General features: G+C 38.8%; 7 protein-coding genes and 1 non-coding gene across 13 annotated transcripts; 5 read left to right on the top strand and 3 right to left on the bottom strand.

The window, feature by feature from the left end:
- The first annotated feature begins 9,965 nt into the window (after window positions 1-9,965).
- LOC112165357 (disease resistance protein RUN1-like) lies at window positions 9,966-14,063 on the top strand. Of its 2 annotated transcripts, none has more exons than XM_040506211.1 (6): window positions 9,966-10,249; window positions 11,151-11,289; window positions 11,406-11,990; window positions 12,089-13,175; window positions 13,339-13,614; window positions 13,703-14,063. In XM_040506211.1, exons 3-6 carry the CDS (start codon window positions 11,485-11,487, stop codon window positions 14,033-14,035), a joined length of 2,202 nt encoding a protein of 733 aa, XP_040362145.1. In that variant the 5' UTR covers window positions 9,966-10,249; window positions 11,151-11,289; window positions 11,406-11,484; the 3' UTR covers window positions 14,036-14,063. The 2 variants fall into 2 exon arrangements, with proteins under 2 accessions (XP_040362145.1, XP_040362144.1); XM_040506210.1 differs by having other exon boundaries at window positions 9,967-10,249; window positions 11,421-11,990.
- On the top strand, window positions 13,925-16,537 carry LOC121048916. The gene is made up of 4 exons (XM_040506212.1): window positions 13,925-14,780; window positions 14,908-15,549; window positions 15,673-15,765; window positions 15,863-16,537. Exons 1-4 carry the CDS (start codon window positions 14,064-14,066, stop codon window positions 16,508-16,510), a joined length of 2,100 nt encoding a protein of 699 aa, XP_040362146.1. The 5' UTR covers window positions 13,925-14,063; the 3' UTR covers window positions 16,511-16,537.
- Window positions 16,538-17,786: 1,249 nt separating this feature from the next.
- LOC112163859 lies at window positions 17,787-18,344 on the top strand. The gene has a single exon (XM_024300123.1). It carries the CDS (start codon window positions 17,787-17,789, stop codon window positions 18,342-18,344), a length of 558 nt encoding a protein of 185 aa, XP_024155891.1.
- A 16,696-nt stretch (window positions 18,345-35,040) lies between these two features.
- On the top strand, window positions 35,041-35,742 carry LOC112167141. Its single transcript, XM_024304109.2, has 2 exons — window positions 35,041-35,279; window positions 35,366-35,742. Exons 1-2 carry the CDS (start codon window positions 35,191-35,193, stop codon window positions 35,565-35,567), a joined length of 291 nt encoding a protein of 96 aa, XP_024159877.1. The 5' UTR covers window positions 35,041-35,190; the 3' UTR covers window positions 35,568-35,742.
- A 6,528-nt stretch (window positions 35,743-42,270) lies between these two features.
- On the bottom strand, window positions 42,271-44,879 carry LOC112202179 (elongation factor 1-alpha). Its single transcript, XM_024343106.2, has 3 exons — window positions 44,746-44,879; window positions 43,545-44,027; window positions 42,271-43,464 (listed from the first exon to the last, which is right to left on the bottom strand). The coding sequence occupies exons 2-3, from the start codon at window positions 44,004-44,006 to the stop codon at window positions 42,583-42,585; spliced, it is 1,344 nt and encodes a 447-aa protein (XP_024198874.1). The 5' UTR covers window positions 44,007-44,027; window positions 44,746-44,879; the 3' UTR covers window positions 42,271-42,582.
- LOC112168606 lies at window positions 44,165-44,249 on the bottom strand. Its single transcript, XR_002924365.1, has one exon. It is a non-coding gene; the product is annotated as a small nucleolar RNA SNORD25 (small nucleolar RNA).
- Window positions 44,880-52,326: 7,447 nt separating the features above from the next.
- LOC112201560 (pentatricopeptide repeat-containing protein At2g27800, mitochondrial) lies at window positions 52,327-57,822 on the top strand. Of its 5 annotated transcripts, none has more exons than XM_024342464.2 (7): window positions 52,327-52,598; window positions 53,389-54,820; window positions 55,349-55,660; window positions 55,759-56,104; window positions 56,184-56,335; window positions 56,844-57,431; window positions 57,510-57,822. In XM_024342464.2, the coding sequence occupies exons 2-3, from the start codon at window positions 53,499-53,501 to the stop codon at window positions 55,350-55,352; spliced, it is 1,326 nt and encodes a 441-aa protein (XP_024198232.1). In that variant the 5' UTR covers window positions 52,327-52,598; window positions 53,389-53,498; the 3' UTR covers window positions 55,353-55,660; window positions 55,759-56,104; window positions 56,184-56,335; window positions 56,844-57,431; window positions 57,510-57,822. The 5 variants fall into 5 exon arrangements, with proteins under 5 accessions (XP_024198232.1, XP_040362943.1, XP_040362942.1 ...); XM_040507009.1 differs by having other exon boundaries at window positions 57,545-57,822; XM_040507008.1 differs by having other exon boundaries at window positions 56,847-57,431.
- An 805-nt stretch (window positions 57,823-58,627) lies between these two features.
- Window positions 58,628-62,440, bottom strand: LOC112166136 (histidine biosynthesis bifunctional protein hisIE, chloroplastic). Its single transcript, XM_024302908.2, has 6 exons — window positions 62,340-62,440; window positions 61,217-61,401; window positions 59,692-59,937; window positions 59,506-59,601; window positions 59,245-59,396; window positions 58,628-59,031 (listed from the first exon to the last, which is right to left on the bottom strand). The coding sequence occupies exons 3-6, from the start codon at window positions 59,848-59,850 to the stop codon at window positions 58,827-58,829; spliced, it is 612 nt and encodes a 203-aa protein (XP_024158676.1). The 5' UTR covers window positions 59,851-59,937; window positions 61,217-61,401; window positions 62,340-62,440; the 3' UTR covers window positions 58,628-58,826.
- Window positions 62,441-71,315: the final 8,875 nt, after the last annotated feature.

The raw sequence follows: 71,315 nt of genomic DNA on the forward strand, positions 1-71,315 counted from the left end.
AAATTTGAGCATGCCATGTAATTTATTTTTATATATGCTATGTTTTATTATTAAATGTGTTATAGTTATTTTTGTAATACAACATATAAAATTCTGCTTTGCCATGATAATGAAAATTCATGCGCATTATACACACAACATTACCGTGATAAAGTATTTTCACATAGCATCGAAAAAATGTGACCATTACGTATCTTGGTCTTGAAATCTAATTCATATTTTTGGAAAATAATTCACGTGGATGTCTTTATGACTGCGTAATTTATATATTCTCTCTTGTTGATGTAGATGGCTGATCCAACTCGACCTGAATTTGACATTTTGGACTCAGAAGGACTTGAGTACCACCGTTGGGTTTCCGATGTAGAAACCACCTTTGTGGCAAAAGAATACACTGTCACCATCAAAACTACCACTGACCCCAAAGACGATGGACTGTCTGATAAGGTAAAAGCAAACGCCTTAATGTTTCTGAGGCGACATATTGATCCTAGCCTACGCTGGGAATACCTTCAGTTGAAGACACCCAAAGAACTGTGGGATGCCCTTAAGGGACGTTTTGGGAACATTCATGACACCTTGCTCCCAGAATTGACCGTTCAGTGGAATGAAATCCGCTTGCTTGACTACAACAGGGTCAATGACTTCAACAAGGACATGTTGCGCCTAAAGGCACGTCTAAATTTCTGTGGAAAGGAACTCACAGAAGATGATATGATCCAGAAGACTCTTTCCACTTTTCCTACTTCAGCAATTATACTAGAGAACCAGTATAGGCTGGAGTATGATAATAAAAGAATCACAACCTTCAATAAACTGATCAACCTACTGCAAGTGGCTGAGAGGCATAATGAGGTTCTTTTGAGCAACAATGCCAAGCCCGTTGGGACAAAGAAAATTCCTGAGGCTAATTATGGCAAAGTCAAAGGTGGAAAGAACCCCAATGAAAAGAGGGTTGGACGTGCTGATCCCTACCCACGTGGCAACAATGCACCAAGTGGCAAGGGACGTGGGGGTCGTGGTATGGGCCGTGGAGGCCCTCCCAATGTATGGCGCAGAGATGGTGGTGCTGGCCCTAGTGGTCATGGAAACAAGGTGCAAAGGGCACCTAAGAACCCTTCAGTCAAACAGGGTAGAGTTGGCAATGAACCATGCTATAGGTGTGGAGTCATGGGGCATTGGTACAAGAACTGTCAAGCAAGCAACAGAGTAGCAGCCAATTACAAGAGGTATAAGGAGTCTAAAGAACAAGAGGCTCACTATATGGAAGAAGGAGGCAATGACCCAGACGTCAACCTCACAATTGCAGACTTCAATGGCAACAAGGAACTTGCTCAGTCAATGGATGCTTCAGATTTTGACTGATCTGCTTTATTTATTTTATTTTCCAAACACAGTTGTGAAGGCATAATGCCTCTTTTTTTTTTTAATTAGACTATTACGTAGTCTTAAAGTTTATTTCAATAATTGTTTGATGAATTAGATTTCTGAACAAGACCTTTATTTGATTATCGTTGGCTTATTAATATATTTCGGATTTTATTCTGAAGCACTGAATTTATTCTATTTTTCTGTACTACACATATTCACATGGTTCGAAAAAGCACTATAAAGATGTAAAGCAATACATCTAGAGAAAAATTATTAGAATGAAAAAAAAAAATTATCATTCTACTAAAATAGACATGCTCTAAAGAATATGAGTTATATTTTCAAAATTAATAATATATCCAATTTATTTGTAGGAATGAATCGAGGAGAAATTGAGTGCTTAGTTGATAGTGGGACTACCCACACCATATTAAGGAATAGGCAATTATTTATTGAATTAATAGTCTATAATTCCTCTGTGACTACGATGATTGGATCATCACAAGTAATAAAAGGGTGAGGAACTACCAAATTTTTGCTGCCTAATGGGACAACATTTAAAGTCACAGACGCTCTATATGCACCAAGAGCTAATCGAACCTTGTTAAGTTTCAAAGATATTCGTGCCAACGGTTATCATGTAGAAACACACTGTGAGAATGGAACTGAATACCTTTATATTACCTCTAATGAATGTGGAAGGAAACGCATTTTAGAGAAACTTATGAGTCAATCTAGTGGACTGTACCTCACTACGATTCGGATCATTGAATCATATGTTGTCACCAACAATGAAATGTGGGACACTGACTCATACAGGCTTTGGCATGACCGCCTAGGGTACCCTGGTCGTGACATGATGATCCGTATTTTGTAGAACTCACACGGACATCCCTTCTTTCGAGTGAAAAATAAAATGGGAGAAAAATCCGCCACACTGAAAGGTGTCGGTCCTCGTATTGCTCAAATGCAGCCATTACATTCTGAAGTACCAGAAGCACTACCTCCCTCCCATTATGCCTCATTGACTATTTCAAAGGCACATCACTCGTTTTGCAAAGCCTGCTCTTTAGCAAAAACAGGATCGAGACCTTCCTATGCTAAAGATACAAAACAAAACATTCCATTCTTACAAAGGATACAAGGAGACATCTGTGGACCTATCCATCCAGAATGCGGACCATTCCAGTACTTTATGGTTCTGGTGGATGCCTCGACACGCTGGTCACATGTCGTTTTATTGTCCACAAGAAATGTTGCATTTGCAAAACTCCTAGCACAGATTATACGCTTAAGGCTCACCACCCTGATCACCCTATCAAGTCTATAAGGCTTGATAATGCTGGAGAGTTTACATCAAAAGTATTTGATGATTATTGCATGTCTATTGGGATCGATGTAGAGCATCCTGTACCCCATGTGCATACACAAAATGGTCTCGCAGAAGCCACCATTAAAAGGCTACAGATGGTGGCTAGGGCATTGGTTATGCGCACCAACTTGCCTATATCTGCATGGGGTTATGCAATATCTGCATGGTGGCTAGGACATTTCACACTTACGTATATTTGGTTGCACAGTATATGTGCCTATTGCGCCTCCACAACGCACTAAAATGGGTCCTCAGAGACGATTAAGTATTTATGTTGGATACGAATCTCCAACGATTATCCGCTATTTGGAACCCTTGACAGGCGATCTCTTTACCGCTAGATTTGCGGATTGTCACTTTGATGAGACAGTCTTCCCGTCGTTAGGGGGAGATAAGAAAAAGGATTTTCCAAGGGAACGACAGGAATTGTCGTGGTTTGTTCCCACTCTGTCTCATTTTGATCCCCGCACTTCACAATGTGAAAGTGAAGTGAAAAGAATAATCAATCTTCAGAACGTAGCAGATTCGATGCCTGATGCGTTTACTGATATCGCAAAAGTGATGAGATCACATATACTAGCTGCAAATGTGCCTGCAAGGTTAGAAGTCCCCAACAAGGGGCATGGTAGCGCAGATAGAGGCACTCCAACCACACTTAGTGGAGGTATGGTTGAAGCCGTGGCTCCTCAAAGGAAGAGGGGGAGGCCACTTGGTTCGATTGACACTCACCCAAGGAAGAAGAGGGCAAGTAAGGCACAAACTGATCCATTAATCATCAATATAGAGAATCCCTCTCATGAGATTGTCTCTGATTATAGTTATGTCCATGAATCAATACTGGAGGACGCTCCGATGTTTGAAATGATTCCAGAGAACAAAGAAATCTCAATGGATTATGAGAGTGCGTATGAGTTGATAGAAAGATCTTCCATACACATTGATGATGTATTTGCATACACTGTTGCTCAAGAAATCATAGAGCACGATGATATCGAACCACGCTCTGCTGCAGAATGTCAACAAAGAGCAGATTGGCCTAAATGGAAAGAAGCAATCCAGGCAGAATTAGATTCTCTGACAAAGAGACAGGTATTTGGTCCGGTAGTGCTAACCCCACCAAGTGTAAAGCCTGTAGGACATAAATGGGTCTTTGTTAGAAAGCGTAATTAGAAGAATGAAGTCCTGAGGTACAAGGTTTCTCACAACGCCCTGGGATTGACTACGAGGAGACATACTCTCCCGTAATGGACGTTATAACGTTCCGCTACTTAGTTAGCCTAGTAGTTTCCGAAGGACTGGAAATGCAGCTCATGGATGTGGTGACTGCATATCTCTATGGGGATCTAGATTCAGAGATATATATGAAAGTGCCTGATGGCCTTACATTACCCAAGTCAAGTGACTCTAAACCACGGAGTGCGTTTGCAATTAGGTTGAAACGCTCACTTTACGGATTGAAACAATCCGGGCGGATGTGGTATACCCGTCTAAGTGACTACTTGATTGGGAAGGGATATAAGAACTATGAATTATGCCCCTGCGTATTCATAAAGAAAACAAGTTCTGGATTTGCAATTGTAGCAGTATATGTCGATGATATGAACATAATAGGTACTCTTGATGAAATAAGAGAAACCGCGAGATACTTGAAATCCGAATTTGAGATGAAGGATCTTGGGAAAACTCGATTCTGTCTAAGCCTTGAACTAGAACACCGAGTTTGTGGAATACTAATCCACCAGTCTGCGTATGTCCAAAAGATGCTCAGGCGATTTAACATGGACAAAGCGCATCCTGTTAGCACTCCCATGATCGGTCGAAGTTTGGATGCAAGGAAAGATCCATTTCGTCCAAAGGAAGATGACGAAGAGGTGTTGGGAGCTGAAATTCCCTATCTAAGTGCAATAGGCGCATTATTGTACTTAGCCCAATGTACTCGACCAGACATTGCATTCTCAGTGAACTTGTTATCTAGATTTAGCTCAGCGCCAACGCAGCGTCATTGGAATGGTATCAAGAACATTTTCCGATACCTAAAAGGAACCATTTACTTGGGACTGTTCTTTCCCTACAGAGAGACAAGAGGGACCGCAGATGGAACTGCAATCCCTGAAGGAAATATTGATGGCGAAAGTGCCATTCACTACACCGAAACTCCAAATGATGTTTTGGTTGGTTTTGCTGATGCTGGGTATCTCTCTGACCCACATAAAGGTCGTTCCCAAACTGGTTATGTATTTACCATTGGGAACACGACGATATCTTGGAGATCAACCAAGCAAACCCTTGTGGCTACCTCCTCGAACCACTCAGAGATCATCGCTCTACATGAGTCGGTTCGTGAGTGTGTATGGTTAAGAGCTATCATCACACATATTCGAGGGACTAGTGGTTTGAGTTCTACCACTGAAGAGCCTACTTGCATTTATGAAGATAATGCAGCTTGCATCGAACAGATGAAGCTAGGATATATCAAGGGTGATAATACAAAACACATATCGCCAAAGTTTTTCTATAATCAGCAACAACAGGCCCTCCTCAAGATTCAAGTGAATCAAGTAAGGTCTGAGGAGAATGTGGCAGATTTGTTCACCAAATCATTGCCTAAGACCATATTTGAGAAACATGTGAAAAGCATAGGAATGCGAAGACTTTCCAAGCTCCCCTGATTAATGTAAGTATCAGGGGGAGGTGTAGACGTCAGGGGGAGTCTAAAACACACATGTCATACTCAAATGTAAAAGGTGCGTTGTGCTCTTTTCCTTCGACCAAGGTGTATTTTTTGTCCCACAGGGTTTTTTTTTGTTACCTGGCAAGGTTTTTAGTGAGGCAACAACTCATGCACCATTTCGTCTTTGACTTGGCACAAGGGGGAGTGTTAAAGGAAAAACAGATTATGTGCCTTTGTCAAAGAGACTGACAGAGAGGGAATCAAGGAATCAGTGATTACCATCAATCATCACAATTATAGATCAATCAGCATTCAATATATTTAATGTAATTGATATTTCCGTTGTAATTCTATCCCTATATAAAGGGATTATGTAATGAAATGAGTAGACCATTTTTCCAATTATCGTGCTGATAACGTGTTAAAGTAAAATGACAATTGGAATTGGTCTACTCATTTCATTCATAACCCCTTTATATAGGGATAAGATTACAACGGAAATATCAATTACATTGATGATACTAAATGCTGATTGAGCTGTGATTTGTAATTGCTTGATTCCCTCTTCGTCTGTTTATTTGACGAAGGCACATAATGTGCTTTTCCTTTAACAATGAAAAGAAAAAATTTAAAATAAACCAGCATTGGCCTACAGTGTGTAGGAAGGTTTTTTTTTTTTTTTTTTGCAAGAGTGTATGGGGAGGTAGTTAAAAATAGTGGGGAGGTTCCTCGTAGAAAGTTAGAAACCCACCACATTTCCGCTACATTTGTATTATTCTCATTTTGTTTCGTAAAATGACACCATTATCCTTATAGATTAATTCTGATTTAAAGTATTGTAATATATAAAGGGTAAATTGGTAACATGCGAAAGGGTGGATGAAAACGAGATTGGAAATCGATAAATTTGTAGGTATGCAGAGATTTTGTGTGACCCAAAAAATTAAGATTAGAAATTGATAAATTTGACATTCCCTATTTATTTATAGCGTATCCATTGGTACTATAAAAATTAACCCGATCGGCCATTATTTTGGACATCAAACAAAGTGGTCAACCCTGCTCAACCATGAGGAGATAAACTTCTCAAAATTTTTACATTAGTTGATATAGCTCATACCCACGAGAGTGTGAGAGCTGATAGATCGAAAAAAGAAGTTGCAAATAAACGATTATGAGCATATTAGATTTATGTTATTTTTAGGCTTTAAGGTTGACCTAGTAGATTAAGACCCAAACGATGACGAAAATAGCTGAAATTTTGACCACAATCATTTCTTTTTATCATGACAACATCCAACGGTTGATTTTGATAGAGTCTATTTGCTCCATATTGTTGCTCATGGAAGGTATATGATACAACTAATAAATAAATTAGACAACATTAGTATACATATAAGGATTTTGTGCGATTCAAAAAATCAAAATTAGAAATCAATAAATTTGACGTTACCCATCTATTTATAGCGTATTCATAGGTACTGTATAAAAAAATTAATTTGATCCGCCATCATTTTGACATCAAATAAAGCGGTCAACCCTTTATATGCTTATATTTCCCTAAGAGGAGCGGAACCATGAGGAGATAAACTTCCCAAAAATTTTACATGAGTTGATATAACTCATACCCACGAGAGTGTGAGAGCTGACAGATAGGAAAAAAAAGTTGTGAATGAGCGGTTATGAGCATATTAGTTTCACATGGTATTTAGGGTTTACCTAATAGATCGAGACCCAAATGACGACGAAAATAGCTGAAAATTTGACCATTACCATTTCTTCTTATCATGATAACATCCAACGGTCGATTTTGATAAAGTCTATTTGTTCCACATTGTTGCTCATGGAATGTATACTCTGATATAACTAATAAACAAGTTGGACAACATTAGTAGATATATAAGGATTTTGTGCGATTCAAGAAATAGAAATTAGAAATCAATAAATTTGAAATTACCCATCTATTTAAAGCATATTCATAGGTACTGCAAAAAAAAATTAATCTGATCCGCCGTCATTTCGACATCAAACAAAGCGGTCAACCCTTTATATGCTTATATTTCCCTAAGGGGAGCAGAACCATGAGGAGATGAACTTTCTGAAATTTTTACATTAATTGATATAACTCATACCCACGAGAGTGTGAGAGTGACATATCGAAAAAAAAAGTTGCGAATTTGCGGTAATGAGCATATTAGTTTTATGTGGTATTTAGGGTTTTGGGTTGACCTAATAGATCGAGACCCAAATGACGACGAAAATAGCTAAAATTTTGACCATTACCATTTCTTCTTATCATGATAACATCCAACTGTCGATTTCGATAAAGTCTATTTTCTCCACATTGTTGCTCATGGAAGGTATACTTCATGATATAACTAATAAACAAGTTGGACGACATTAGTAGATATATAAGGATTTTGTGCGATTCAAAAAATCGAAATTAGAAATCAATAAATTTGACGTTACCCATCTATTTATAGCGTATTCATAGGTACGATGTAAAAAAATTAATCCGATCCGCCGTCATTTCGACATCAAACAAAGCGGTCAACCCTTTATATGCTTATATTTCCCTAAGGGGAGCGTAACCATGAGGAGATAAATTTCCTGAAATTTTTACAGTAGTTGATATAACTCATACCCACGAGAGTGTGAGAGCTGACATATCGAAAAAAGAAGTTGCAAATGAGCGGTTATGAGCATATTAGTTTTATGTGGTATTTATGGTTTAGAGTTGACCTAGTAGATCGAAACCCAAACGACGACGAAAATAGCTGAAATTTTGAACATAACCATTTCTTCTTATCATAATAACATCCAATGGTCAATTTTGATAAAGTCTATTTCATCCACATTGTTGCTCATGGAATGTATACTTCTCGATATAACTAATAAACAAGTTAGACCACATTAGTAGACAAATAAAGATTTTGTGTGATCCAATAAATAGAAATTGAAAATTGATAAATTTGACAATACCCATCTATTTATAGCATATTCAAATGTACTGTGTAAAAAAAATTAATCCGATTCGCTGTCATTTCAACATCAAAGAAAGCGGTAAACCCTTTATATGCTTATACTTCCCTAAGGGGAGCTGAACCATGAGGATATAAACTTCTTGAAATTTTTACATTATTGATATTGCTCATACCCACAAGAGTGTGAGAGCTGACAGATCGAAAAAAGAAATTGCGAATGAGTGTATTAGTTTTATGTGGTATTTAGGGTTTAGGGTTAACCTAGAAGATCGAGACCCAAATGATGACAAAAATAGATGAAATTTTGACCATATCCATTTATTCTTATCATGATAACATCCAACAGTCGATTTTGGTAAATTCTATTTCCTCCATATTGTTGCTCAAGATCGGTCACACTACCGCCGGTTATCCTGATAGAAGGTTACCCTCTATTTGACGTCTATTCTTGCGTGGCAGTATGATTGACCAGACTATTGGTACCGTTTTACATAGCCTGGATTATGTTTGGTGCTTCATCAAATGCTTAATTGCATCCGTTAGTGTCCTTGTTATGTTTTATTTCCAATGCCTAGTTGCATCTAATATTGTTCTTGTTATTTTATTTTTTGATGTAGTTTCTACATCGATAAGTTGTAATGTTTCTTATTTTTATTATCAATAATGTGGCTGACTATTACTCTAAAAAAAAGTCATTTTATTTGTTAGGATATGTATTCATTGAAAATATTATCAATATCCAAATATTGCAAATTTCATTCATCGTAGTTTTTTATATTTGTTTGTTCAACTTATTTTTTTGCCCCCACGTAAGTAAATTTCTGCACCCGCTACTAGCCATAATGCTAGTTATTTCTAACGCATATGACTGACGCTTATTGATGTATGCGAATATAAAATTATGTATGCTGAAAGAAACTCAAAAGTCAACATGCTTGATTCCCCGATTACCATTGTATTAGCTTCTTTGGGACAATTCGTTGAACATAAGGCCTTATAACATTTCTTGCTATTTTTTTCCTAGCTCGTCCACACAAAAAAGCAACGTATTATCCAGTATCCACACAGCCTCAAGGAAAAAAGCCAAACACATACATGACCAAAGATACTACGATACATAGAGGTCACATGAAAATGATGAGGCACTCGAACTTCGAACTCTGACTTTTAGGCGTAGAGCAACTATTTTCCCCTAGTAAAGCTCCACAAAAGCTTTGCTTATTTGCTTATACCATTTTGATATCAAGTATTCCGGCCAGTTAGTAATTGAAGTAGTAGATTGGCTAAATTAAATTGAAGATGGACAGCCATGTCCAAACAAGTCCAATTCGACAACATGACACACATGGCTAGGAATAGTGTACTGGAGGTTGAGAACATGATTCAGGAAGAAAAAGGGAACACTGTTATGGGGTAAAGCATAAAGCTATTACTCAAGAAGCAGAGAAAGAGAAAGAATTTGTCCAAGAAAAAAAAAAATAATAAACAACACCCATGATATGTGGTGCGGAAGAAAATGTATATATGGATAACTTGAACCAGAAGAAAGTAGACAGAAAGAGTGACTGTAATTTCCCTGTATGTTCGTCGCTACTTCCAAAAAGGATGCAAGTCTTTCATTTTGTTTATCTATTTCACGGAGGGTGTTTACACTGTTTTTTATTTGGTTAAGTGGACGGCTGGACGCTTGCAGTTTATCTCCATTTCAGATTAAAACAGTAACCGAAGACTCTCTGCAGATATCAGATTCTCTTGGTATTGATCCATCTCCATCAATTATTGAGGAGGGTTCTTGCCTTTCTTCAATCGTTTCTCCAGGATGATATGATATGATATGATATGATATGATAGGTATGTAATTTCTCTCATGTATGCTTCCAATTAAGTCCTGTTTGGATAGGGTGATTTGGAGTTGAGGATTTGGATTTCAGTCTCCCAAATTCAAATCATCTCGTTTGGCTGTCTTCTTTAGTGGGTACTCTCTCTCTCTCTCTCTCTGCGCGTTTCTGCTCAGCCTCCGTAGATTCTTCTGCATTGCCGACGACTCGTTGACTTCGGCGACGGTGGCTGAGCTCTCCGTCGACAACTTCATCCCCTCCGAGTCAAGTTGCAGGTTGCTCTGAAGGCCTTTGAACCAAGTCGACCATCAGTTGGATGCTGTTCTTAATATTGCAAAATCTAGAAATCTTCAAATTTAAATCTTTACATTTTTTTTTTTTCAATCCAAACAGAAAGATTTAAAATACACATATTTCAATTCTGCAGATTTTAAACACATCAGATTTGAAATTCAAATCCAAATCAAAGTTCTGATTCCAAACGGGGTTTATATGTATTTGCTTAAATATCTCCTTGTAATCATAAGTAATTTTTGTTTCACTTTGAATAAAGAACTGAACTTTGTACAAGCTCAAGATTACTGGGAAAGCTCAAGATTCAACACCATATATTCCTCTCTACTACTCATCTGCATGCATTTCTCTTTCTCTGATCAACACTACTCATCTGTATACTCAATAACTACCAATGAAACAATCAACTGTAGGACACCCAAAATGGTTTTTGTAACCTATTCAAACAGCTATGGTTAAGGATTCAACCTGATCTCATACTATATATAGTCTGGGTTTAAGAGTTGCAGTAGAGGTGGTTCCTTAATTTTACTTTATCATAACACATTATTAACTGATCACTATTATGTGACAATTGTTATATCTGTTAACTAACGCCTAACCATCACAATCGATGTCAGGCCGGGGATTGTAATTTCACTTTGTTGGAAGATGATGAGAGGTTTTGCTCTGATCAAGCTTGCTTAGTTTGTGGTTTGTTTCTGTTGAGAGGGTTCCGGTTGGCCTTTGTTCGATCATCTGTCCAGGATGATACGATAGGTATGATCAAAATTTCTGCTATATGCTTCTAAGCAGATTTATATATTTCCTTTCTTATTGATCAGTAAATTTTGTTATTCTTTGAAACTTTGAGTAGAGAATTGAACTTTATATAGCTGCTTCATTTTCAGTGTGTTCCTGTTTCGTCCTCTACTTGGGAAATTGACGGGGAGCTCAATAGACATATATTAATTGATGGGGACTGAATTACCCTCCTCCTCATTTGCCTCTTCTTCAAACACACAATGGGAATATGACGTTTTTCTCAGTTTCCGAGGTGAGGATACTCGTAAGAGCTTTACAGATCATCTATATGCTGCTCTAGACCGAGAAGGTATTTCCACCTTTAGGGATGATGAAGAGCTTGATAGAGGACAAGCCATTTCATCAAATCTCCTGAAAGCCATACAAGTTTCAAGAATCGCGCTTGTTGTTATCTCAAGAAACTATGCTTGTTCGATCTGGTGTCTGGATGAACTCACTACGATTGTTGAGTGCATGGAGGACAGGGGGCAGAGAGTGTTTCCAATTTTCTATGATGTAGATCCATCCGAGGTAAGGAAACAGACCATATGGTTTGGACAAGCTTTTGTCGTACATGAACAGCGCTTGAAGGATGACTTGGAGAAAGACAAGGTGCAAAAGTGGAGAGCTGCTTTGACTCAAGTGGCCAATCTATCTGGATTTCATTTACAGGATAGGTACGTAGCATTTACTAATTGATGATGATTAGATAAATAATAAATCCGATGATAGTTAGTGAAATGCAAGCCAATGCCTCCCCCTTTTTTGCCCGCAGGTATGAGTCAAAGTTTATCCAAGAGATTATGGGAAAGATAGTAAATGAGTTGAGCGGTACAATCCAACAGCCTCATTCAGATGATCTTGGACTTATGGGAATTGACTTTGGTGTTGAGGAAATAATGAATTTATGTTCGGCTACAGATCAAGGGAATGATGTTGTCTTTGTAGGTATATGGGGAATGGGTGGGGTTGGCAAGACAACTCTTGCACAAGCTTTTTATGATAAAATCTCTGATCAATTTCGAGATAAATGCTTTCTGAAAAATGTTAGAGAGATTTCTAGACGAGACGGTATTGTTGCATTAACAAAAGATCTCCTTTACAATGTCTTAAAAAGGATGGATGTGTATGATAGTGAGATAAGGCATAGATTTCGTCGTAAAAAGGTTCTCATCATTCTGGATGATGTAGATAAGTTGGAACAATTGCAAGCATTAGCGGGAAGCAACAATTGGTTTGGTCGAGGGAGTAGGATCATTATAACAACCAGGGACAAACAATTGTTGATTGCTCATCATGTGGACAGATGTTATAAGGTCAAGGAATTGAAAAGTGATGATGGCCTTAAGCTTTTCAGTTGGAAAGCCTTCCAGAATGATCAACCCCCAAAAGATTTTATAGAGTTATCCCATAACTTTGTAAATTATAGTAAGGGCCTTCCTTTGGCTATTGAAGTTTTGGGTTCTTTCTTGTGTGGTCAAAGCCTTCAAGAATGGGAGAGTGCCTTTAGTAGAATACAAGAAAATCTTCACAAAGATATCATGTCTGCACTCAGAATCAGTTTTGATGGATTGCATGAGAAGGAGAAGCAAATATTTTTAGATATTGCATGTTTCTTCAAAGGACAGGACAGAGATGAGGTGACAATATTGTTGGAGGCTTTTGGTTTTGACCCAATCATTGGTATAAGTGCTCTCATTCGAAAATCCCTCATCACTATAGTAGGGAGTAAATTGTGGATGCATGATTTGCTTCAGGAAATGGGTTGGGAACTTGTTCGTGGGGAATGTCACAATGAACTTGGGAATCGTAGTAGATTATGGCAACCGGCTGATGTGCTTGATTTACTGAAGAATCATAAGGTAAGTGAAGCTGGTTTTGTTAGAATAAACATGAAGCTTAGAGAGTCTTCATTTTATATCTTCAGTTATACATAAATATTATTACGTGCCAGTTCCGTATTTTTATTTTACCTATACTAATTAACAGTTTGCAATCTTTGTTATGATTACTATGTGTAAATAGGGATCAGATGCAGTTCAAGGGATAGTCCTTAGCTTGCCTCAAGAACAGAAGAAGGAATTGAAACGTGAGGCCTTGTCAAACATGAAAAAATTGAGATTTCTTAAAATATCTAATGTGGTCCTTCCTCTTGGCCTCGATTATCTATCTACCGAGTTAAGAGCTCTCGAATGGCATGGATATCCTTCAAAGTTGTTGCCAAGAGCTTTCCCATCTGAGAAGCTTGTTCACCTCAACCTGTGTGGCAGCCATATCAAACATCTATGGAAAGGATTCAAGGTAACAATTTTTTCATGCATTTATGGCTTTCAGTAAATAGACTTCATGAGAGCTTATTGTTTTTCCATTTGTTTTTCTTTTTACACAGTGTTTAGATAAGTTAAAATCAATTGATTTGAAGGACTCTGCAAGTTTGATTGAGACACCAGACTTCACGGGTGTCCCAAATCTTGAAAGGCTGACTCTTGAAGGTTGCACAAAATTATCCAAGGTTCACCCATCCATAAGCAATCTCAGACGCCTTAGATTATTGAATATGAAAAACTGTAAAAGCCTTAGGATCACTTCATGGGACATCAGTTTGGAATCTCTCGAAATTTTCAATCTTTCGGGCTGTGCACGACTCAAGAGATTTCCAGAGATTGTGGGAGAAAATTTATTTAGATGGGAGTGCTATAGAGGAATTACCAGTGTCAATTGAGCGTCTGACTGGTCTTACATTGTTGGATATGGCTCACTGCAAAAATATTTTGAGAATTCCTAGTGTCATTTCAAGTTTGACAAGGCTTACAACAATCATTCTTTCAGGCTGCTCTAATCTTATTGAAATTCCCGAGAACATTGGGAATGTGGAATGTCTTGAAGAGTTGGATATAAGCAGAACTGCTATAAGGCAAATGCCATCATCCATTGTGTATCTCAAAAACCTTAAAGAGTTATCCTGGTCAAGGTGCAGTGGTCAAGTTTCTACATCACTGCTCTTTCCCTGTCTTCCAGAAGTATGCGCTGGACCGAACTTCTTGTTGCCTGCTTCATTATCTCCTTTTAGCTCTTTAGTGTCATTGAATTTAAGTTACTGCAATCTGATTGATGGAGCTCTCCCTAATTATATGGACCGCATGTCATCATTGATGCAGTTGAATTTAGGGGGAAACAATTTTACAAGCATACCTGAAAGTATTTCCCGACTTTCCAAGCTTGTAAGTCTTTACTTGAGGGGTTGTATCCTGTTGCAGTCATTGCGAGAGCTTCCATTGAGTATAAAATTGGTTTCTGCATTTGGTTGTATGTCACTTAAAAGTGATTCTGATCAGTATGAAGTATATTGTTCAAAATATGAAAACCAAGTTCTGATTCATAAGCGCACAACATCAACCAGATTTTGCCTTCTCATAACCAATTCACAATTTGCAGCATGGCTGAACAGATATCATGAGGTTAATGAGGTATACCCTTCTCTTTAAATATTTCTCTTCTAAGTCCTTTAAACTGGCCAATCTTAAAATAAGTTGCTGTTTTTTCACACACACTCTCTCTCTCTCTCTCCTTTTTTTTCCCCCTTTTTTTAAGCAGGTGGAGATAAGTTTACCGGTGAGAACTGCATATGGTTTATCACATAGAACTCATGGAAATATTCCATATTGGTTCAACAATAGAAGCAGCAACTTTTCTATAACAATCCCGCTTTCAGAGGACTTGACTAATAAGAGTAGGCTATGGATGGGATGTGCTTTCTATGTCGATTTGGAAGTTAATGAGAATTTTGATAGCAGTCCATATTTCAAAGTCAGGCACAAGTTTGATTGTTGTTTTGATACCATGGAAGGTCCTGGTGACACACAAACTCTATACCACGAGGTAAATGCTAAAGGTGTCCATTTGACTGGGTCAATTGGATATTGGATAATAATACCGCATCTGTGGTTTTCAGCCAGGTTGAATGCCTTCAATCAGTGCAGTAGCATCGAGGCTAACACAACAGTTGATAGCCCATACGTGGAGGTTAAAATGAGTGGTGCCCGTCTACTGTACAAAAGAGCAGATTTTATAGGGTTTATCCGAGCAATAAAATCGATGAATAAACTATCAAGAATTATGCAGAATAACAGTTCCTCTATAAGTCTGTTGGCTGAGGATGGTAGCTGCAAAATTGACTCGAGCATTTTGTTGAAAGAACATCTTAGCTCACTGCCTTCAGATTTAAAATGCTATGAGGTCTTTCTCTATAATATATATTTCATTCAACTTGAAATGCTTCATTATTTACCCAACCATTATGACCTACTCACTTATCTCTTCTTGATCATTTTTGTCGCACATCATATTTTCTTTATTCAGGGGCACGCCGGCTATGCGGGAAGAAATTACTACGTTATTAAAGGCAAAGTCGTTCATCCCCAGACCTCGTCTCTGTTAGGAGAAATCCTTCAGGTCTCTCTCTCTCTCTCTCTCTCACACACACACACACGGGGTCATGGTCAATTGGTCATGGTTACAAATCTAATTCCAATTTCTTTTTATTGAATAGAAATATTCTGGTCAGCACTCGGTGTTTTATACAGAAATTTTTCCTCAATATGGAATTCCAGAATGGTTCTTCAGTGTGAATGGTTCCTCCGCAGCCTTCCCGCTAAATCCTATGAATGGGTGGAAAGGAATAGCTGCATGTGCCGTTTTCACAGTCCTTGACAATTTGGATCCTGAAAAGCCTGACATAGGCTTTGAGTTGAAAATTGGCGGTCGGAATATCAGTGGACCCATCACTGAATCCCTTACTAGTTTGAAGGTTGGTGGTTTCATGGGTATGTTTTATGGATCACGTGGGTCACTTTCACATCTTATGTCATCTGATTGCACTTCCACCATCAAAGTCAGGTTTTATAGTAAGAGCAAGAACATAACGGTGCAGAGTTGTGGGTATCAAATTGTATTCCATGAAAATATGGAAGAATTTATGGAAACAATACTGCAATGTTCAGTCGCATCGCAGACTTCTCAGTTGTCAAAAGATACAAGTAGAGAAGAACCACCGAAAGAAAAGGGGAACTCTCTCTACCCAAATAGAAAAGGAGAAAAGATACAAGTAGAGAAGAAACACCGAAAGAAAAGGAGAACTCTCTCTACCCGACTTTTGAAGTCTCCCTGTAGATCGATCTGTTGCTTCCTGTGTAAATGAACTAATCTCGAAATCATATTTTGGGTATTCTTAGTTGTTGTTTGTCGGCTTTACTTTCTAATCTATACGAAGGATATATAACTCTAACGTCAAGCGTTGACCTGCAACCATGACAATTTTAGCAAAAAAAAAGGAGTCTTGCTAAGCATTCACTGACTTCACTCATTCAAAAAGAAAATCTGAATGCAAAATAATATTTTTCTCCTCTCAATCTTTATACTATCAAAATGAATACAATAAGAAACCATGATCAGTTTCAAAATAACAACTTTGAGAAAATGTTGGTGGCCTGAGAATGTGAATAGCTATAAAGTCTCTATAGTGCACCAACAAATCTGACAACTTCGAAAAGAAAAAATAATAGTTAAACCAAAATTTGGGGTGGGGAGTGTGACAGTGTATTGTGTAATTGCTAATGAGAGGACGAATTGCTACGTGGTTAAAGCTTTATAGGCACCGGGAGTCAATCTTCTAAGGGTAACTCCAACCATAGGCACCATTTGGGGGTGCTATTCTCATTTTAGCACCCCCTTGTTGCACTATTCATATAGGACTCAATTCTCATCTCCAACCATTAGACCTATATGAGGGTTTTATTTTCACTATTCTTGACTAAAATATAATATAAGTATAATTTTGATGAATATTATATTAAAAATATGTTAATTTAATGAAATAAGGTAAAAAAAAATAATTTAACATTTTATCATAATATTTAAAAATTATTCTTATTATTTAATGAATTTAAAAAAAGATTTTAAATTTTTTTTTGTCTGCATATACGACAAAAGTGTCGGCACATACGAGTAAGAATCTAACTATTTAGATCATAATATTTAAAAATTATTCTTATTATTTAATGAATTTAAAAAAGGATTTGAATTTTTTTTTGTCCGCACATACGACAAAGAATCTAACTATTTAGAAGATATTTTGATATTTTGTGTCGGCATATATGCCAAACATACGAATTTCAATGTGATATCAGCGCCACGTGTCAATCTCTAATTGGCTGTCCAAATTACGGTCGAGTCTTTGTCCGCCACGTGTCATATCTTATCTAATGAAATAAACTCAAACCGTCCATAAATATGGGGTCATTATCATCCTCATCTCTCACAAATTCACAAACACTTCTCATATCCAAATCACACAAATCTTTCTTTCTTTTCCATTTTGATTTTGTCAAACCATTTCTGCAATGAATCGTTTGACGAAATGGTTGCAGAAAAATCAAGAAGAGGCCGTCACGAGAAGCCGTCGACAAGCCTTGATGATGTATGCCGCTATCTTGCAAATCCAAACTCTGGAAGATGAGGATTCACAATGGGGTGGTTCTTCAGAAGGTCGTACCTATAAGGCCAGGGATCGAGAGCTGATGGATCTTCGACTCAAAGCTCAATACTTCACGGATCCGTGCAGGTATGAACCAAACATATTTCGCAGGCGATATAGAATGCAACCTTGGGTCTTTGACAAGATGATGCGCGACGTGGCCAACTACGACCCATATTTTGTTCAAACAAGAGATGCTTGTGGGAGACTCAGCTTATCCACTGAACAAAAGCTGACATGCGCCATGAGAATGCTCGCGTATGGCATCACAACTGATTTCTGTGATGATTACCTAGATATTGCGAAGACCACTGTCATTGAGATTTTTGAGCACTTCACAAAAGCAATCTGGAATGTGTACCATGAGACTTACCTCCGCCGACCAACACCGGCAGATTTGCGACGGCAGCTTGACAAGGCTGCAGAACGGGGATTCCCGGGGATGATTGGTAGCCTTGATTGTATGCATTGGCAATGGAAAAATTGTCCCACCGGATGAGCAGGGCAGTATACTGGCTACAAGGGGAAACCCACAATCATCTTAGAGGCGGTGGCCTCCTACGATACTTGGAATTGGCATGCCTTCTTCGGACTTCCAGGTTCCCTGAATGATATTAACGTCCTTGGATGTTCACCGTTATTCAATGACGTATGCACCGGTGAAACCCCTGAAGTGAACTACCAGGTACATAATAGGCATTATCGTCAATGTTATTACCTAGTTGATGGCATATACCCTAAGTGGGGGTCATTTGTACAAGCAATCCGAAACCCGAGGTCGCCGCAGACACAACATTTCACAAGGATGCAGGAAGCATATAGAAAAGACGTGGAGAGAGCATTTGGTATTCTCCAAGCTCGTTGGGCAATCATAAGAAGACCAACTCGTGGGTGGAGAAGGAGAACCTTCAATACATCATGATGACGTGCATTATCTTGCGCAATATGATTGTTGAAGATGAGCATGATGAAGATGCAGCGCAGCCATTTGATCCGGATGATATCCCAACAAGACCAAGGAAAGTAGAGATATATAAGAGACCAATAATGGACACATATGTTGATCGCAATCCGCAACAACTAAATCAATTCTTGCGTCGTTATAGGGAGGTTAGATGTCCAGTGATGAATAAAAACCTCCAAAACAATCTAATCGATCACCTATAGACCATGAAGTTACAAGCTGATCAGAACCACCAGTGAGTTTTTTTTTTTTTTTTTGTGCTTTCAATAAGTGGTCATGTTGTCATGATAAGTGGTCATGGCCTACTTTGGTTGTATTGTTGTGTGGTATGTTTTTACTTTGTGTTGTGTGCTTTTAATTTGTGTGGTGTGCTTTATTATGAAAATAAAAGTTCAATGCTTTTTTACGAAGATGATCTACTCAACAAAATAATTTTTATTATCATAAATTAAAACACAAACCATTCAAAGCAACTAACAATATTAATTACATCCAAGATGTCTTGCCAAGTGGATCATAAGTGGTCAATCATGTGTTGTCTCCTTCAGGGGGTGTAGGATCTTGAAATTGTTCCGGGATGCTTGAAGTTTCGGCCTCCTTATCAATTATTTGTTGTTGCTTCCTCTCCCAATAACTCCTCTTTCTTGGGGTGAAAATTGATGGGCCACTTGCATCGTGCGAGCATCCTCAGCGCGTTGCTCAATTAGTTGATCTTCCTCAAACTGTCTTTGCCTTTGTTGGTACTCGTATTCGGTTTGTTCATAACATTTCTACATTTGAACTCGTAGGCCATCCGCATCCTGCTTATTGCCTTTTTTCTTAGCTAGCTTCTGTGCTTTCTGTCCTTGAGGACGTGCCTTTCTTGATGACAGAAGCTCATCCTTAGTAGTGGTTGTTCCATCGTCATCCAAGTTGACATGATTAGGAACACTAAAGTGGGTGTTTTCCATTGATGGCGTTTTCCCAAACTTTTCCGTATTTTTCAAGTATTGCCAACAATGCTCAAACACAAAATCGCAACCTTCCGAGTCGTAGTACGTTGATTTAACATTCATGAGCTACATATAATATTAAGTAAATAAAATATTAAAAAAAATTTTCTTAGTATAAATCGATGTATAAACTATATTAACAACATTTTACTTTTAACAACTACATGAGAAATAAATAAAAAATCATTATTCAACATATTTCAATATAATTACCTCGTCCTCCATATTTTCGCCGCTTCTTCGTTGAAAGTGTTCGACCTTGTTAAGAGCTTGGCGCCACTTCATACATGCCGGACTTATTTTCTTCCAACGAGCGTGGCAACTAGAATTTGTTCTATCCATGCAACCAGCCGGTTTGTGAGCATTGTACTCTTCCGCCACACGACTCCACAATAGGTCTGACTTTTGATCTTTTCCGACGCAACCATCACCCCCAACAGTGATCCAAGCTTGGCAAAGAATAACTTCTTCATTGTGCCTCCAAGAGTCCCCTCTTGGAGCCATTTTTTCCAAGACAAAAAAAAAAGGAAGATATATTTAAGAACAAGAAGATGGGTTAATGAATGGAAAATTGTGAAGGAGATGGAGGATATTTGGTGTGAGGAAATAGAAAAGAATGGGTAGGTATTTATAGAATTTCCTACAATTCACTGTTCCAACGGGTAGATTTTTTTCCCTCAATTTTCTGGTAATTTATTTATTTTTTTTGAACAAAAAGGATATAATAACCCTTCAATTATTAAGAGCCGTAGATGAGTTTTTTTTTCCATCAAATCTGAACCATTAGATCGAAAATAGATCCGTTCAGTAAAAAAAAAAAAAAAAAAAACGGGTAACATCAGACCGTCCAAATTGATCAGGGCAACATCCGGATCGTACATTTCATGACCGTTGGGGGTTCCAACGGTCACCAGGGGACAGCAACTGGCGTGGGGCCCATGTCTGCAGACGGAAAAGCAGGCGATCTTCTCTCTCCAGCTATTGTTCCGCGTGTGCTCTCTCTTCCCAGTAGATTTGGCGCGCGTTTCCTTCAATTATTCCCTCTGGTGCGTTGGTTCGGCATGTGGGCTGAGACAGCAAGTGGGCTGGCCCCCATGTACAGTGATCAGTTATGGTCTTGGAAAAGTCTCAAATATAAGACTACAAATGAGTCCAAGTCCTATATATATAGGACCAGACCCCCCAAAAACACAAGGTTGGAGATCCAAAGTCTCAAAATGGCCCAAAATCTGGTTTGGCACCCCAAGGTTGGGTTTGCCCTAAGTAGCTATAAAGTTAAAACATATGTGAATTCCAAAGTCAGGTTGTTTGGTACGTGAGCAAATAAAAGTAAATATCAAAATAATCAATACCAAAATGAACACAGAGAAAATCAGAAAATGCAGAAAACTAAACCAATCCACAACACAAAAAACATAAAAAGCAAAAACACGGTCTTAAAATTGTCATGAACTTTCTGCGCAATCAAAACGAAACCAGTACAATTGCGAACCAAAAACCAAACCCAGTTCCGGAAACAACACAAATGCCTAAAAGATCAAACCTTTCAAAAGAAAAAGAAACCACAAAACATAATCTTTGATTCAAGAACATAAAACATATATAACCCAAAATCTTCAAAGAAGAAAGATGAAAGCTGGACCTGTGAATGAGAGCTATGATGTAAGAATCCCAAGACGGGTTCGATATAATTACTTCGAAAGATGAGCCTTTTCTGTTTGTTTCTTCTCCAAAATCTTTGTCTTAAAAATCTTTGTTTTCTCAACTTCCTTTAATATGGGTTGAACACCTCTCTCTCTCTCTCTCTCTCTCTCTCTCTCTCTCTCTTAAAATTCAAAGAAGAGGATCTCTAGCTTTCTACGTTCGCTTCCAGGAAAACCCAACTTGGGTTGCTCTCTCTTCTCTGCTTTGACTTATCTCTATTCAAAATCCTATTATCCAAAACTCAAAGAATGGATGAGAAATCAGAAGAAATTGAAAAAAAAAACGAATGGAAAACCAAATACCCAAATTCATGGTCTGCTTCCTCATCAAAACCCAACTATAACTACTATAACAAACCAATGCATGAAATTTTTTTTTTTGGGGGGGGGAATTTTCATGCTCCTCCCATCCCCTTAAAAAAAATAGAGAAGGTTTTGTGAAGAATCTTCGAGAGAGTTTTCTGAAGAGTTTGACCGGAGAGAAGAGAGAAAAGTCGGCAAAAGACAGAACAGGAATGGCAGGACCGCAACTGAAGGGAAAAACAAAGGCAAAAGCATCATTATACTGTCATGGGGAACAGTCCGCAACAGTATAGGACGCTTAATATATATATATATATATATATATATATATATATATATATATAGAGTGTGTGTGTGTGTGTGTACATGTCTTTAAAAAGGGCAGCCGCGTCATGGATCATTAAAGAAGAGAAACAAATTGAAAACCATCCTAAGAATACTCAAAGAGCCTTCCTTTCCTTGTTGGTGACTTAACTAATCTATAGTTGAAGCTTCTTGAGCTTAGGTGTTGGTGTTGCTTCTCTATTTGAATCAAGAGAGAGTTAATAGGTTCTAGCATATTGAGGATTTGGGTAGAGAGAGTTGTTCATAAACTCTATTTGTATGGTTCTTCAAATTGATCATAGTATAATATCTTCCTGGCTCCGAAAGTGGATGTAGTTCAATCGCATCGATTCTATAAATCTTGATGTTTTTTGTGGTTTGTTTATTGGTTGCTTTCTTTATCATTGTTTGATACTCTAGAAGTTCATATCAATACGGCAATACCTTGTTTGTTACGCTTCCGCACAACATCAGTAACACCCATAAGCACTTAATTTCTTGTAATGTTTTTTTTCTTTTTTCAGTTTCAACTAGTACCTCTATAGCTTCTGGACAACATTTGAAATGTCATTGACGTATGTTCTCAGTGAAAAGACGTTATTTATATGCTAATATATGTTGTAAGTTGAAATGACTCTTATGACATGCTTCCATAACCTACGTTCAGGCAATGTTTTGACATCCCCACGGGGAAAGCTCTGCGGTACATGCCTCTATTAGCTTTATAGCTTTTAAAAAAAACTTTTAAAATGTCAATTAATGTCATTGATGAATGTTCTCAGTGATAGCATCATTTGCGTGCTAATATCGACTCTCATGCATGTCATGCCTTCCATAAGCAACAAGCAATGTTTTGACATCCCTATGGGAAAGCTTTGTGACACCAAAGTAGGCGTCCAATACAAAGATTAGATTGATTCCATGCATCGGTAGACTAGTTCACTTCTATATTCACTACAACAGAAAAGCTAATTTGCGAGGAAAAAATTTGTCGCTGAAAATTGAAATTTCCTCGCCTTAGTGTTTTCGCCAGGAAAATATTTTGGTCGTCAGTTCCTCGTAGTAGGGTGGTCAAGAAAAGTTTTCGCGAGGAAAAACCTATTTCCTCTCGAAACCTTTTTCGCGATGAAAATAATTTTTCTCGCCAATATTCTTTATCGACAATTTATTTCCTCACCTAAACTCGTATTTTTTCCTCTTTAAAAAAGTTTCACCGTTGGAAAATAGTCGTTAAATATATTTCTTGACAAAATAAATTTCCTTGCTAAATGTATGATTTCCTCACTAATGATAAATTATCATTTAAAAATTATAAATAATAAACATTTCAAAAAAACATTTTCATCGTTGTAGGTATCTTTTGGCGAGGAAGTCTTTCCTCACTGTAAACAATCTTCAACGAGAAAATCTACAATCGTCCTCATATGTATCTTTTTAGCGAGAAAAACATTCATCAATAAAGGTACTCAATGACGAGGAACTTTACATTTATCAATGTAAGTTATATGATCTACAACGAGGAAATTTACTTTTATCATCATAGATTGAATAATCTATAGTGATGAAATTTACTTTCATCGTCGTAGATACTATGTTCTATAACGATGAAATTTACTTCCATCGTCGTATAACCTTTAGCGATTTAATTTGTAAATGAATATTCATCAAAACTGTGAAATACAAAATAACAGTCTAGAAACGTAAAAGAAACCATCTACACTTGAACAATTGAACATTTGTAAATTAATACTCATCAAAATTGTGAAATACAGAATAAAAGAAACCATCTACACTTGAATAGTTGAACATTTGTAAATGAATACTCATCAAAATTGTGAAATACACAATAAGAGTCTAGAACAGTAAAAGAAACCATCTGTACGTGTAGAACTCCAACTATTTGAGAGATGTAGTGCTGCACTTTTGAATTTTAACCACCCAACACCATTCTACAAATGAAACATATAAAGCAATATGATTTACTGTTAAGGAAAATGAAACAAAATACAGGAATGAAAAATATCCATATATATACTTAGTGCTAAACTTAAATTTGGCATTATTAATTGAGTAGGTGGGCTAGGAAGAAACATCCACTACAAGAAATTAATCGGTTTATAAATGAATAATTCTATCACCATTTTTTCTAAGCAATTTCATTATATAAAGAGGCAACATAAACTTCTGCAAACAAGAAGGGCAGGGTGATTATAAAAAGCATAAACACTTGCAATAGCTACTACACAAACTAGATTCGGAGATTTATCAAAGCTTGTCTTTAATAGCAATGCTAATTCAGAACAAAAAGAAATGCAAAGATGCAATGCCGGTTCACTGTTCCCTACCTATCATAATATCCAATAGCTATACAAATTTAAAAAAAGAAACCAATCATAAGATAAGGATATCAGGAGTAAAATCACTTCATACGGCATGGAATCAAGGGAAGACTCTTAATAGTACCAACCAAGACTCTTCAATATCATTGTAGAGAACTCAGAACACACATTTTAGAAAAACCACTTACCAAGTCAGAAATTAGATTGAATCAAGTCTAGAATGCAACCACAGGGCCTTTAGAGAGGTCTTCCAACCAGCAATATGTAATTCAAATTAGTTGGTCTTCAAATAGAGTGCATATAATTGGCAGAAAAGATAGGATGTCTAAAAATTATAAGCTTTCAGGATCCACAGAAACATACTTTCTGACTGGAATGTAATTGGCAGAAAAGATACCGTAGCAAGCACGAAATTCCTCATAATGATACTGCACATACACAAGCTTTCATATCAGGGGAATATTCATGAAAAGTTGATCGAACTAATAAACATGCCAATAAGGAACTTGGAAATCATTCAGAACTGTTTGTAATAAGAAAATGCATGACACGAAATCATTCAGAACTTGGAAATCATTGAACTAGTTTACTTGATGTATCGCTACATTAATGTACCGTAACTCTGATACTTCACCATGGTTACTCTCTTTGAGTGAGGGTATCAATGCACCAGTTAACAATATAACAAGGTTGCATTTTTTTTAGTCTTGAATTGATAATCCATTGTTAATCTAAGTGAATAACAAAATTTTGTTTTAAAGAACCAATTTTATCCACACATTCATCATAAAGCCACGATATCAAAGACATCAAGGTATTAACCTTCATTCTGCAGTCCCAACGTAAGCAAACACACTGCACTGAATGCAAGTTCCTTCGACTTTTCACAAGCAGAAATGGCAGACCATCGTCTATAACCATAATCTGAAATAAAATTAATTACACATACTAATCATGGGAACACAATCTCATGCTCAAGAATATAACCAAAGCAACTACGTACATGCATGAGAATAATGTCATTGTTCAACTAGCAAGAAAATTAGATTTTCTGCTCCCGGCAAAATCTATAAGGTATAATTGGTTGTTAGACTATTATTGCCTTATATGGATTGTGAGAGGCAGAGAGCATGGACATAACTTTACATGTTTAATTCACAATCTTTATCGTAGACAATCCGGATAGTAATAATGGATAAACTGTAATTTTTGTTTCTCAAGTAAACCTCATGAATTCTATATGGTTTGTAAGCAGGGATGTAACACATGGCAAATTTGGGCTATAACTTAAGGCAAATTTGGGCCAAAACACCACTAAGTATAGGTAATATCAGCTCACAATCTCGAGTAGCCCAAATAAAATAAAAATTAATTATAAGTCGCGAAGCCTGACTGTAATGACTCCTCGTCCTCATAGTCTCAGACCACAACCTTACTACCACTCTTGCGACCGCGAGTCCTCCACCTCCCGCTTCCCCTAATTCTCAGTAAATTGATAAGCATGAAGATACTAACCTTGCTTTCTCCTAATTCTCAGTATATTGATAAGCATGGAGGCATTGATCTTATGCACGTTAGGCTATAGAGGGATAAAAAACAAAAACAAAAAAAAAAAATTAGAATTTGCCCAAAAAAAAGGGACACCAATAAACCTAGATATCAAAAAAGGGACACCAAAAAAATTAGAATTTTATCTCTGGTGGACACCAGAATCCTTTGCTTAGGTTTATTGCTGGTAAACCTAGATATCAATCCGTCTGCGTCACCATCAGTCTTATCACCATCAGGGCGATCCACTGATCTAGTGCCCTATGGCCGCCCCGGTGTAATCTTGACACCAAGTCCTTTTGCCGCCACACTCTCCCTAATTCACACGCAATTTATGTGTGTTTCTTCATTTGTAAGAAATTAGAAAGGGGAAAAGACAAAAGAAATGAAAAAATCGAGCAAAAAGTCAACTTCCAACTAAATGACGAAAAGTCAACCCGATCCATTAGCAAGAAGTCCAAGATTCAAGACCAAAGAAGTGCACGAGTGAAGACCCAAGCTCATTTGTATTACATCTTTGTATTTAAATTTCAAATTCAAAATAGATGTGATGACAATAATAATTAGTGGACCACACACCTCAAACATGTGGATAGAGATATTTATTTGTGTTCATACTAAGCACACATTCACTTATACTTTTACCCTCCAGTTTTCTTTATATTTTCCAAATATTTTCCAAACTTTTAATTCTCTACATTTTTATTAGGTTATTTTAGTCTTTTCCTTTCACCCATTTACTCCTTATTTTTGAGTCCTTGGATCTAGGGTACAAGTCTAATCTTGACCGTTGAACCCAATGGGGTATTTAAGCACCTTTGCACACACATTTCACAAGCTTAAGACCCATTTTTTACACTCCAGGCCTATTGACCGAATTTGGGGAGCTCTCTCCCTCCTCCCCTTCCACTTTTCATGTTTTTTTTTTTTATATTTGTTTTGAGATTTGAAGGACTACTCATACAAAGCTTCAGGGATTCATCAAAGGGCTCAATCTCTACAAGATTCAAGATTTGGGTACTGTGTGGGAATTATAATTCAAGGCTAGTCATGCTGGCTTCCTTGCTATTTGTGACTATCATTGTCTTCACCTACACTTCTATACTCTTTACTATTTAAATTTTGTAATTTGGGTGTTCATGAATATGAGTTGTGAGTAGTTATTTTTGGGAGTTAGAAACTCAATTTTGATGTAATGGACATATTTTCAAGTGATAGATCATGTATTTTCATATGGGTGCACTCTAATTACTATGTGAATTGATCCTTGATACATGAATTTTTGGGAATTAACTACTCTCTTTATTATGTGTGATACAATTGATGGTTCTTTTGTTCACGAGCTTCATATAGTTAGTGTGGTATGTCACGTAGTTGCTTTATCTAGAATTGATGATTGCCTACGTTTCTACTTTCTTGTGTCCTTAGCCCTTAATCCTAGATGTTATGGCCCTAGCAGAGCATAATTTTCAGGGTTAAAGAGTTCATTCTTACCTTAGTTGGAAGAATGGATACCAAATAAGAGAAATTGACTTAGTAATCTGGCATTAGGTACAAAACTAAGTAATCTTTATATTCTAGGTTGTAACTACTGCATGCTAAATCTCTAATTTCTAGAGCTCCGCGCCTTTGGTTCATGTTTTGATAGCCTTAGTAAGGTACTAACTTATGAGTTAGATAGTGTACTTACATGAGCATTTGCCTAACCATAATTAGCTATAATGAGCCACGCTCATGCTACCGCCAGAGGTACCAACAGCCATCAGAGGTGAGACCCACGGAAACATGGCCAGACAAGCTATCGCCTGAGTTCCAGCTCAGCCCAAGATCACCGCCGACGCGTCGCCATGCGCCGCGCCAAGATCACCTCGCTGAAGTATCAGAAGCTGAGAATAGCATCACATCAGTCCTACATCGAAAACAAGGAAGAGATTAGTCCCTTCCTCACCTATAAAAGGTCTACTCCTCTCTCCTCATTAACTACGCATTTACTACTTAACTAACCTTATTCTATCAACATAAATACATTGACTGACTTAGGCATCAGAGTAGAGAAGACCACCAAATGCGGTCTCCCTCTGACGCCCTCTGTATTTTACTTGACAGGTAGCAAAAGTGCTGCAATCCTCCTCAGCAGCGGTCCAAGCTTGGACCAATGTTAAACAAGATTTAGCTACTGCTGAATCTCAGACATTAACATTGGCGCTGTCTGTGGGAACCCCTTAGCAAAAAGTCATCCCACCATAAATCCACAATGACTAATGGTAGCAGGGAAATAGCCGATGAGCAATCGGACCAATTTGTCAACCCCCAAGCCACCAACCCCGTTGCTAACGTTAACCGCGCACTCTTCAGTACTCTAGTCAACCCCGACGTTGTACTCCAGGTTACTCCCCTAATCCCACATACAATCAATGGCGGAAAATCATCCAGGCAGCAGTCTCCAATCGCCAAGCCAAGACCTTGCCACCAAGTATGAGCTGGCACTGGCGGATCTCCACAAGGCAAATAGGGAACGGGAACAAGAACACAAGGAGAAGGTGGAAGCCTAGAAATAAGTGGCCACACTGATGTCAAGATTTGACAAAATAAAGAAGGAGCTGGAAGCAAACACTAACCCAGCATAGAGCGAACAATCGTAGATGCATGTACTACTGAACCCACCTGAGCTGGCAGGACTGGGCCCACCGCCTTTAATGTTGGAACTGGAAGCGGAATCTCAACCGCTCACCATCCTTGGCGCGGGCGTGGCCAGAACGAAGGGAAACCCACCTCCCCCTAAACAATGTTTGGCACAGGGGAACCTACATACAAGGCCCGCCGGCGACTCCACTATCCTAAAGAATTCAATAGCTAGAGGAAAGACTGGTTCGAGCATAGGCAAGCGCCCCAACGCCAATCCAAAATCCACTATTTACATCAAGACCAGGATCGTTTACCGCCAGAATCTTACAAACCATCAGGCCGACATATGTATAAAAGCCAAAAATCACCCAATATAACAGCTTAACGGACCCTTTCGTGCACATAGACACGTTTAAGAAGGTAGCCAACAACAAAGGATTCGATGACGCCACCCTGTACCACCTATTTAGCAAAACACTGGATAGTGAGGTAATGAGCTGGTTCTTCGAGTGCACACCCGGATCCACCGACTCCTTTTATGCATTATCAAACGCCTTCCTATCGCAGCTAGCCACAAGACATCACAACACAAGTTGGCTATTCAGCGTCAAACAGGACACATAAGAGACATTAAAGGCGTTCGTCACAAGGTGGAGGGCTGCGACATCTCAATGCCGGGACCTTGACAAAACGATGGCACTATCAGCTTTCAAGCAGGGACTCCTAAAGGGACCATTCCTCTATCATCTCAATTATAATTACCCAAATGCGGCATATGACCACGTCGTGAGGGAGGTAGTCCTCCATGCACAGGCAGAATACATCACATATAGGGAAACACCACCACCTCCGCAAAATCCCACCAAGACAACTCAGCCTTCCTCCTCCTAGTAGGAAACCGCTAGCAAATCCTCTGCCACACCCTCAACTGACAAAAAGAGAGAATGGCAGCAAGGTAACTAGCAGGACAAGCGGCAAAAGGATCAACAATGCCATAACAAGGCCAATCGTTCCTTCCACGGTGACAACCGTAACAAGGAAACAATGTCCTCCCAACGGTATGTAATGTTCACGATCCTTACAACCTCGCATGAGAAGATATATGATCAGTGCAAGGATCAAATCCCATCGCCACACCCAAGAGTGGGAAAACCAAGGAGCACCTGCAAATGGTGCAAATACCTAGAGGACAGCAGTCACAACACCAACAATTGCAATGCCCTCAAAACAGCAATTAAGACGTTATTGGGATGGCAAGCTGGAACAATTCAAGGTGCGCCAGCCACAGCCAGTGGTCGCCAACATCGAGCCTATTCGTTGCATTAACACTATAGACGGCAGCGCTCCCAGCCAGTCAATAAGCGCAGGTTAAGAAGATTGTGGTTCTTCCAGCAAACAAGAATATTCCTCGCTACGCGGCACTCCTCACCTCCAGCGTCAACACAAAACGCAGTCCCGCTACAAAAGGAGAATATTAATTATTCGCATACCACAGAATTAAAGCAAGGCAAATAGCAACAAAATATTTTACGGCAACTTCAAAGAAGTTGGAACTCGATTTTAATCCTAAATGTTAGTTCTTTCGTGTTCACAGTTGTGTCGTACTCCCAGCCCTCGATACACAAAAAGTTGTCCGCCAAGGAGACATGGAATCCGACGGATTCTCAATCAACCTCGACACCCTAACTTGCCCACTGCAGCCCTTCCGCTTTACTTACACAAGCTAGTAGAAATGGAGAACCTCGGGTACAATGGGACCTTCGCAGCCAGACAACCGCCAAAGAGCCTTCAACACCATCAGCATCTTCCACATATTCAGGCAAACTTGCCTAAATGCAATATCAAACTCGCACAGCAGAATCTGAAGATTGGGCAACAGCGGAAACCTTACCTCTTGGCGGAACATGGCCTCATGCACGGTAGAGTATCTGGCCTACAAGAACGACGCTTTCTCATCCTTTTTCGGCAACCACAACTTCGTCACGCGAGGAAGGTGATACACCCGCTTCACTCTGTTGATCGCCGCTTGAGTCATCGGCCCTTCTGCCTCTTCGACAGGGGTACCATCACACAGCGCCCACGACGACTCTACATTTCCCTCATCGGCGGGGTTATCATCACCACCATCGGAACCGCTAGCGGCGCTGTTGCTAGCTAATCTTTCCTCCCGCTGACAACTGGTGGCAGTATCCTCCCCCACCGCCGAAGTTTCCTCGTGACCACCATGTTGCATGCCTATAGTAGGTTATATCGTTTGTAACGGCTCGATTTCTAGCAGATCAGACAGTGAGGTTCCTACAGGGCCAGACAGATGCAACGAGTCAATAAATATCCTATCGGAAGCGCTGAGTGACATGTCAGACTCGGAATCCTCACTGCTTAAGATCTCTATGACAATAGCCATCACAAACACCCTAAAACCCAAATTATTAGTTCTAAACGGATCTAAGTTACCTCTATGTTAGATTTTACCCAAGAACGACCAAAAACCAACAAGACAAAACCTCAAACCCAAATTCGAACTTCTAGCAAAGTCCCCACCAATAATCCTCTATTCAATCACCAAAACCAATCCCCAAACCCCTCTAGACCATCAAACACATTTCACAAAATCATTTGTAAATTCCAAAAATCAAAATAAACACAAAACCATAACACAGAGTGCACGGCAACACGAAGCAAGGGACAGAGGTCACTAACCTGGGATATGTGAAGCACATATTCCCCGTGTGCTTACAGATGCCTAGTTTAATCTCTGGCTCGGTCCCTTTTCTCCTAACTCGACTCTTTCGCTCCAAAACTCTAAACCTCCCTGCTACAGTCTCTCACAAGCAAACAAGGTTGAAGATAAAGACCACAGTTTGAAGTGCGAAGCAAAGTGTTAACCTCTCTTGTTTCCCCCCTCTTTTATGTCAACATCGGATAAATCCGAGCATTCCATCAAAATAAGAGACCACACAAGATGCCTACACGTGCCCCACTACTAGGGTTAACCAAGGCGTCCCCTCGATTACAAAATCATCATTTACTAGAATTTATTGCAAAGAGACGGGCGTGCTAAGGGGACGTGCACATACACGCAAGCCCAGTAAATGGCAGACAAGTGTTGGGCGATGTTAGAGGTAACGCTTATCCACTCCAACCATCAGAGATTCGAACTGCCCACTGGAGAAAGTCTCAGCTAAGCGAAATGCCGCTAGCAGAACTTCTCACTCTCAAAGAAAGTCTCTGCTGAGCGAAATGCTGCTAGCGGAACTTCTCACTTTCAATTCTCAAGGGAGAAAGTCTCCGCTAAGAGAAACGCCGCTAGCGGAACTTCTCACTCTCAATTTTCAAGGGAGAAAGTCTTTGCTAAGCGAAAGGCCGCTAGTGGAACTTCTCACTCTCAATTCTCAAGGAGAAAGTCTTCGCTAAGCGAAACACTGCTAGCGAAATTTCTCATTTTCAACTTTCAACGGAGAAACACACTCCACCAACGACATCTCTCAGGCCAATGCCTCATAACGTCAATTACCGCTACGCGTCATTACAGTCAAGTTTTTCTCTTCCGGGAAAGAGTAAAGGGACAAGTCAACAACATCTACGACGGCCCTGATCACGCAATTGACCCCCGATGCTTGGGTATCAAAGATTAGGCTCGCTACCTAAAACCTACTGCTCTATGCAGCACTCCTCATTAAACAATCAACGGGCCAAACAGAGGTCTATCTTAGGCAAGGAGTGGGGGACTCCCTAGGGGCCTAGTAGGGGCCCACCCGAAAGGGTATAAAGCATTTGCTCAGAACAAGTCGATGGTTGACAATGCACTGACACTAATTATGCTTTGGTAAGACTAACAAACGCAACGCTTTAAACCGCTAGGCAACTCCCCAACCAAGATAGCTCTCCTTGACTAGGGATTGGGGGACTTGTACTTACATGAACATTTACCTAACCATAATTAGCCATAATGAGTCATGCTCACGCTACCGCCAGCGGTACCAACAGCCATCAGAGGTGTGACCCACGGAAACACAGACAGAAAAGCTATTGCTTGAGCTTCAGCTCAGCCCAAGATCACCGCTGACTCGCTGCCACGATCACCTCGCTGAAGCATCAGAAGCTGGGAATAGAAGCACATCAGTCCCACATCGAAAACAAGGAAGAGATCGATCCCTTCCTCACCTATAAAAGGTCCATTCTTCTCTCCTCATTAACTACTCATTTACTATTTACCTAACCTTATTCTGTTAACATAAATACATTGACTGACTTAGGCATCGGAGTAAAGAAGACCGCCAACCACAGTCTCCCTCTGACGCCCTCTATACGTATTTTACTTGAAGGTAGTGGAAGCGCTGCAATCCTCCTCAGCAGCGGTCCAAGCTTGGACCAGCGTTAAACAAGATTTAGCTACCGCTGAATCTCAAACATTAACAGAGAGTTCATATTTGTCCTAATAAAAAATGCGAATACACTAACGGAAATTCGGCTTAGTGGCTTTGACTGGCATTAAGTACATTAAGTACAGGATTTGGTTCTCATGAAGATATGTTTGTTTACTTGAAATGTATTCTTTGCATTGAAATTGCTAGAAAGTGATCCCTATTACCTAAATCTATCTCTCTCTCTCTCTCTCTCTCTCTCTCTCTCTCTCTCTCTCTCTCTCTTTTATTTTTCTTCATTTTTAATTGTTGTTGTTCATTTAGTTTTCTACTTAGTCTTTTAGAAAATTAAAATCACAATTTTGAATGACAATTTCTATCTCATTGTAAATAGCCATCATTAGGCTCTTAGTTTTGATTAAGCTTTTGGTGCAAACCAAAGCCGAGCATTGCTAAGGCTTGGTCCTTAAATTAGCTTCTTTTTTTTATTTGTTTTATATTCCTTTATAGTGGCTTTAGTTTCGATTACTCAAGGATTGTGTGTTAGTGACAAGTCCCATGGTACGATAATTTTGGACTAAATACTTCTCTATCTTGACAAGGATACGTACGCTTGCTTAAATGTGTATCCAAGTCACTCCCCCACCATCCTTGCTAGGAACACTGAGCCTGGAGTTCCATCGTAAACCGAACAAGACATGCCGATTAATGGCATACTTCAATTGCCCGTCCAAGGGCGCGTCGTCGGATGGAATGGATGCCCAGAGGAGAAGGGGCGCTCGTGAATAGAGCGTTCTTTTTTCAGTTTTTATTTTTTTATTTTTGTTTACCCAAAATTATACATTATAACAATAAGGAAGCAGCTAGTTATCTTTTGGTTTACTTTTGTTTTTCCAATGTTTAAAAATCTCCTAGACGGTGGATAGCCATCTTGATTAATCGAAAACCACCAAAAGAATCAGATAGGGGATTAAGTGGCTACCTAGGCGGACTAGTAGGCTGGGCGGTACCTAGGTGGGGCGGACATATGACTTTTTACCATGTTTTCGATTAACATTCCATTTTGCATGTTTATTTTTTTAAATACAAGTATATGTTGTTTTGTTTGAAGTAGGCATTTGATTCTAGGGATCGTCTACAGTACATTAATGTATCGATACATTAAGTAGACTAGGTTCAATATAGAGGTAGACTAGCTCAGTATATAAGTAGACATGCATGAAGTTAGTCTACCCTTGTACAGAGCTAGTCTACTTCTGTATTGAACCTAATCTACTTGATGTATCGGTACATTAATGTATTGAAGTATTTTCCTTGATTCTATGTTGGATAACAAAATTTAAATTACAATATATTTCTCACATCTAACTCTGATCGTCCCACTATATATGAAATTTTTATCTAATTTCCAAGCAGTAACTTTTTCTTACTGAGACGATAAGGCAATGCTAATCAACTCACTACCTTAAGAAAATAGTTGGTCTCATGGGCAGAAATTACTTTTCCGCCACTTTATTTTTAACACCATAGTAAAAAGACAAAAAAATGCACCATAGAAATTACCTTTACCATAATTTTCTCAACATTTAAGCACTATTTTGATAGAAACGAAAAAGACAATGAGGCTATTTTGGACGGTCATCTTTCTATAAAGACAGATAATAGGATTATTTTCTTCTTTGTTGTTCTTAGAGAAGGAGGCCGCAAAGACAACACAAGTTTCGTTTTATTTTTTTATTTTATTCAAGGATTCTAATTTTCTTTGTTTTGAGTCTTTTTTTTTTAATTAAAAAAAGTCTTGTTTTAATGCTGTGTAATGGTTTTTTTTTTTTTTTTGTAATGACTTTTCTAACAATCTTACTGCATAATAAATTATATTTTCAACTCTAGCAAAAAAAAAAACTACAAAAAAACTATAAAAAAAAGTCCTAGATCAGAAATTTATAAAATGTGAGGACCATTTGTAATCTTTTCCAGTGCACGCCCCCAACAATTTTATATAACGGACAAAAGCCTAAGACTGCAGGCTGCTCTTTCCAATTAGACCACTACCCTTTCGCTTTTATTACCCTCTCAACACTCGATAAGAAGCATACCCATATATCTCTCTCATCCCTAGTCCCCCAACATAAATTCCCAAACCAAACTGATCTCCCAGACATTAATTTCTATTCACACCCAAAATGCAGTCCATGTTGAACCTTCATGGCACCTTTGGCCTTCCTCTATGCGTTTCAGGGATAACTCATCATCCTCCTCATCTCACCCACGAGTATGTTCACTTTCACTTAGAGTCCATTCTTGCATATGTGATCTGGGTTTTCATTCTCTTTTTGTTGGGTGGTTTTTTATTTTTAGGATGGCGGATCATGATCGGAGAAGAGAGGCCATGAAAAAGCAGAGATCGAGAGCTAGAGAGGAGCTCAATGCGAATCAGGAACTGGGTATTGACAGGATCAGAGGAAGAGTGGCGGAAGAGATCATGGATGGTGATCTAGCTGCTCTACTGCATGATCTGTCCCTTTGTTATTTGGCTAATTGTATTGCCAAAGCTGCTTAGCTAGCTAAAAGCTTAGTGTTTAGGACCTTAAATCTCGATCTAGTTAGCATTTGTGTGTTCGGACCTGCTTTAATTCAATTTTCTATGTGGGTTTTGTTGAAATTAAATTTGGTAAATTATGTTTTATATGGATTTTGTGGTGGTTTTGATGTTATTCCTCGTGTTTGTTGGTTTTGGTTTGGAATTTTGCTCTGTTTCTCTGCACATATTGTAACATTACTCGAGAAATTATCAAATGAGAGGCCATGTTTTGAAGCTCAAATTCTTGTTGAAAGACAAATTGATGAAATTTCTGGGAAATTCATCCAAAAACTGAACCAGAAATCCAACTGTTTACAGTTGGGACCAGATATTTAGCCATTTACCGGTTGGGGCAGTATGTGGGGTTAATCCGATTACTAGAGCTTATGTCTTGTTGTTAGCTACTCTTTTCTACTTTTGTTTTTGGTTTTAGTACCAAAGAGGCAAAGTACTAACATGAACTATTGAGATTGCCAAATGCCAATTACCTCACATGGCTAATTTGATGAAATTTTGATCATATGAACCACATTGGTCATTTTGATATAATACAAATTATAACCATTTCCTATAAATACAGTGGAAGTTTAGGCTTTTTCTTCTTTTTGGCCAGCAGATTCATATTCCTTCCTTTAAATTCAAAGGAAGTTTAAGCTGAAAGTAATGAATAAGAGGAACGTTTTTTTTTTTGTCCAACAATTGTAGTTGATGACCCAAATGATCCAAATACAAGAGATACATATAAGAAGCACACAGACACAACATCAAAAATAAAAGAAAACCCATAGTGAGCTTGGTCCGCATACAATATAGAAGCCCAAAGCTAAAAAGTGGAAACCTTTGAAATTTTGTCGCAATACTCCAAGTCGTCGATTAATGTGAATCCACCACCGGAGCACCAAATTGTAACACTTTCTCCACCGATTAAGATATAAGTAGAGCTCAAGAATGCCGAAGAAAATCAAGTTACCGAAGAGAAACATTGAGAAAGTGAGTGTTGAGACAATATAGACGCCCTTTGTTTTGGTGACAAGCTCTATTCACAAGTGTCATATCACTGTTGGGAGGAAACATAATATATATATATATGATATACGATTCTAATCCAGAGCAAGGCCTCGCTCTGAAATTTCAGATCGAGGTTAGGGTTTAGGGTCATTTTTCGGTCGCATATCCACATCTCAACTGTTCTAATGTATAGATCATCTCTATAAAATTTCAGCCAAATTGATCGTCGTTAAGGCATTGATAATTGCCTTAAAGCTAGTACGGTTCAGGTTTGACAAATTCAGTTCGTCCATTGATTTAAGCGAGTTAGAGACCTTAAAGATCATCAATTTGGCTGAAATTTTGCAGAGATGATCTATACATTAATACCTAAAAACTGAACAGTTGAGATGTAGATATACGACCGAAATGTGACCCTAAACCTTAACCTCGCTCTGGATAGAATCTCTGTGTCTGTGTCTGTGTGTAACATTGAAAACTAAGTATTAATTTAGTTATATTTCCTAACAAATTTTGAATGAAATCTCAAGTTTGAAATTTCTCATTCCATGAAATACAAAAATAATAATCATATGTTGGTTGAGATGTATTAATCCGGTGCAATGAAAGAATTTTGAGATATGTAAATTGGCAAAATTTATACTGTATGTATAGTTGAAATATAAAGGAATATAGCTGCTTTGAGATTTATTATGGCTGTCGCTTATACTAGCTTTTAGTATTGCCGAGCCTCGTAACGGAGGTTTGTAACTAAGTATTAATAACTCGTTTTTTTTTTTTTTTTTTTTTTTGGGGGGGGGGGGGGGGGTGCAGTGTGCTTTTCATACACTCATTTTATCTATTCACACACCCCCTTTATTTTTTAGGGAAATTATGGAAAATGTCATATTAGATTGTGAAATGATAAAAATGTCACATAGTTTCCCACTTGATAAAAAGGTCCATAATGAATTGTTAGTAATATTAATTTAATACTTATGAATAATGAGGTAATGTTAGAAAATGTCAGTTTTTAATTTTTTTGATTCCGATTCTGCCCTTAAAACCTAATACATGTTTATAACCTTAATACACTAAACCGCAACCTCTCTACCTCCGATGTCCTCCAAAACCTACGCCTCGATCCCGTCCTCCAAGTCCAAATCGAACAATTGCCGATCACCACCGCGCTCTCCAAGTTCTTCTTCGACATTCTCCCTCAGAACCTCGTGGACTTATTCGATGCCCCGAAATGGTGCGGTTTCGGTTCCGGAAGCAGTGTGGTTCGGGTTTCGGAGGTAATTCACTGTATCAGAGTAGAGAACTGGCTTATCGGATTAGAAATTTGGCAATTGTTCATAGCTTCGTGAATTCTGGAATTTAGTTTTGGATGAAATGACTGTTTATGCTTCTTTTTCTTCTTCTGTTTCTTAAAGGATTTGATAATTCAGTATGAGCTATAGGTAATTCAGTATGAAGCTTCCGCACTTTTGTTTTTGCACTTGTTTTCTCAGTAATTCAATTTGTGTATACAATGGATTTGATCCATGTAGATCGAATTTTAGGTAGAAGATTATTGATCTGAAGCGTTTAAGTATACTGTGGAGTAGTTCATTTTTGTTTTCTTTTAGCAACAAGTTCTTTGATTATGGCTTCGTGCATCTCGAGCTATTCATAGTCCATGTTTTTTTTAATTTGCACGTGGGTTGTTTCTCAGTTGCATTTGACATAATAATTGAGAATGATTAATATTCTAAAAAGTAGCTGCCGGTTCAGTTATGGTGTGTTTGGATCTACTGTGTGGTTGAGTTTTTTGGAATTGTAGTTATGGTGTTGTTGCAAATGGTAATTTGTTTAAGCATGTTCGGTATTATTACTCTAGTTGTGATCGATTAGATTTGGACCTGTTTGTTCTATGTTTTTGTATTAATTATTGTAGGCACTGTCCCAATAAAACCTGAAGTTCTAGATCACACACTGGTTTTTTTTTACATCCACTATTTGCTTCATAGGCCTTCTCAAACATAAATTTCTCTAGAAAAAGATGCTATAGAGCTCTTAGAAAATCTGTTCCCTGTGGAAAAGAGGCACCTAGCAATTAGAAAGTAACTATTAGCTTTCTTGTGTCGAGAATGCAAAAACAAAATGGGACCAAAATTTTTCACTTCACTAGGCTCACCATCAGCCGCATTATCAAGTAGAATCATTCCCTATGTCAAGTGAAGTTAGTTTTAAAGATCACCTTTGGCTTTAGATTTCTTGAAGCAATGCAACATTTCTGACATATGCTTGGTTGAGTTTTAAGTTTCTTAGGTATAGGATTGTTGCAGCTATGATGTTTTTTTTAATTTTTTTTTTATGAGAATTTCTTCACAATCCTGGATATCTTTGACTTCTTTTGTTGATTAACTTACTTTTGGGTCTTGCTCTGTGTCCTCGGCATTCTATTATAAAGTGCTTTCAACATGATTGACTCCTGAATATCACTTTCATGCAATTAAAATGAGGACCAGTTTGATGCAATATGCAGCATGTGATGCCATGATTTTTGCTGCAAAACATCCTTCTTTGCAGGATGGGACCAAGGAATTGTGGGAATGTGCATTAGCAAGAAGCGCAATTTGAAAATTACTGCATATATGGGCTATGTGCATTAGCGAGAAGTGCAAGTTGAATCCCAGGTAATTAGATTACTTCCATTTATGAGATTCTCGTGTATAGACCTCATGTTTGGGCAATGAGTATATGTGTAAAGGAAATAAAATGGTTGGAGAACATTTGACAATAATTGATGAAAATAGTTAAGATGCAAAACCATATTTAGTTAAGATGAAAATTATTGATGGGAGCTGTGTGGAATGATTCCTAGCTTGAGCTTCCTTTTTTAGTTTTTCATATTTAGTTTTCCCAACTTAGATTGTCGTTGTTTGAACATTACAGGTGGTGCCACACTGATATTCGACACCGAGCTCGTTGAAAATTTGGGGAGAGATTCAAAGAACGACCGGGAGCTGTAGTGGAATGATTTCTGGCTTGAGCTTCCTTTTTTTTTCTTTTTTTCTTTTTTCACATTTAGTTTTCCCAAAGAAATTACTTGTGGTAACCAGTGGCTTGGCGAGGCAAAACGTTATTATGCTTTATAGTCATTATCAGATTACACTGCCTTTTTAATCTAAGATTGAAGTTTATGTTACTATTTTGTCACTTGCGACTCCCCTATTTCCATTTGTGCAGTTTTTCACTCACTTAGTTTGTTCAAGGTGAAAAACTTAGTTTGTTCAAGGAGAATGGCCTTGAATGGTCTCCAGTTACTTTGCCAGTGACTTGGCATGTGACATAAATATAAAAGTGACATGGTTAGTGACTTGGCAAACGACATGGATATATTAGTGACTTTTGGCATGTGGCATGGATATAATAGTCATATGGCCAGTGACATAGCCAGTGGCTTGAGGTTAACAATGGCATGACCAGTGACCTCACTAACTAGGGACCTGCTTAATTGACAAGTGTCTAGACTAGTGACCTGACCAGTAACCTCACTAACTAGGGACCTAGTCTGGTCAGTGACTTCTGTATAACAGTGACATGGTCAGTGACATGCAATTGGACTTGGTCAGTGACATGTTCATAACTGTGATATAGCCAGTGACTTAAGGTTAACAGTGATCTGGCCAGTGACTTCACTAACTAGGGACTGGGCAGTAACTTGGTCAGTGACATGTTCATAACTCTAACATGGCCAGTGACTTGACGTTAACAGTGACCTGGCCTGTGACCTCACTAACTAGGAACCTGCTTAATTGACAAGTATCTAGACTAGTGACTTGAGGTTAACAGTGACCTCACTAACTAGGGACCTAGCATGGTCAGTGACTTATGTATAACAGTGACATACAATTGGACTTGGTCAGTGACATGTTCATGACTGTGAAATAGCCAGTGACTTAAGGTTAACAATGATATGGCCAGTGACCTCACTAACTAGGGACCTAGCCTGGGCAGTGACTTGGTCAGTGACATCACTCACATCTTCATAACTCTGACATGGCCAGTGACTTGGCGTTAACAGTGACCTGGCCTGTGACCTCACTAACTAGGAACCTGCTTAATTGACAAGTGTCTACACTAGTGACTTGAGGTTAACAGTGACCTCACTAATTAGGGACCTAGCCTGGTCAGTGACTTATGTATAACAGTGACATGGTCAGTGACATACAATTGGACTTGGTCAGTGTCATGTTCATGACTGTGAAATAGCCAGTGACTTAAGGTTAACAGTGACCTGGCCTGTGACCTCACTAACTAGGGATCTGGCCTGGATAGTGACTTGGTCAGCAACATATGACTGTGACATGGCCAGAAACTTAAGGTTAACCCTAACCTGGCATGTGACCTCACTAACTATAGAGGTTCAAGCCGAATTTAGCTTGAGAAAATGCAAATTGGTAAGCTAAATTGAGTCAATTTTTTATTATTTGATTTTTTTTATTCATCTTTTGCCCCTCTCCTTTCAACTCACTTTATTTTTACTTCATTTGTGTCTTTTATTATTTTTAGTTAAAATTCTTTTTTCTCTTCAAATTTTATGCCTATAAATTTGTTAATAATAAAAATTATATCATTACGAAAATCACAACAAGATCCTTCATTTGAGCCTAATATTGAATATATTTGTACTAAATTATGTTAATACATAATAATGAATCATCTATTCATAAAATACAATAAATTATGAAAAGTACAAGATTAAATAATGACTTTTTTCATTAAACAGCAAAAGCCATATGACTTTATGGTGGGTGATGCTCTTAGAATTAATCTAACCCGCCATGTCATTTTGGATGCCAAATTTATGTATCCTTTTTATGCATATAGCTAGGACTTACTCCAGATGGAAGATCAACAACGGGACATTCATCCAAATGCCTACCAGATTCCAGTTTAGAACTCCTTAGACAGTACGATTCATTAGTTACATGCATACGATTGGCATCAATAAATCAACTTAATTTTACATGTCGCAGACTGTGAAACACAAATGTAATGACAATCAGAACAGGGATTTAGGACCGGATCAGTGCATACCTCGAGTCATTAGCCCAAATCTCCTCGAGTTCTCTACTATTCTTGTGTTAGAAAAGCCACCAATTCACCGAAAAGCATCCACCAAACCAACACATAATAGAACTGCTGGCACACTGTACATCGAGTTCTCTACTATTCTTGTGTTAGAAAAGCCACCAATTCACCGAAAAGCATCCACCAAACCAACACATAATAGAACTGCTGGCACACTGTACATCGAGTTCTCTACTATTCACCCTGTACATCAACCGCTTTTTGCCCCTTCGGGGACGTTCAATTCCTTCCCATCAAAAACCACACATCCAGATATTGTAAGTTCGAAAGGAGGCCGGAGTAAGCTCCGGTGATGGGGTTATGAGGAAGAAGAGTTATTTGTCATACTGTGGAGTGTGGAATGGAAGAACAGTTATAGGGTGGAGATTACAGTTCATGGTATGCATCCCAAAGATTTTTTCACTTTGACATTCAGAGCACCGGGAAAAGATGCCTTCGCCCTAACGTCGGCAAAAACCATTGCCGTAAAACATGCCTTCAATTAACAGAATTTCCTTATAGCCTGAAAGGCTTTTCAGAGGATGCTGATATTACAGCATAAAACAGTAATAATTAAGAAGTATGAGAACGCAAAAGATAATCCGAAATAAACCAATTGGAAATAGACCAATTGAAATTTAGTTAATGATAAAAAGAACAAAAATTCTTAGCCACCTTTGGCAAAACCAAAAGCACCTAGACTCCTGCGCCACCGCCGGTCAAGCACCCAATTCTGGGAATGGACACTTAACAACGATGGCAACAAACTAAAACCTATAGACCGACTCAACAAACTAGCAAAAGAAACCTCAATAAAGTTTTCAAGATTTAATTTTTTATTAAGAAAGATTTCGCCTATCGAAATCTTAGGGTGGGCCATGACGGTTCACTTCTTCTTAGCAGCAGACTTGGTCACCTTGGCACCAGAAGGCTCCTTCTTCTCAACATTCTTGATGACTCCAACAGCAACTGTCTGACGCATGTCCCTCACAGCAAAACGACCTAGAGGTGGGTACTCAGAGAAGGTCTCCACAACCATGGGCTTGGTGGGAAGCATCTTAACCATACCAGCATCACCATTCTTCAAGAACTTGGGCTCCTTCTCAAGCTCCTTACCAGATCGCCTGTCAATCTTTGTCAAAATCTCACCAAACTTGACAGCAATGTGGGAGGTGTGGCAGTCGAGCACTGGAGCATATCCATTTCCAATCTGGCCAGGGTGGTTCATGATGATGACCTGTGAGGTGAAGTTAGCAGCTTCCTTGGCAGGGTCATCCTTGGAGTTGGAAGCAACGTAACCACGCTTGAGATCCTTGACAGCAACATTCTTCACATTGAACCCGACGTTGTCACCAGGAAGAGCCTCTGGGAGAGATTCATGGTGCATCTCAACAGACTTAACTTCAGTAGTCAGCCCACTGGGACCAAAGGTCACCACCATACCAGGCTTGATGATCCCAGTCTCAACACGTCCCACAGGCACAGTTCCAATGCCACCAATCTTGTACACGTCCTGAAGTGGGAGACGGAGGGCCTTGTCTGAGGGCCTCTTTGGCTCGTTGATCTGGTCGAGCGCCTCAAGAAGGGTAGGACCCTTGTACCAGTCGAGATTGGTGGACCTCTCAATCATGTTATCACCCTCAAATCCAGAGATGGGAACAAAGGCAATTTTCTCTGGGTTGTATCCAACCTTCTTCAGGTAGGAAGAGACTTCCTTCACGATTTCATCGTACCTTGCCTTGGCATACTTGGGAGTGGTGGCATCCATCTGCATACATTTTAAAGAGTTAGAGATTCTTTTCAATAATTAAAACCATAATCTCAGAAACCAGGACAACTGAGGCTCACCTTGTTACAGCAACAGATCATCTGCTTGACACCAAGAGTGAAAGCAAGCAGAGCGTGCTCACGGGTCTGACCATCCTTGGAAATACCAGCTTCAAAACCACCAGTGGTGGAATCGATAATGAGGACGGCGCAATCAGCCTGGGAGGTACCAGTAATCATGTTCTTGATGAAATCACGATGCCCGGGAGCATCTATGACAGTGCAGTAGTACCTTGTGGTCTCAAACTTCCACAAGGCAATATCAATGGTGATACCACGCTCACGCTCAGCCTTAAGCTTGTCCAACACCCAAGCATACTTGAATGACCTTTTGTTCATCTCAGCAGCCTCCTTCTCGAACCTCTCGATCACACGCTTGTCAATACCACCAAGCTTGTAGATCAAGTGACCTGTAGTGGTAGACTTGCCAGAGTCGACGTGGCCTATGACCACGATGTTGATGTGGGACTTTTCCTTACCCATGATGAGCTCTTAGCAGGAAAACTGTAATCAAGAACACAAAAAACTGAAATCAGTCAATTAAGACACATAACAGAATCATCTTCTCAACAAATAACACCACAATTCACATAAAATCGATTACAAACAAAGAACTCATCGAGAAAAAAAAATTACAAACAAAGAACTCAGTCCCTTAGATGTTCATAACAATCTGCGATCATATCCGCAAATCATTACAGGTCTGTAGGACTCATCACTGTTCCTTGCAAATAAATAAAATTCAAAAACCAAACAAAACTCAAAGTAAATATCATAAATTCGAATTTCAAAAATCAAAAACAGAAAATCATTTGAGCACTGATATTGCTTCAAGGAAATAAGTCACATAGAACCGATCGATCAAATCCACCAACCAGATAATGAAGCAAAACAATCAGCATATCCAAAACTAACCGATTTTAAGCAAAATCTAAATATTTTATTATTTATTAATAAAAAATTTGCATGCCTGCATGAGATCGAACAACAGTAAAAACCGATATATACACCTAAACAATAATCGATCCAGATCTAATCACACAACAACAAATACACAGATAAAAAATCGTCAATCGATTCATCTCATTTTAACAAACAAGAACCAATTCAAACGGAGAAAATTATAAAAATCAAATCAGCAATGGTGCATATATAATTAAACAAATAGTATCATAAACGATTTCATCGTAAGAATAAACGGAATCGGAGAACGAGATCGAACCTGAAGAATGAGACTAAAGGAGAATGAGGCTCTCGAAACGTCGCCGGCCTTGGAGATTGTGCGAGCGTCAGAGAGAGAGAGGGAGTGCGAGAACTGTGAGTGAGAGAGACGTGAATTTAAAGAGGAGCAGTGACTTCTTGGGTTAACTAGGGTTTATTTCTCAGCCATTGGATCAGGAACCGACGGTTGAGATAATTACATTTCACTGCGGCTGTGATGACCTAATTTGCGAGGGTGAGATAATGAAATGACAAATACGGGCCTATAGTATATTCTAGATGGCAGATTTTTTTGGCCCATTTTGTGGCGTAGAGTTTGATCCCAAGAGCGTTACCATGTAAAACGGAGTCAAAACGTTACGAGTTTGCTTCAAAGCCGTCTCTTTTTTAATAAATGTTTTTTAAGATAGAAATATTTCTATTAGGGCTTTTAGGCTCCGTGAAATACCAAAATGACAACTAAAAATTTACACCAAAAAAAATTGACAACTAAAATTACATAAAGATATCGAGTCCTGTTAAAGTAAAATGACAATTGGAATTGGTCTCCTCATTTCATTTCATAGTCCATTTATATAGGGATAGAATTACAACGGAAATATCGATTACATTAATGATACTAAATGCTGATTGATCCGTAATTGCGCTGATTGATGGTAATCAATGATTCCTTGATTCTCTCTCCGTCAGTTGCTTTGACGAAGACACACAATATGTTTTTCTTTTAACACTCCCCCTTGTGCCAAGTCAAAGATGAAATGGTGCATGAGTTGTTGCCTCACTAAAAACCTTGCCAAGTAACAATAAAAACCCTGTGGGACAAAAAATACACCTTGGTCAAAGGAAAAGAGTACAACGCACCTTCTACATTTGAGGCTGACATGTGTGCGTTAGACTCCCTCTTACGTCTACACCTCCCCTTGATACTTGCATTAATCAAGGGAGTTTGGAAACACTTCGCATTCCTATGTTTTTCACATGTTTCTTAAATGTGGCCTTGGGCAATAATTTGGTGAACAAATCTGCCACATTCTCCTCAGACCTTACTTGATTCACTTGAATCTTGAGGAGAGCCTGTTATTGCTGATTGTAGAACAACTTTGGCGATATGTGTTTTGTGTTATCGCCCTTAATATAACCTAGCTTCATCTGTTCGATGCAAGCTGCATTGTGTTCATAAATGCAAGTAGGTTATTCAGTGGTAGAACTCAAACCACTAATCCCTCGAATATGTGCAATGATAGTTCTTAACCATACACACTCACGAACCGCCTCATGTACAACAATGATCTCTGAGTGGTTCGAGGAGGTAGCCACAAGGGTGCTTGGTTAATCTTTAAGATATCGTCGTGTTCCCATTGGTAAATACATAACCAGTTTGGGAACGATCTTTATGGGGGTCAGAGACTTACCCAGTATCAGCAAAACCGACCAAAACGTCATTTGGCGTTTTAGTGTAGAGAGTGGCGCTTTCGACATCAATATTTCCTTTAGGGATTGCAGTTCCATCTGCGGTCCTTCTTGTCTCTCTGTATGGAAAGAACAGTCTCAAGTCAATGGTTCCTTTTAGGTATCCGAAAATGTTCTTGATACCATTCCAATGACGCTGCGTTGGCGCTGAGCTAAATCTAGCTAACAAGTTCACTGAGAATGCAATGTTTGGTCGAGTACATTGGGCTAAGTACAATAATGCGCCTATTGCACTTAGATAGGGAATTTCAGCTCCCAACACCGCTTCGTCATCTCCCTTTGGAGGAAATGGATATTTCCTTGCATCCAAACTTCGACCGATCATGGGAGTGCTAGCAGGGTGCGCTTTGTCCATGTTAAATCTTCTGAGCATCTTTTGGACATACGCAGACCGGTGGATTAGTATTTCACAAACTCGGTGTTCTAGTTCAAGGCCTAGATAGAATCGAGTTTTCCCAGGATCCTTCATCTCAAATTCGGATTTCAAGTAGCTCGCGGTTTCTCATATTTCATCAAGAGTACCTATTATATTCATATCATCGACATATACTGCTACAATTGCAAATCCGGAACTTGTTTTCTTTATGAATACGTAGGGGCATAATTCATCGTTCTTATATCCTTTCCCAATCAAGTAGTCACTTAGACGGGTATACCACATCCGCCCGGATTGTTTCAATCCGTAAAGTGAGTGTTTCAACCTAATTGCAAACGCACTCCGTGGTTTAAAGTCACTTGACTTGGGTAATGTAAGGCCATCAGACACTTTCATATATATCTCTGAATCTAGATCTCCATAGAGATATGCAGTAACCACATCCATGAGCTGCATTTCCAGTCCTTTGGAAATTACCAAGCTAACTAAGTAGCGGAACGTTATAACGTCCATTACGGGAGAGTATGTCTCCTCGTAGTCAATTCCAGAGCGTTGTGAGAAACCTTGCGCCACAAGGCGAGCTTTGTACCTTAGAACTTCATTCTTCTCATTACACTTTCTGACAAAGGCCCATTTATGTCCTACAGGCTTTACACTTGGTGGGGTTAGCACTACCGGACCAAATACATGTCTCTTTGCCAGAGAATCTAATTCTGCCTGGATTGTTTCATTCCATTTATGACAGGACCCGACCCAAGAACACCCAGTAGTCCTGGATACGAGCCTGCGGGGCCCACGTTAAGCGAAATCCTATCGAAAATTCGGCAGAACCTCCCCTAAATATGGGCTACCCAAAAATTCACAAACCTGGACATGATTAAAACTTTAACTTCCACTCAACCTACAATACCATATTTACAATCCAAGCACATATATTACATTCGGAAAGTTCAAATCCCAACATAACCTCCGTAAACAACAACAATCCGAACAACAACATCCATCAAATTTAAAAGAAAAGGGTTATCAGAGCAACACTAAAACTAAGCCGATATCATACAAGGTAGGTTAAGTAATAACCTACGGACAAAAACGGAAGCGCTGATTTCCAAAGTCCCTAGAGCCTGGACGCGATCTCGGCAAATCTGAAATCTGGGCATTTGAAAACGAAGGGCCCAGGGGAAAACATATAAAATCCATTAGAGTGAGTGGACAAAACCAAAACAAGAATCAGAACAATTTATGGTATGCTTCCCCATTTCTCTTTTCAACAAAACAAACATGCAGCGAGACTCCATAATATTTCCAACTCAATCCTTTTTTTTTAAGAAAACTCATTTAATGATTAGGAAGGACTGCTTCCTAAGCATCTCATGCCATCTGGGAGGGACTGCCACCCAGATGACGCATCAGAATGGACTGCCAACCGGAATAGGAGGCGGTGGTTTGTTGGGACTGCCAACTAGCCACAGGTAGTAAACTGGACTGCCGACTAACTACCTTATGTCATCTGGAAGGGACTGCCAACCAGATGACACATCGGATGAGACTGCCAACCGAGCTGTAGTCTGGAAGGGACTGCCAACCAGACTATTACCTAGAAGGGACTGCTAACTAGGTAAGATACGCATGCGCCAAAACTGGCCTCCTTATCAACTGTTTCCTTTTTAAATCCTTTTCTTTCCATAAAATCACATTTACTCAAATAACAATCCATTTCAAAATTTAATACCATGCTGCATGCATTATTTAAATAAAAATAAAGGTCCACTCACTAGTGAGTCCCGCAGCTAATCCTGCTGCCTGCCCGTGTCCTCCTCACTCAAGGGCTCAGTACGTCCTGTCACAATTTGCAGGATATAAATAACCTCAATAAGAAATTAATCTAAGAGACAAAGCTAAATCCTTCGGAAGTTAATACTCATTACTCAAAAGAAATTTCCTCTAACAACCCAATCCTCAATTTAGAATTCAATTCTCGAATTCTAGAATTCCTTACAATCTCAATGCCCTCCAACTCTTAACAACTTAACCGATTTTTAATTCGATTCCTCAACCATAATTAACCACCACATCATAAAATAATTCCCTTTCCAAATTCCCAATTTCTTTCTTAATTTTCCCTTTTTAAACCACAATCTCCTCTCTAAATTCCCAACAAAATAGTTCAACAATAGCCTTTTTACCAAGAGACTCAGCAACCCACAAAATTATAAACCATAATATTCAAAACAAACTTAACCAACATCAATTCTCCAAGAAATCTCAAACCAAACAACCTCAAGCTTAAAACAAATTCAAAAGTCATCACAACAACACACCCATCACTTCTAAACCTGCAATAACAATCAGAACCAAGCAGAAAATAGTCGAAATTTCAATCAAAAATTTCAAGAACTCGGCTCACTGTTCACCGTCAACCTCCACCTTGATTCTTCCTCCACCGGCCAAAATAAGCTTAGATGCAAGAGGAGGAAGAGAAGCTCCTCAAATGACCGGTGATGCGGTCGGTGGTGGTGGTGTCGCCGGAAATGGGCTCCGGTTGCAGAAAAGAAAAAAGAAGGGAGGAGAGAAAAAAAAAAAAAAAAAAAAGAAAGAAGGAGGGGGGGGTGGAATCGGCCTGTCCCGATTTCTCTCTCTCTCTCTCTCCATTAATTCCCACTTCCCTCTTAAAATAATAATAAAAAACCCCATGAATAGTAACTTCCCATTTTGATCATAACTTTCCTGTAAAAACTCCTATTAAAACGAATTACGTGTCCACGAACTGGATTTTTCGTATCCTACGACATTCTCAAAGAAATTTCCTAATTTACCGGACTAAAGAAAAGTCACTTTCCGGTCAACCACGGTAAAAAGTAACTAGTAGGTACGGGGCATTACAATTTAGGCCAATCTGCTTTTTGTTCACATTTTGCAACAGAGCGTGGTTCGATATCATCATGCTCAATGATTCCTTGGACAACAGTATATATCATCAATGTGTATGGAAGACCTTTCTATCAACTCATACGTACTCTCATAATCCTTTGAGATTTCTTTGTTCTCTGGAATCATTTCAAACATCGGAGCATCCTCTAGTATTGATTCATGGACATAACTATAATCAGAGACAATCTCATGAGAGGGATTCTATACATTGATGATTGGTTTGTGCCTTACTCACCCTTTTCTTCCTTGGGTGAGTGTCAATTGAACCAAGTGACCTCCCTCTCTTCCTTGGGGAGCCACGGCCTCAACCACACTTCCACTAAGTGCGGTTGCAGTGCCTCTATCTGCTGCACCGTGCCCCTTGTTGGGGACTTCTAACCTTGCAAGCACATTTGCAGCTGGTATATGTGATCTCGTCACTTTTGCGATATCAGTAAACGCATCAGGCATCAAATCTGCTACGTTCTGAAGATCGATTATTCTTTTCACTTCACTTTCACTTTGTGAAGTGCGGGGATCAAAATGAGACAGAGTGGGAACAAACCACTACAATTCCTGTCGTTCCCTTGGAAAATCCTTTTTCCTATCTCCCCCTAACGACGGGAAGACTATCTCATCAAAGTGACAATCCGCAAATCTAGCGGTAGAGAGATCGCCTGTCAAGGGTTCCAAATAGCGGATAATTGTTGGGGATTCATATCCAACATAAATACTTAATAATCTCTAAGGACCCATTTTGATGCGTTGTGGGGGCGCAATAGGCACATATACTGCGCAACCAAATATACGTAAGTGTGAAATGTCAGGCTCATATCCAGTTACCAACTGGTACGCAGAAAATGGTTGGCTAGCAGTGGGTCTGAAACGAATGAGTAAAGCTGCGTGCAATTTTGCATAACCCCATACAGATATAGGCAGGTTGGTGTGCATAACCAATGCCCTAGCCACCATCTCTAGCCCTTTGATGGTGGCTTCTGCGAGACCATTGTGTATGCACATGGGGTACATGATGCTCTACATCGATCCCAATAGACATGCAATAATCATCAAATGCTTTTGATGTAAACTCTCCAGCATTATCAAGCCTTATAGACTTGATAGGGTGATCAGGGTGGTGAGCCCTTAAGCGTATAATCTGTGCTAGGAGTTTTGCAGCATTTATTGTGGACTATAAAACAACATGTGACCAGATTGTCGAAGCATCCACCAGAACCATAAAGTACTTGAATGGTCCGCATTCTGGATGGATAGGTCCACAGATATCTCCTTGTATCCTTTGTATGAATGGAATGTTTTGTTTTGTATCTTTAGCATAGGAAGGTCTCGATCCTGTTTTTGCTAAAGAGCAGGCTTTGCAAAACGAGTGATGTGCCTTTGAAATAGTCAATGAGGCATAATGGTAGGGAGGTAGTGCTTCTGGTACTTCAGAAGGTAATGGCTGCATTTGAGCAATACGAGGACCGACACCTGAAGAACTGTGCGATGTTATTTGAGCAATACGAAGCCAATTTTCGCCGGAATCCGATCACCTTTCGCTGGAATCCGGCCAACTTTCGCCGGAATCCGGTCACCGGCAGCCGCCCCCTGTGTCTATTGCCCCCCAATAGACGTCTATTGTCTCCCAATAGAACTTTCAGTCTACTGCCCTCCAATAGATGTCTATTGCCCCCAATAGAAGAGTAATAAACTTCTATTGCCCCCGAATAGACATCTATTGCTCCCCAATAGAACTTTCGGTTGCTGAAATTGGAACTAATCTTCCTAAATTTAGACAAAGAAAACTTTTATTAAAGAAAAAAATAAGGAGATTATATTAATTCAAAACGTCTATTGGCCCCCAATAGACGTCTATTGCCCCCCAATAGAACTTCATTTTTGTCTTTTTTCTTTCATTTTGAGCCTTCTCCCCTATTTTACCAAAACTTAAGGTTTAGAATATCCACTTACATATCATAATGTACATGAAATACCTTAATTAAGGCTGCAACATATATATATGCTCACAATTTCACATAAGTAAAAGAGAAGGCCAATTATCTTTAGATTTCTTAGCCTTCAGCAAACAATACTTAAGCCTTTTCATGCTTCAATTTTTTTTTCCTGATTTTTCTGCCCCCAAAAAAAAAAAAAAAAAAACCAGATTAATGATTCCAACTCTGCCGGCGCTTTTCTCTTCCATCATCAGATCTGCAGCATCGACTCTGGTTCCGGGTTGTAATTCTAGTTTAGATTCAGGCTCCGGTTGAACATCAAACTCTGGCGTTGGCTCCGGTTGAGCGCCGGAGAACCTTGATCTAGCTCCGGAAAGCCTTCATCGACACCGGAGAACCTTGATCTAGCGCTGGAGAACCTTGATCGAGCTCCGAATAGCCTTCGTCGAGCACCAGAGAGGCTAGATCGAGCGCCGGAGGGCCTACGTAGAACGTTGGAAGGCCTACGTCGTACCTCGGAGAGGCTGGGTCCAGAGCGCCTGGGTCAAGCGCCGAACGCCGGAGGGGCTGAAACGTCGCCGGAGCTGGAGGTCAGTTGGGGGGAGAGAGAGAAAGAGAGAGATATCGGGGATGAGAAGCTCGAGTGGCAGTATGTAATTTGTTAATTAAGCAGAGGGCAGAATAGTCATTTCTCTTTAAATTGGGTTAGTGAGAATAAAAATCTATTGTTGGGGTAAGTGGAATAACTTTAACTCATTTTTAGACTTTTGGTCAAGAATCCAAAAAAAAAACACAATTGGTACCCCTTCAAAAAAAAAAAACAATTGGTATAATCTCACGTGCCGTGCAGCCCGTGCTTTTCACCTTTGCAGCCTCCTCCTTCTTCTCCTCCGTCTCGGTCTATCGCAAGGGCGCAAACATACACTGACTCTCTACTCTCACACTAGTCACTACAAGAAAGTAGTCTTTTATCGACCTCCTCCCACCGCTACATCTCCTCCTCCTGAAGCACTTGATCCGATCCTCTCATCCTTCATACCTTCTCCTGATAATCCTTTCAGGTAGTTTATGACTTGATATTGAATTATTGATACAGACAAGCAGACAAGCAGAAGCAGTTCTGTAGTTGGCCGGAGACCTCCAAAGGTTCGTATAGCTCTTCCTTTTCCAGTTACATGGCTCTAGGCGTGTTGTCTATGTCTATTTCTCAAAGCTTAGTGAATTGTTCATCTGCTGCTTTTGTTTCAAGAGGGGTATCTGTGTTTTGATATGGGTTTTGGTGTAGAGTGTAAACCGCTTGTGGGTTTAGATTTCTTTTCATATTTTGGATTCTGGGTCCAGCTTGAATTCCTTCTTATCTCCATGTGCATATCCCCAATGAGTTAGAGTTGTACCTAATGAAAGAGAGACCCTGTTTCTTGATTTATGTGATTGTTTGTTGATCAAATGCAATTAACTTTGTGTGGTTATAGAAAGGTCTATTTTGAATGGTTTTTTTTATGCTATGTGGTTGTTGATTTGGGAGACGATCAAGTACGTATCTCCTTTATGTAATTTGTTGAAATGACCAAAACGATTCGTTTTTGTGTTTTAATTTTGTAATGCTGTTAATTGGGATCATTTAAGAGAAACAGTGATGAGCTTGCAGACCTGTAATGATTTGCAGGTATTATCGTACATTTCAGCTCGGTTCCGAATTTGTAGTGCTTCTCCCAGTTACTCTCCCAAAAATATTTTCTTTCCATTTTGTTTCTTCATTTGCTTTTCTGTAGAGCATTTGATATGTCTATACTGTGTGTTGATCTGTTAGATGATGGAAGTCCGCATTTTTAATGATTTGAGAAAGGATTCCCTTGTTTTATAAAATTTCATTATATTATAGTTGTTTATCTGACTGAGCTTTAATTTTCTTTTGTTGTTCTGCTTGTCGTTTCAGTTTTCTTGCTGAAAAGCCATATGGTATACGGACGCCTACCAAATTAGCAAGTTCAGTAGCGCAGAACTTGGTGTCTCTCACCTTTCGGTAATCGCTCAGTTATCGCTAATATGATTTCTCTTCGTAGATATTGCTGCAGAAATAGTTGCATGCTCAAAAACCTCAATAACAAGCTCTTTTGTGAACACCCTTTTCATCAAGACTTGTCCAACCTGAAGAGCATGGATGCTCATTCATATAGTTTGAATCCCATTAATAGTACTCTGAGGCCAATACACTATTTGACTGAACCCCACTTTGACATAGTACCCAAAGTTGCTTCCAATGGATTTCTTGGTATATACAAGCGATTTTCATTGCATAAGTTTTACTCATCCCCATCCCGATCTTTTAGAAGGAGAGAAAATAAAAGATTAGAATCCAGTAGAAAACCAACCCTTAATGAAGCCCAATTTCAAAGGTCTGTATCCCAGTTGTTGCCTAGATTTACACCTGAAGAACTATGCGATGTTATAACTAAGCAAGATGATCCTCTTGTGTGTTTAGAGTTGTTCAATTGGGCATCGCAACAGTCGCGGTTCAAACATGATGTTAACAGCTATCACATTACAATAAAGAAACTTGGTGTAGCTAAGATGTACGAAGAGATGGATGACATTGTCAACCAAGTGCTTGCTATCTCTCACATGGGTTCTGAGGCGCTTTTCAATTCCATTATCTACTTTTTCACAGAAGCTCGGAAGTTGACTAGAGCTGTCAATATATTTAAACACATGAAGAATAGTAGAAACATGGACTGTAGGCCTTCAGTTAGGACATACAATATTCTGTTTACTGCCTTTTTGAGTAGGGGATGTAATACCTACATAAATCACATGTATATGGAAACCATAAGATGTCTGTTTAGGCAAATGGTGAATGATGGGATTGAACCCGATATTTATACTTTGAATTCAATGATTAAGGGGTATGTTCTTTCCCTTCATGTGAATGATGCACTTAGAGTATTCCATCAGATGGGTGTGGTCTATAACTGCCTGCCAAACACATTTTCCTATGATTATCTCATCCATGGATTATGTGCTCAAGGCCGAACAAACAATGCTAAGCAGTTGTGCAATGAAATGAAGACTAAAGGGTTTATCCCGAGTAGTAAATCCTACAACTCGCTTGTGAATGCTTTGGCTCTTAGTGGAGAGATTGAGGAGGCAGTGAAGTATTTGTGGGAGATGATTGAGAAGCGAAGGTCAACTGAATTCATTACTTATAAGACAGTACTTGATGAAATGTGCAGACAAGGACAGGTTGGACAGGCAATGAAGTTGCTAAAAGAATTTCAAGAGAAAGACATTCTGAGTGGGCATGCTTACAGGAAGCTCCGATATGTGCTTGAAGATGACTATGGAGATTCTGTTTCCCATACTCGATTGAGGTAGTATTATTGATCATATATGAACACATCTTCATTTTAATTTGACATGTATGTATCTTCTGGACTACCAGTATCTTTAGTCTGGGCTACTCTCTCAAGGAGTATATGTGGTTAGAAACTGGTTTTCAGTTAAAATTTCTTCTTTGGTTTGTGTCAATAATATTGCCAATTTGGTTAGGATAATAGTATGAATTTTGTTGTTTCTTATTTACCTGTACTGGTATGCAGTTCTTGGATTATAATTTATAAGCCATAACTATCCTATCCTCACTTGTAGCCTAGTTGACGATAAAATTGATAAACAAAGTCTGTGATGAAACTTTCTCACTTACCAAATAAACATTTGTCTGTTAGAGCAGGTTGATACTCTGCTACCTGTTTGAACCTTTCTTATTAAGGATTGTGAAGGGCACTGTACGGGAATCCTGCTACCTTGGAGTGATCTCTAGTTATTAGTTTGCATCTTATTGGATTTGCTTAGTTGGTTTGAACAAAGTCTGATTCAGTGGCTCCTTTGTTGTTTTGCAGATAAACAGAGTCTAAAGATTACTCACATTTTTATAGCTGAAGTTAGCCAATGCATCATTAGATATAGTTTGATGATCACAGAAAGGGTTGCCATTTGGTTGAAAATCATTCTTAGGCAATAATAAAGCTTAGCCCACCAAAACACAATGCTGTTAACAAATCAGCACAGCTCTTGCTGCCAAGCATGTATTCAGCTGCCCCTCTTCCACCGGCACATGCTCATGTGGCATCATCATCCTCGTCCAAGACAAATCCAGTTGTTTTAGGAGCACCACCATTCCTCTGTTCGACTCCATGGACTCACCGTCACCGGTCAGTGTACCAATATTCAATCTGGGGTATTTATTTTATGTTGTGAAAATCTTTAATGTTGAGATGAGTAATTACTAAACTCTGAGTGATCATGGCAGAGAAGGCGAAAAATGATGCAATGAATAAGGTGGCATGTGTGGCTGAGCTTCTGGTCGAAGCAGTGAATGGTGGGGTGAAGGAGTTGTTTATAAACGAGAAGCGAATTGAGCTTGAAATCCAAGCATTGGCTGCCACCATTTCGCGCTTCATCAAGCAGACTGATAAGTGGTTATCAGTCGCCCACATCTCACAGGAATGATCAGTGGTGGTCATCTTATGGACACCGTACAGTTGTTAAACTACTTTTGAATTGACATTAAGACACATTTACTCGGGCAATTAATGACATCCGGAAGGAGTATGAATTGACTGGAATATCTTAGAGTAGACATGGAAAAGCAAAAGGTTTGCTCATTACTATCTCCTGGAATATCTTAGAGATAAATCATGTTCTTGAATTGACTTCGTTTAATTAAAACTTCAGGCAGAAAAACTTGTTTGAGAAAGGGAGGTAGAATGTGAGAAAAGCTTGAAGAATGCGAAGAAGAATCTAGGCAGCACTTAATGCGTGTTCAGGAGGAACATACTGCGCTGGTATTTGTGGGAAAGTGGTGCATGCTATTAAACATAAAACTGGTAATCACTTTTTGCAGAAAATACATTTGTTTGATACTGACACGATGGTTTTTTTTTTTTCTTCCTATGCATTCTCTGACATTATCAAACATTTACATTTAGTAGAGGAGTAATTATTTTCCACATGTTAAATACCTCTCAGCATATATTGCATTGAACAAATTCTTCGTTCCTTTGCATTCACCATTAGTCTATATGTAAATTATAAGCTGATAAAACAACAAAAGCAGAAAAAAATTGTTTTGTACTCAAGTCTGTTTGCACCGGTAATAATTCTACTATATAGCCTACCTGCAATTTTGTTAGAGACTGGGCAACTCTTTTCATAAAATTAATCCTAATTTTACCCTTGGCCCTGTTCTAAGGAGCTCAGTTTTGATTTGGCAAGTTGCTCCTTTTCTGAGGCATTTCTGTCACATGCTTCTGACTGTTTTTAACTACACCAACTAGTTTGCCACATATGGAGGAGAGCATTATTGACTTTCATATTTGTTGGTCTACTTTTCAGCAGGAACATGATAAAATGGAACAAAGTCTAAAAGCGAAACACATGAAGAGCTGAGGCATATCCAACTTCAAGCTGAAAACAAGTTGAGAGATAGTTGGAAGAGGCAATCAGGGAGATTGAGCAACTGAAGAAAGAGAGAAAGAGAGAGTTTGCGTGCAGAACTGAGGGTTTTTTGGGAATTTGCAGACTCAATTGACACAAGCACATGAAGACGTTCAGCATTGAGAACCAGTGTTGGGACTGTGGGGACTCAATCGACACAATTACAAGAAATCATTCAGGAACACCGAAGTTGGGAATTTGCAGACACATTCTTGAATGCTTTCTTGTACTTGTTCCCAACACTGGTTCTCAATATCTGAACGTCTTCTTGTGCTTGTGTCAGCTGAGTCTGCAAATTCCCAAAATGCCTCAGTTCTGCATGCAAACTATCTCTCCTTCAGTTGGTCAATCTTCCTTACTGCCTCTTCATGCAGCTTTAAGCTCAAACTAAATTGTGTCTAATATGCCTAAGTTACTAGACTGAGAGCTTTGAGGCTTCAGCATGAAGATGAGATTAAGACGCTTCAGGAGGACTTGTCTTCCAAAGTACTTAATCTTCCCTGTGTTCTTTCTGAATTGTTTTTTTTTTTTTGGCACATTTTTTACATATTCTTGTTATCCCAGGAGGAGAAGCAGAGGGCATTAATGCAATTGCACAGGGTCTTCATCAAGAGGGTTTACCTGCGGAGTCTTAGTTGTGCTTTTGGTTGGGTTTGTTGGTTCTTAGCTTGTTGAGTCTTTTACTGGTGGTGTTCGAGATTTGCCTTGCAGTTGATTAAACAGCAAAAGAGTTTATGTACAAAACTGAGAAGGATTCTTTACCATGTACTTTTACCTGCTTTATTTCTTTTTACAGATGTCTTGGTCTAGTCTATTGAAGTTTCAACTATAAATCATCAAGAAATAAAAATGGAGCTGAAGAGATCAGATTTGGGAAGGAGTTCTTTCTGAAGGTTCAGAAAAAGATTTAAGAAATATTGTAATTATTCATCTTTCATATCTGGATGTATATAATGCATGGATTATTTACATTGCATGAATTATAGCCAGTCACCTAGACCCAAACTCGTTTGATCCCCCCAATGTAATAAAAAAAAAATGCACTCCTGTTGCTTTTTAAGTGCGATAGGCGTATTCTTTAGTTTGGAGTGTCATGAACAAACAGAGAATCCTATCTTCAGATTAGTGATGCTTGTGTAATTTTACTAATAATATCACCAATAGAAATAAAAGCAAATCTGCAACAAGGGTTTCTAGGAGAAAACAATACCATAAGAACGTTATTTACGCTTCAATTACCTGCGTGACACTTAATATTTTCATTTTGAGTTTCAATCATTCATATAGTTATGGGGAGTTGTTTATGTTCAACAATCCACATTCAATATTCAATAAATATAAGAAAATTACCGATCAGATCACTTTTGGACACTACTATTTCTGAAGACATGTATATTACAAACTCTCCAAACCTAATTGGAATTGAATATAATCAAATTCTTTTTCTTATCTTTTTTTTTGTTGAATAAAATCAAATTCTTTTTCAATTTAGTAGAGAGCCGACTGCCCTAACGATTTTACCCGTCTCTGATTTGGCAACTTTTTGTACCAGCCATGGAATCCAGTATTCATAATCTCAAGAGATCGTAATTTGCAAAATGTGGTGAAGAATATAAATTTCGGGCTCTGAAACATATTCTCTTCTCAAGTGATCCTTCGTTCTGGGCAAATCTGGAGACAGGTTTATCATTATACTCTAGAATTTGATGATTTTCAATCCAAACAGTATCAAAGTAACAGCATCAGTACAAAACTACCAACTTAGATGCAAACAAGGTGCAAAAATACCACCTACGGTGGTGAAGAATATTTAATCATAACAAACAGACTATCTAAACTTTGAATGGCATGTCTCAAAACTTGACAGAATACAGTCCGTGTCTAGCCTTGTGTCTTGCGACTTCTCTTTTCCTCGATACCCGACTGAGAAAATCTACGTCGTAGAATTTCTAGAACATCTTCCATTTTTCCATCTTTAAGGGCCAGCAGAACCATGGAATGATAGAGCACATCTCCCATCTCTGCAGCAGTACGTGACTTATCCTCATTCTCCTCTAATGTTCGACATAGCTCATCTGCCTCTTCCCTAGAGTGAGAAAAGAAAACCATCAGCTCGTGAAAATACAGAAGATAGATTATGTATTAGCATAGTGTTCCAAGTATATACACATACATTGCCAGTATACATATTACTTCTCTAATTCCCTTAATAACTTGTTGATTTCTTGAATAAATTTTGAGTACTATCTTCAGAAAGTAGAAAGAATATGCAATCATTACAACTCGCATAACATCATACCTGATTTTCGAACACAACAATTTCTCATCAAGTAGTAGTCGTCTCGTCCACGAGGGCTTTCCAGGTTGTGGGACTTCTAGTTCTCCTTTTCGCTTTGCAATTGTAGATTCTAAAGAGTTCAGAGTGGTCAACGGGAATTTATCTCCTCCGCTCTGTCACAGATTATCTGAATCACTTACAAAACATAGTGTAATTTGACCTGCGTAATGAAGAATAATAGAAGACATAGTAATCTTGTTCTAATTGTTTAAGGCTGAAAACCTGCTGATCTTCTAACAAATCAATCAACGAGGTGTAGTAGCAAGTCTCTGCTCCTGTGTGGCAAGTAGGGCCATCAGGCTTCCCTAGGTATATTATCTGAGAAAAAGTACCAAGTCAAGGTAATATACGAGCACGAAATGCAAATATTAGCAAATATGTTTCAACAAGACTAGACCAACAACATACAGAGTCTCGATCACAATCAAGGAAGATGTCATGGACATTAATGAAATTATTGGAGGTCTCTCCCTTTGTCCACAGTGCTGATCGCGACCGACTGTAGAATGTGGCCTTCCGGGAGGAGATTGTTGTAGCCACTGCTTCCCTGTTTGCAAACCCTTGCATCAAGATGGCTCATGTGTCAACATTTTGGGCTATTGCAACTGCTAAACCTTTGTCATCCCACTTTACACTGTCTAACACTGTTTCGACCTGAAAGCATGTCCAAAGTTTCTATGAAGAAACAGGAAAAAGAGGACAAAAGATGACTAACAAATGAGATTAATGCATAACTCATTTAAGGAGTAGTCATATCTGACAAAACACAAGCCAACTTCTATGAGTTTGGCAGAGACTAAACAGCTTATTCAAACAAAGGTGGAAAAATAAAGTGTGTGTTGATATGAAAACAAGAAACTGACAAATCTTTATGAGTGGTTCATCAAAAGGAAAAAGGAAAATGATAAACTAAAATCAGTAAACTTTAATAAATTGCATCAGTGTGATTGAAAATGATAAACTAAAATCCGTAAAAACTAAAAAATTGCATCTGCGGTAATTCACACATATTGAATAGGGGATGGTGGTAAATCACACAGATGAGGTTCTTCCAAAACTAAGAAAATAAATATGGATAAACAGGATCCATATAAACATGATGAATGGGGAAAAAAGAAGAAGTATAAACTAATGGATTACAAAATTGAAACCAGTTGAGTGTCATCAGATAAACAAGAGTGCTGAATGATGAACACCCTAAGACAAATACATGGTAACTAAGACTTCACTATAGAAAATTTTGTTCTTTCTTTTGCCAAACTTTGTAATGTTTCTACCTACACCCTAATCAATATATGGTAGACACTGTAGTGACATGTCGATGGTACTAGTAATTATATGATTTAAAAGTGCACTGGGAGAAAGAAGTCTGAAAAGTAAGTTTAGATTCTGACATGGCAATTACCTAACTACATTTGCGACAATACCTGGTTAGCCAAGGAAAAGGAAACTCACAAGTATATGGTTTGTAAATAACACGTACAGTTAAGGAAAAGGGGTTGGTATGAAAAGGCCAGAGGTAGCTCAGTATACCATACATCAACTAAAGGGCAATGATGGATACTTTGAAGAGAAAATTTTGTTATATAATGAGAAACTCCATTGCATTTGCTTCTGTATCAAATGTTTTTCAGACAGGTAACATCCCTACCACATCAGGCTTTGATAGACACGATGCATTAGACACTATCACTAGTGAAAGTGTGGGAGTCTCATTGAACTAGAAGAAATAATCATTTGTGATAAATGAGTTATATTGTTTCATGTTATGGTTGACAGGTTCAGGATCTGCTGAGTAAAAGAAAACCATCCATTTAATATCATTCACAGGTTTTTGTTTTAGACATGTACCAGTCCCTACCATATTACAGTGAACAAGGCATACACCTGACAAGAATGACAATCAATATGGGATTACTACATAAATAGGCACCTTTGATTGAAGATGAAGGTCCCTGTTGAAGTTGTTGGTGGAAGCATAAACAAGACAATTGCTCTTTCTTTTGAAATTCACTCTACCATGATAAAATGAAGTAGATATGGAAAGCCGAGACGGGGAAGAAACTCTGACCGATTGCAGACAATGGAACTGTGAACTTGCCATTCATATGAACCTTCCTGTGACAATGAAAGCAAGATGAAAATGAATATGAAAATGAAAATGAAAACGAAAACGAAAATGAAAGAACATAATTGACCTAACATCTAATTGAGAGACATTTACTAAATTCTGTTATTTTGTCCTGATTTCACACTATAGTCAAGTAAGAGTAAGTTTTTGTTACATGAACCATATTGAATAAGTCAGTCATCAATCTATCACTGACTAGTTGTGATTGTATATGGCGCCATTATCTGATTCTAGTGTTCTTACTCAATCCTACTGAAACACACAAAACCATGCATATGGTAGCAAAAAGTTGTAGACTAACTCAACCAACAAAGCAGAACAGCTATTCCCAAAATATAAAAGAAGCTTATGGCATTGAAATTCAGTCAACCATGTAAGCAAAGCAAAACTCATTGAAATCCTGAGTGGTGCTGTTGGGATTTGGAGAGTACCCAAAAACAACGCCTGAAAAAAACAACCGAGAACAGCCAGTGTGTTATAGATTTTCTCATACATAAATTCATTATATTATGGATTTGGGTATGAAAATGACTCGGTAACGGGTGCTCAATTCTAGTAGTGATGAAAAGCCGACGACATAGGTAAGCCAAAGCCCATCTTGAATCTTGAGTAAGATGACAAACAAGAAGAAGAGTCTTCAAGTAGAGGAGAAACAAAGCAAGTTATAGATCGTAATGAAACTAGTAAGCCAATCTTGAATTTTGAGAGATTCAAGATGGACTTCACTAGTTTGATATTACCATCTGACTGTTGTTTGTTTCTGCTCTACTTGAACAATCTTCTTCTTCTTTGTCGTCCTACAATTGCCATTGTTTGTCACCAGAAGAGTCTCCTCCTTTCTCTCTGTTGCTTCTGGGTCTCACATTTACTTCAACTCTTTTTAACTCTGAAACGAAAGAGAAGGAGTTGGAGGAGGTTGTCTTACCCTTTTCTCTGGTTCAGTCCCTACTTCCACCACCGGCTTCTGCCCAACACTGACGGCGTCGGCTTTTTCATCACCATTTAGGGTTTAAATGCCAAGATGACCCGCGAGGCCCAATTCCAAAACCAGCCCGACCCAATTTTTTGGCCCCTTTGTTGGGGTTTTATTTTTTTTTTTCGATTTACCAAATTTTATCCTCACACCAGAAGATTGATTTTGACACTCACATTGGAACTAAGGTTAAGCTTGAAGTGTTTGAGATTACAATGGTGTGAGTGGATCATTAAGTCTGTTACAGGTGTGGACGCGTGAAGGGTAGAAAGGGGGCCTTGTTCTCTTGGTGGGAACTTTCCTAGATCCAAGTGGGAGATGACTAGTGATCGATCTTGTCATCCTCTTTTCTAAAGTGATGGTAATTGCCTTGTCGTGGGTGATTCAAGGGCTGATTTTCTGTCTAAACCCTAGAGAAGTATATTTTAGGCTACTCATATGTCTTAAAGTAAGTTGGATAAAATTGGGTTGAACTTTATGAGAGACTATTATTATATAGACTAGGCTAGAAAGCCTAACTAACATAACCTTTGGGAAAAAAAAAAAAGTACACCTCAATCACCACTCAGTAAGCAATTCAAAATAAAATCTGATAATATCGACTATTAGGGCTAACAAGTTGCCTTAACTTGCATCTCATCAAATCGACCACACTACAATTCCCCTAATTATTAGTGCATGCCTTAAAGATGTGCAAGTGAAATTAATAAAAATAACATGATTGTTCAACTATTATTATATAGACTAGGCTAGAAAGCCTAACTAACATAACCTTTGGAAAAAAAAAATACACCTCAATCACCACTCAATAAGCAATTCAAAATAAAATATGATAATATCGACTATTAGGGCTAACAAGTTGCCTTAACTTGCATCTCATCAAATCGACCACACTACAATTCCCCTAATTATTAGTGCATGCCTTAAAGATGTGCAAGTGAAATTAATAAAAATAACATGATTGTTCAAGTAAATCCACATTTGTGTGTCTGGCCCAAACTCTAGGTTACTTGAACTAGTGGTAATAGGATTTAGAATGATCTATATATTCCTATTCAATGTATAATCACATTTCCTTGTATGATTCTGATTTTATGCATTGTAATCCTTTATATAAAGAGACCCCTATTATCAATGAGAATACACAATAATTTTCTCTTAATTCCCGTATCTCTAAAACACGTTATCAGCACGAGCCCTAACCCTAACCCTAAAACTCTTCTCACTTAATCTGCCACAAGCCCTGCAGCCCTATGCTCATTTGCTACCCCTGCAGCCCTACGCTCACCCGCTGGCCTTCGCAACCACCGCACACAGCCTGCTTGATAGTTCGCCCCTGTGCCAACCAGCCCAGCGCGTGCCCAGGCGCTAAGCGCATGTGCGACCGGTGCCACCCGTAGCTCTGCAGCACCCGCAGTAGCCCCCGCGTTACAACTCAACGCTAACCCTACCAGGTTAGCCTTGCTGCCCCTGTAGCGCTCGCCTGCTCTCACGCTAGCTCGACGGCGACCCCGCAACAACGAGACCTCGTGAATTTGAGGCCTCGCGACCACGCTGCAATCCTACGAGTCTGCTTGCTTGCACTAGGATTGAAGCTCGTCTCCAATCTTACAACAAGGACCAAATACGTTCTGCAATCCTAAGAGGTATGTTTTACTAAAAGTTCCCGTTTTTGAGTTTTTCCTCTTTTTCTCTTCTATTTCTCAGGGACTTGCAACCTCCCTTCTTTTACCCCCCCCCCTCTTCTTCTTCATAGGGGAGACCAATAGCCGAACTGTGGGGGTTTGTGCTCACTCTAAGCTTGAAGCTTGTTGAGATCTCTAAACTTAGAGTTTGTAGAGAATTTATGATCGACCACTTACATCATTGTTTCGAGCTAATCCAACCCCTTTTGGAATCGAATTTCTTGTAAGCAACTACGCTCGGAAATTCCTAATTCTTGGAAGCGATTACGCTCAGAAATTTATAATTTCTTGGGAGCAACTACGCTCAGAAATTTTATATGTTTGCGCGGTAGCCTGTTATGCTCCGAAACTAACCCTAATTTCTTGTTCTCTTTTAGGATGAATAACCTGAACAAACTAGACTTTGATCCATTGAGAACAACTGGCTCTGGATATCATAGGTGGGTTCGTGATGTCCGCCAGCATCTCAAGGTCGATGGAATCCTGGATAATATTCTCGTGCCTAGCCAAGACGTGCTAACTGTTGAGCAAGCTCAAGCTTTGGAAGCAAATAGAGCAGCCTTAGAGGCAAATAAGGTGAAAGTCATCATCCTAATGACTCGTCATATGGATGCTTCTCTCCAGTACGAGTGTATGAATGAAGAAGACCCCAAAAGGTTATAGGTCTCACTTGAAGAAAGATTTGACAACGTCCGTGACTCCCTGCTTCCTGACCTAGAAGTGAGATGGCATAGCCTCCGCTTCTGTAATTTCAAGTCAGTTCTTGACTACAACTTGGAAGCACTTCGCATTAAATCCTTAATGGAATTCTGTGGTAAAGAGATCACAGATGCAATGTTAATTAAGAAGACTCTCTCTACCTTCCTTGTCTCTGCATTGATGGTTGCTAAGAACTATCGAATCGATATTACTGCAGGACGGATCACAAGGTTTCATGAGCTTATTGGAGCTATGAATGTCTCTGAAAAGCATTACAACATTCTTGTGAAGAACTATAATTCGAGATCCAAGGAAACAGAGCATATTCCGAAACCCAATTATAGTCGCGCTCTTAAGAGATGGAGCCAAGAGCGAAACCCTAATCTTAAGGATACTTCTGGACGCTCTAGTCCATATAATCACTCTACTTGGGAAGGTAACCGCCAAAATAGGCGAACATGGAATTGAAGAGGTCAACGTGGAAAGAGAGAGGGAGGCAACGCCTCTGGCCATGTTGGTGGCGCCACCAACACTAAGAGCCATCTAAATGACACTTTCAAAGCGCCTCAATCAATGGAGTCTAAGCGAAAATATGTATGTTCTCGATATGGAGTATCCGGTCATTGGACACACATTTGTAGAGCTCGTGAAGAAATTGTCACCGCCTACAAAGCATATTGTGAAGCAAGAGAAGCTCACTATGTGGAACAAGAAGATCAAGAAGATGATCTAGAGTGAAGGGTTGAAGACTACAAATTTGGCTGGGATCAATAGATCGCCAATTCTGTTTAAGTCTTTATATTTCCAAGAGATGTAATAGACAATTGTCATATACTTTGTAGTAAATGTCATTGGTTTAGTTTTTCTTCACATACGCTCATCCAAAATAAGTATGATGTCTAGGAAGGTTTTGAGATAAGTGGTACTTAAGCAGGCTTAGCTCCACTGACATCTCTCTACTCACGTGGTCATATTTATTTTGGAGTTACCGAAAGAAGTCAAACGACTACCTTTGTTTTGCATTAGTTAGCATTTGGATTAGATTCTCCTAATGGTTAAGAGACAATGATGTACTCTGTTAGCTTATGAATAAAATTTCGTGTTCTTTTCATTATGACTCCATTTTGATTATGAGCATATTGTTTTGTGACTACGATGGCTGGGCCATCAGTATTAATTCAAGGACATGGAAGAGCCCAAGTTCCCTTTGCCAAATGGAACCTTGATTACTATCACAGAAACTCTCAACGCTCCTAGGGCAAATCGCATTATGAATAGCCAACGGATTCCATGCGAAAACGCATGTAGAGAACGGAAATGAATTCCTTTGCAATACCTCTAAAGATTGCGAACAAAGGCGTATCTTAGAGAAGTTTATGTGTGTCTCTAGTGGACTCTATGTCACTATTCGAGCTATTAAATCCAATAAAAGTTATGATAAAATATCTCTTGGATTTAGACACATAATAACTTTGTCACGACAGAATAGGTCATCCTAGTCATGATGATCCGTCTACTAAAGACTTCACATGGATATCTATTTTCTTGAGCGTAACGAAGCATGAATCAAAAGTTGATTCTTGGACTAAGTGTGACCGCCGCCGCCGTCCACCACCAGCCTAGGGCTGGCATAGTCCTTATCCATGACTCCATGGACAGCGTACATCATGGTGATGACGCCCTAGGTGATGTTGCAATCACCAACTTTGCTCCAAATAGCGTTTCAGATGCTCAGGCCCAACTAAAATCCTCATTGATTGCTTCTAAAGCCTCTCGCTTGTTTACAAAGCCTGTTCCTTAGGGAAATTAGGACTAAGACCGTACTATGCAAAGGATATGACAAGACTCATTATGTTCTTACATAGAATTCGTAGGGATTCTGTGGACTGATTCAACCAACTTGCGGACTTTTAAATATCTCATAATGTTGGTTGACAAGCAAACACGTTGGTCACGTGGTGTGCCATTGTCCACTTGTAAATGTTGCTTATACTACACTCCTAGCACATATCATACGACAACGGGATTACTCCCCGGATCATCATATTCCGTCAATTGGACTTAATAATGCTAGAGAATTTACATTGAAGACTTTCGATGGTTATTGCATTGGGACTGATGTTGGACATCATATTCCTATGAACACACCCAAATGGTCTCGCGGAAACGACTACGATGGTAGTCCGGATATTGGTAATGTGCACCCATCTCCTTATATCCACTTAGAGTGATGCAATATTGCATGCAGCTATGCTAATTCATCTACGATCTACTGCCACTCAATGTATCTCTGCGTTATAGCTAGTGACTGGGTACAAGTATTTTGTACTTACGCACTTTTGAGTAAGTCATTTATGTGCCAATTGCGCTGCTACAACGTTCTATGATGGGTCCTTACAGACGAATGGGCAACTACGTTGGATTGGAGACTCCAACAATCGTCCGCCACTTAATGCCCTTGCCAGGCGATCTCATTACCGCTAGATTTGGGGGTTGTCACTTTAATGAGATAGTCTTCCAATCATTAGGGGGAGATAAGAACATAGATGTTCAGCAGAAACGACAGGAATTGTCGTGGCCTGTCCCCACTATGTCTCATCTCGATCCCCGTTAAAGTGACGAGTTCACACAAATATGCTGCAAACATGCCTGCAAGGAAGGACGTCCCTACGAAAGGACGTAGCGCCACCCTACACGGAGGTAGACATGGCGCCAACGCCAAAGAGAGTGGCACTCTGGCGTTATAGGACATGCCCCCAACTTGGATGCGTGGGAGGCCCATGAGTTCGAAGGATACTTTGGCACATTCCTTTGATCATCAAGACTCAAAATCAGTCTCATGAGAATCTTCCGAGTTATGGTTATCGTTGGGGGACACCTCAATGTCAAAACCTATTCCTAAGAATATAGAGCTCTATGAAAATTACACTAGTGTACATGAGACGTGGGATAGAAATTAAACTCCATCATAATTGATGATGTAGTCACGCATTTCGTTGCGCATGAGTTTGTTGAGTCTGATGATATCGAACCACGCTCCGTTGATGAATGAATGCCAATGTAGAGAAATTTGACCTAAATGGAAAGATGCGATCCAGGTTAAGTTGGATTCTCTAACAAAGATGAAGGTTTTTGAGCCAGTGATGCCAGCACCTCCTAACATAAAACCTATTGACTAATGGGTCTTCGTTAGAAAACGTGATGAGAAAAAGAGATGACAATCTCGCCTTATGGTGCAAGGGTTCTCATAAAAATGCCCTGAAATAGACTACGATGGGACATATTCTCTCGTAATGGATATCATTGCACTCCACTACCCTATCAGTTTGGTAGTTTCCGAGTAACTGAACATGTAGCTTACGAATGTAGTAACTACGTATCTCTATAGGGATCTAGATAAGGAATATACGTGAAGGTTCATGGTGAACTTCATTTACCCAAGTCAAGTAGCTCTAGACCACAGAGCGTCTTTATAAAGAGGTTGAAACGCTCACTAAAGTGACTACTTGATTGGGAAGGGATATGCCTGCGCGTTTCCATAACAAGTTTCGGATTCTATCGTTGTTCATGTTAGACATAATATTCATTGGAAGCCCTTAAAGAGTTAAGGGAAACCACTAAACACTTGAAATCCGAGTTTGATATGAAAGATTTTGGGAGAACACGATTATATCTCGGTTTGAAACTTGAGCATCGTGTTGATAGATGCTTAGGCATTTTGATAAGGTCAAGCCTCCAAGCACCCTCATAATCATCCGTAGTCTTGATCCTAAAAAGGATCATCTTCGTTTAAAGGACGATGGCGAAGATGTGCTAGAGGCGGAAGTGCCCTACATAAGTACAATAGGCGCATTATTGTACTTAGCTCAATGCACAAGACCAGACATCTCATTTTCCATGAACTTATTAGCTAGATATAGCTTTGCACCAACGCGATGCCATTAGATTGATGTAAAAGATATTTTCGGTACTTGAGATGTATGATTGATATGGGCTTATTCTATCCCTACAGAGAGATAATAGATTCAGACCCATCACACACCAGGAACGCTGCCAACACTGGCATGCGTCCACTATCCCCATCCCAAAACAACATGTGTTTTGGAATGTTTTGCTGATGTTGGGTATCTCTCTGACCCACACAAAGGTCATTCCCAAAATAGTTAAGTGTTCACCATGGGTAAAGACCGTGATATCTTAGAGGTCTATAAAATAGACCCTAGTCCCTATATCTTCAAACAATGCAGAGATTATAACTCTTCACAAAATGGTTCGTGAATGCATATGGATTGGATCTATAGTTACGCATGTTCGAACAATTGTGGTTTGATGTCTACCACAGATGAGCTATGAGCATTTAGAATAATGTTGTTTATTTTGAATAAATGAAGTAAGGCTACATCAAAAGCGACAACGCCAAGCATAATCAGCAACAACAGACTCTCCTCAAGATTAAAGTGAACTAGGTTCAATTTGAGGACAGTACAGCATGCTTACTCACTAAGTCATTGCCTAAATTCCACTTTCGGGAAACATGTTGGTAGCATCATTTGCGGAAGTTATCCGAAATCCCATGATCGTAGTCATCAGGGGGAGATGCAGACATTAGGGGGGGAGATGTCTATATGTATGGTCTCGAAATGTGAATGGTGTGTTGTGCTTTTTTTCCCCTTTGACTGAGGTTATTTTTGTCCCACTGAGTTTTTGTTACTCGGCAAGGTTTTTAGAAAGGCAACAAGAGAAACATGGCGTTTGGGCAACACAAGGGGGAGTGTTCAAGTAAATCCCTATTTGTGTGTCTAGCCCAAACTCTAGTTTACTTGACCTAGTGGTAATAGGGTTTACAAGGATCTAGATATTCCTATTCAATGTATAATCACCTTTCCTTGTATGATTCGGATTCTATGCATTGTAATCCTTTATATAAAGAGACCCCTATTATCAATGAGAATACACAACAATTTTCTCTCAATTCCCGTTTCTCTAAAACAATGATAAATATTGTAAAAGACAAATTTAGAATTAACGTGAAAGCATTTATTTTAAGTGAAGTAATTACATATTATTTGTTAAACATTCATTCAAAAATAAATTCGATGGAGAACAAAAATAATATGTAACTAAAGTTTAAATTAAGTAACTAAAAACTCATGTCGAATCTCAACACACCAATAACGAGGTTAAAAAACCAAGTAATGTTATAAATATTATATAAATGTGGTTGTCCACTGTAAATATTCATTAGTTATGTCCTTATGATGTAAACATTACTCCTATATAAAGGGGTCTAATGAGAATGAAATACACACGTCTACCTCCTCTTACATTTTGTTTCTCTATTCTGTCTCTCTCATATTCTCTAGTTTATAACACGTTATCAGCACGAATTTGCTCTTATTTTTCTTCTTCTTCTTCTTTGAACTCCATGATGATCCACAAGTCTTATGGTGCAGCATAGTTGCTTATGACCAAGGCTACTGATCTATGAGTTTTCTTCTTTCTCTCCTAGATGAATATCAATTTTCTTTATGCGATCATTTATATATATTTGTATGTATCTTTTATATGATATAATTGTTGAAAATTTATATTTCATATACGACAATGAGAGCTACATGTTCTATTGCTCAAGACTCGAGTCCTCTGACCGAGTAGTCTTAGAAACTATGGTTCTATAGACATCACACGAATGTTTTTCTCGTGTGTTCCCTATGAGATCCATTGTTCATATTTATGAACTCTTCGAAACCTTTGTTTCGTATATGATTTTTTCTTAGAACATATTGTTCTAATAATTATGGATCCTAATATATCTCATCTTTTATCTTTGTAGAAAGATCATCTAACAAAATTGGATTTTGATCCTCTTAAAATTTCTGGCAATAACTATTTGATGCTAAAATTCACCTTATGGCTAAAAACGTTGGAAATGCCATCAAAGTTGACAATAAGTCATCTGTGCAAGATCCCGCCAAGCCTATGATTTTCTTGTGTTATCATCTTGATAAGATCCTAAAAGATTATCACCTTACTGTGAAAAATCCACTTGAGATTTTGCAAGCATTGGCTGATTGATTTGCTCACCAGAAAACCATTGTTCTATCTAAAACACGATATGAATGGACGCATTTTGTGCCTTCAGAACTTTAAATCTGTCACTGATTTTCAAGTCCGCTATATATATGATTACCTCCCAACTAAAATCATGTGGAGAATCTATCAGTGAAGATTACAAGCTCAAACTCTCTTATTTTTTTTGTGGACAATGGAAAACATATTGATTACATGATCAATGGAGGTTTTCTTGACACCGATAAATTTTAAGCCTATGTTTAGGCGCTTTTTTTTGTCTCTATTTATTTTATTTAGTCATTTTAAGCCTATGTTTTTCCACTGATTAAATATAATTACGTTTCCTTATCTTTATCTGTTTAATCACATTCATTATGTTTAAATTACCTTTATTACAATTCTTTCATAACCGAATTTGTCATTAGAATTTGTTGCAAGAGTTACAATTATCAAGATAATATTTTTAATTGTT

The sequence above is a fragment of the Rosa chinensis genome, chromosome 5 (assembly GCF_002994745.2).
Source record: "Rosa chinensis cultivar Old Blush chromosome 5, RchiOBHm-V2, whole genome shotgun sequence".
Taxonomy (NCBI): Eukaryota; Viridiplantae; Streptophyta; class Magnoliopsida; order Rosales; family Rosaceae; genus Rosa; species Rosa chinensis.

Coding starts and splice junctions, on each gene's coding strand:
- LOC112202179 (XM_024343106.2), bottom strand. CDS start 44,006: ATGGGTAAGGAAAAGTCCCACATCAACATCGTGGTCATAGGCCACGTC. Junction 43,465..43,544: donor TGATCTGTTGCTGTAACAAG/GTGAGCCTCAGT, acceptor AAATGTATGCAG/ATGGATGCCACCACTCCCAA.
- LOC112166136 (XM_024302908.2), bottom strand. CDS start 59,850: ATGCAAGGGTTTGCAAACAGGGAAGCAGTGGCTACAACAATCTCCTCC. Junction 59,602..59,691: donor TTGATTGTGATCGAGACTCT/GTATGTTGTTGG, acceptor ACTTTTTCTCAG/ATAATATACCTAGGGAAGCC. Junction 59,032..59,244: donor TTGTTGTGTTCGAAAATCAG/GTATGATGTTAT, acceptor TTCTCACTCTAG/GGAAGAGGCAGATGAGCTAT.
- LOC112201560 (XM_024342464.2), top strand. CDS start 53,499: ATGATTTCTCTTCGTAGATATTGCTGCAGAAATAGTTGCATGCTCAAA.
- LOC112165357 (XM_040506211.1), top strand. CDS start 11,485: ATGGGGACTGAATTACCCTCCTCCTCATTTGCCTCTTCTTCAAACACA. Junction 11,991..12,088: donor GGATTTCATTTACAGGATAG/GTACGTAGCATT, acceptor TTTTGCCCGCAG/GTATGAGTCAAAGTTTATCC. Junction 13,615..13,702: donor ATCTATGGAAAGGATTCAAG/GTAACAATTTTT, acceptor CTTTTTACACAG/TGTTTAGATAAGTTAAAATC.
- LOC112167141 (XM_024304109.2), top strand. CDS start 35,191: ATGCAGTCCATGTTGAACCTTCATGGCACCTTTGGCCTTCCTCTATGC. Junction 35,280..35,365: donor CCTCCTCATCTCACCCACGA/GTATGTTCACTT, acceptor TTTTATTTTTAG/GATGGCGGATCATGATCGGA.
- LOC112163859 (XM_024300123.1), top strand. CDS start 17,787: ATGTATGCCGCTATCTTGCAAATCCAAACTCTGGAAGATGAGGATTCA.
- LOC121048916 (XM_040506212.1), top strand. CDS start 14,064: ATGGCTCACTGCAAAAATATTTTGAGAATTCCTAGTGTCATTTCAAGT. Junction 15,550..15,672: donor CAGATTTAAAATGCTATGAG/GTCTTTCTCTAT, acceptor TTCTTTATTCAG/GGGCACGCCGGCTATGCGGG. Junction 15,766..15,862: donor TGTTAGGAGAAATCCTTCAG/GTCTCTCTCTCT, acceptor TTTATTGAATAG/AAATATTCTGGTCAGCACTC.